Consider the following 72,089-nt stretch of genomic DNA (forward strand, 5'->3'; position numbering starts at 1 on the left):
ACTGCTGCTCTTTTAGCAAAAATGTGTTTGGAATTACCTTTCTAGCTAATAGGCTATGTTAGAGTTTACACTTCCTCTTCCAATTATAATGTGGGGAGGTCAAAATAGTGACCAAATCTTCACAAATAATATTTATTGAAGTTTTTCACATTTTACAATCATAAATAGTTCACATAAATATCATTCAACCTTCACATCAATACATTTGAGTTCATAATTACGTACCATGATTTACAGATTTAATAGTGTCCATGGAAGTTGTTGGAGTCTTGATTTGTAAAAAAGAAAAATAATAATCACTGTTCCCTCCAAGAAATGTGGGCACTGAGCAAATTTCAGGTCTTGTGAACGAAAACTTGAACATTGTGAGAATTCTGTGCAACTTCCAGTACGTGTTTACAGTGAAAACTGAGACTGTACGCGCTTTAAGTTACAGTTTTAGACAGTAGCCAATAGGCTATTGTGGCTATTTGAGCATATCAGAGTGGCCTACAAAGAAAACCAATGAAGCAAATCCCATAACATTTTCACATGGAAATAGCTTTTGAATCCTATGATATAGCCTACAGTAGGCTATATGTGGTGTTCAATGCAAGCCTACATTCCATGAGACTCACTACGAGTCCTTAATTTTCTTTGTTCTTTTGACAAAACAGCTCCACTTTACTACAGCACACACTGGTAAACATCATACGAAAATCAACCAGGCAGTATCTCTGATATTTTCTGGCATTTGTGCCAGATATCACTTCATAAATAGTTTTCTTCAAGACACTGTTCCAGTTCATATTTAATTGTCTGAGATACCGGATCATTTGGTTCCGCCACCGTATTAAAATCTCAACATATAATTAATGAATATCCCACACATAAATAGGCCTTAGTTTCATAAAGAATAGCTTTTCTTATTTGAATCAGGTGCTGTATATACATTTATCACTCTTCTTAGTTTGTCAGAATTTGTGGGTTTTTGTTTTCCACCCGCCTCTTGAGGATTGACCACAAGTTCTCAATGGGATTAAGGTCTGGGGAGTTTCCTGGCCATGGACCCAAAATGTCGATGTTTTGTTGCCCGAGCCACTTAGTTATCACTTTTGCCTTATGGCAAGGTGCTCCATCATGCTGGAAAAGGTATTGTTCGTCACCAAACTGTTCTTGGATGGTTGGGGGAAGTTGCTCTCGGAGGATGTGTTGGTACCATTCTTTATTCATGGCTGTGTTCTTAGGCAAAATTGTGAGTGAGCCCACTCCCTTGGCTGAGAAGCAACCCCACACATGAATGGTCTCAGGATGCTTTACTGTTGGCATGACACAGGACTGATGGTAGCGCTCACCTTGTCTTCTCCGGACAAGCTTTTTTCGGGATGCCCCAAACAATCGGAAAGGGGATTCATCAGAGAAAATGACTTTACCACAGTCCTCAGCAGTCCAATCCCTGTACCTTTTGCAGAATATCAGTCTGTCCCTGATGTTTTTCCTGGAGAGAAGTGGCTTCCTCACTGCCCTTCTTGACACCAGGCCATCCTCCAAAAGTCTTCGCCTCACTGTGCATGCAGATGCACTCACACCTGCCTGCTGCCATTCCTGAGCAAGCTCTGCACTGGTGGTGCCCCGATCCCGCAGCTTAATCAACTTTAGGAGACGGTCCTGGCACTTGCCGGACTTTCTTGGGCGCCCTGAAGCCTTCTTCACAACAATTCAACCTCTCTCCTTGAAGTTCTTGATGATCCGATAAATGGTTGATTTAGGTGCAATCTTACTAGCAGCAATATCCTTGACTGTGAAGCCATTTTTGTGCAAAGCAATGATGACGGCACGTGTTTCCTTGCAGGTAACCATGGTTAACAGAGGAAGAACAGTGATTTCAAGCACCACCCTCCTTTTAAAGCTTCCAGTCTGTTATTCTAACTCAATCAGCATGACAGAGTGATCTCCAGCCTTGTCCTCGTCAACACTCTCACCTGTGTTAACGAGAGAATCATAACATTCTGGAGTATATGCAAATTGCCATCATAAAAACTGAGGTAGCAGACTTTGTGAAAATTAATATTTGTGTAATTCTCAAAACTTTTGACCACGACTGTACTACTTTTCCTTGTCATTATCATTCTTCACCTGATGATAAGACAAGACGTTACTTTTTTTATTTGGTAATGTATGATGGGGGTCCCTGGGTCGCCGGTTTGTCTGGGAGGGGGTCCCTGGGCAAAAAAAGGTTGATGAGGCCATAAACATCTTATGAATGATCTTATGAATCATTAATACATCATTTAAAAGTTGTTTATAAATGTGTGAATAACTTGCTTACTAACAGTGACAAATGTGGGAGTAATGATTAACAAATGGTGAGCAAACTGTTTGTAAATGCCTTAGAATTTTTGTATTCCTGAACATTATAATGTGTTACCGTTATGTACTCTACTCTTACATAATTTCTTACGTTCCCACGTTGTTGCAGACTGTAAATTATGGCCAAAGCTGTTATTGATAATGTCCGTTGTCACTCTATTTACACAAACAAGTCTTTTGAAAGCCTAATTGGCTGATGTGACGTAGTGTGCGGGACGCAGCCACAAAAGGGTGACAGAAAAGTGGGAGGAAAGTGAACAGTAGCTTTGAGGAGTGTTGACATCCTAAGTGCGTGAAACTGTCACCAACCGCCAACTAGCAATCACATACGGGCCAGTTTATGATACGAATTTTCAATGGCTGTCAAGTGAGCATGGAAACTAGAGGGGACAGCTGTCTACCAATAAAACATGTTGACAAAAAGATTCACATGCTGTGCCAGGTGTGAAACACTGGATGTGTGAGGACGTCACTGATGAGACCTGCGGGCATTTTTAATCTAAGTATCTAAAATGTATGAAGCATTAATACAATAATAGCACAAGGATGTGTAGAAAGAGAACAACGTCAAGGTTGTAGGCTACGTCAGTATGAATTGTGTGCCTCAAAATGGGACTCTCTCTGGCTTTGTCTTTCTCTGGCTTTTCTCTTTCTCAGTCTTTCTCAATGTCTCTTTACTCTCTCCCTCTTATCTCTTTTTTTTTCTCTCTCTCTCTCTCTCTGTCACTCTTTCTCTCCCTCCACTGTGGGAGGAATAATGAAGACAGACTGATGCGTTCTGGGAAACTGGTCACATGTCCTGGTTCCTTGTGTTTATACTTTCGTACTATTGTTTGTACAGATGAACGCGGTACCTTCAGTCGTTTGGAAATTGCTCCCAAGGATGAACCAGACTTGTGGAGGTCTACAATTTTTTTTCTGAGGTCTTGGCTGATTTCTTTTGATTTTCCTATGATGTCAAGCAAAGAGGCACTGAGTTTGTAGGTAGGCCTTGAAATACATCCACAGGTACACCTCCAATTGACTCAAATGATTAGCCTATCAGAAGCTTCTAAAGCCATGACATCATTTTCTGGAATTTTCCAAGCTGTTTAAAGGCACAGTCAACTTAGTGTATGTAAACTTCCGACTTCAACTGTAGCAGGGTGTGTAAAGCCATAACACATACGTTTTTCCAGCAGCAGACTATGATTGATAATGTAAAAAGCCGCACTGAAGTCTAACAAAACAGCCCCCACAATCTTTTCATCATCAAATTCTCTCAGCCAATCATCAGTCATTTGTGTAAGTGCTGTGCTTGTTGAATGTCCTTCCCTATTAGCGTGCTGAAAGTCTGTTGTCAATTTGTTTACTGTAAAATAGCATTGTATCTGGTCAAACACCATTTTTTCCAAAAGTTTACTAAGGGTTGGTAACAGGCTGATTGGTTTACTATTTGAGCCAGTAAAGGGGGCTTTACTTTTCTTAGTCAGGTGAATGACTTTTGCTTCCCTCCAGGCCTGAGGGAAAACACTTTCTCGTAGGCTTAAATTGAAGATATGGCAAATAGGTGTAGCAATATCGTCCACTATTATCCTACGTAATTTTCCATCCAAGTTGTCAGACCACGGTGGCTTGTCATTGTTGATAGACAACAATAATGTTTTCACCTTTTCCACACTCACTTTATGGAATTCAAAATTACAATGCTTTTCTTTCATAATTTGGTCAGATATACTTGGATGTGTAGTGTCAGTGTTTGTTGCTGGCATGTCATGCCTAAGTTTGCTAATCTTTCCAATGAAAAAAATTATTAATATATCAGTGGTTTTGTGATGAATGAGCAATCTGATTCAATGAATGATGAAGCGGAGTTTGCCTTTTTTGCCAAAAATTTTTTTAAGGTGCTCCTAAGCTTTATACTATCATTCTTTATGTCATTTATTTTTGTTTCATAGTGTAGTTTCTTCTTCTTTTTATTCAGTTTAGTCGCATGATTTCTCAATTTGCAGTATGTTTGCCAATCGGTTGTGCAGCCAGACTTATTTGCCATTCCTTTTGCCTCATCCCTCTCAACCATACAATTGTTCAATTCCTCATCAATCCATGGGGATTTAACAGTTTTTACAGTAATTTTCTTCATGGGTACATGCTTATTAGTAACTGGGATAAGCTTGTCACAACAAGCTCTGTATTTCTCAGTGTCTTTGGAGAGGAGTAGAAGGAGCTCAACCAACGATACAAGGTTCAACCACATTTTTTTTTATATTTCCTTCCAACTTACTCATTGTCCTTATTTTTCAGATCTCCTAGGCTACGTCCAGGCGTCGAAACGTGACAAGAAGCTTGCCACCTGCCCCCCAAATTTATCCTACGCCACCCTGGGAGAGTGTCTTCGCCGGGTGTTCACCTACAGGCAGCCGTCGCCCGTCGACACAGTCCTGTTCAAGAAGAAGCAGGATCGTCAGGTGGGACAGGTTGCTAAGCAACAGGTGGCCAGCCTGGAGTCAAACAACATTGTCGTAGGCTTCAGAGCCACCAATGAGAGACTGTTTGTCCTGACCTCAAACATCTGAAGATCAACAATTAGATCTGGGACTACTTTTATAGCCAGTTTCCCAGACACATCCGGGATGGAGAATCCCCATTGAGATAGCTTTTTAGTCTAGGACTAAGCTTAATCTGTGCGATATCTTGATTAAACCCATAATTGTTTATCCTGATAACATATTACAAGAGGTCCATCTTTTGTTGCTTTTTGTTGTTTCTTTTTATTTATTTACTGCTACTAATATTTTTTTTATGGTGAGCTCAATTCGAACACAAACAAAATGGGAAACTGCCCCTTAGAATGTTTCCATCCACCATCTACACTGTCTACCCCTGAGACAGAGCTCTACCATTCCACAAAGTAAAAGGAGTGCATCTAGAACCTACAATAAGTGTAGTAGTGTCATTCAATTTGTGATACGGGTTTGATTTGTGTCAGCAGTGTGTCTACACTTTCAAATGTCTGTCCTCATATGTTTTCCCATGTCGTCCAAGTGTTATTCTGTGAATATCCTACTGGTGTTGACACTGTATAGGAGCCCAAATGTAGTATGATTCAGAGAAGGTTAAATTGAAAAAGTATTGCTTGTGCAATGCTGTAATGGTGATCAATATAGGATGTGCCCATATAATTTATGTACAGTACTACATTTGTAAGAAATAAATCATGCTGAGTTTATGAAGCACTCAAAAGTGTTGAAGTTGCAAGCTTTGCCTTTTTGCTCAATTAGTTTTTCAGGGAGCATTTAACACAGCAGTCTTGATTATACAAAATGCTGTTTGCGGTTCATCTGTTTCATGTGCTTAACCACTCCTCCCAAGCAGACCAAACCTGGGATGGCATTTTACAAAACCAGCCTTTCTGACCATCAGATAAAAGCATCAACTATTATATATGGCATGATTAAATTTACTTTTAGAGCTTTTAGTTTTACTTTTAGGAAAATGGTTCCTGCATTGATTTCATAATGCATAACAACGAAGGATTAATATACTGCACTTAGGCTGGCAGGCTCTACTCAAACAAACAAAAGACTCCGATAGTGTAGCCAACAATTTGGGTGCTTTAATGATTTTATTTTTCAACATGTTTAATCCTTAGCTGTGCAATTTTGTCAGGAGCAGCCAGTCTGCAATACATGTTCTTGGCCCTCCCTTTCCCTCTCAGTACTAAACATTTCTGAGGTAGTTTGTTTGCCATTTTTTTATAATGGATTTAATGGTGCTCCGTGGGATGTTCAAAGTTTCTGATATTTTTTTATAACCCAACCCTGATCTGTACTTCTCCACAACTTTGTCCCTGACCTGTTTGGAGAGCTCCTTGGTCTTCATGGTGCCGCTTGCTTGGTGGTGCCCCTTGCTTAGTGGTGTTGCAGACTCTGGGGCCTTTCAGAACAGATGTATATATACTGAGATCATGTGACAGATCATGTGACACTTACAGTTGAAGTCGGAAGTTTACATACACTTAGGTTGGAGTCATTAAAACTTGTTTTTCAACCACTCCACAAATGTCTTGTAAACAAACTATATTTTTGCCAAGTCTCTTAGGACATCTACTTTGTGCATGACACAAGTCATCTTTCCAACAATTGTTTACAGACAGATTATTTCACTTATAATTCACAATTCCAGTGGGTCAGAAGTTTACGTACACTAAGTCGACTGTGCCTTTAAACAGCTTGGAAAATTCCAGAAAATGATGTCATGGCTTTAGAAGCTTTGATAGGCTAATTTACATCATTTGAATCAATTGGAGGTGTACCTGTGGATGTATTTCAAGGCCTACCTTCAAACTCAGTGCCTCTTTGCTTGACATCATGGGAAAATCAGCCATGACCTCAGAAATAAAATTGTAGACCTCTACAAGTCTGGTTCATCCTTGGGAGAAATTTCCAAATGCCTGAAGGTACCATGTTCATCTGTACAAACAATAGTACGAAAGTATAAACCCCATGGGACCAAGCAGCTGTCATACCGCTCAGGAAGGAGACGTGTTCTGTCTCCTAGAGATGAACGTACTTTGGTGCGAAAAGTGCAAATCAATCCCAGAACAACAGCAAAGGACCTTGTGACGATGCTGGAGGAAACAGGTACAAGGTGGGACTGGTGCACTTCACAAAATAGATGGCATCATGAGGAAGGAAGATTATGTGGATATATTGAAGCAAAACATCAGTCAGGAAGTTAAAGCTTGGTCGCAAATAGGTCTTCCAAATGGACAATGACCCCAAGCATACTTCCAAAGTTGTGGCAAAATGGCTTAAGGACAACCAAGTCAAGGTATTGGAGTGGCCATCACAAAGTCCTGACCTCAATCCTATTGAACATTTGTGGGCAGAACTGAAAAAAGCGTGTGTGAGCAAGGAGGCCTACAAACCTGACTCAGTTACACCAGCTCTGTCAGGAGGAATGGGCCAAAATTCACCCAACTTATTGTGGGAAGCTTGTGGAAGGCTACCCGAAACATTTGACCCAAGTTAAACAATTTAAAGGCAATGCTACCAAATACTAATTGAGTGTATGTAAACTTCTGACCCACTGGGAATGTGATTAAAGAAATAAAAGCTGAAATAAATTATTCTCTCTACTATTATTCTGACATTTCACATTATTAAAATAAAGTCCTAAAAATAAGATCCTAACTGACCTAAGATAGGGAATTTTTACTAGGATTAAATGTCAGGAATTGTGAAAAACTGAGTTTAAATGTATTTGGCTAAGGTGTATGTAAACTTCCGACTTCAACTGTAGATTGCACACAGGTGGACTTTATTTAACTAATTATGTGACTTCTGAAGGTAATTGGTTGCACCTATCTTATTTAGGCCTTCATAGCAAAGAGGGTGAATACAAATGCACGCACCACTTTTGCAAGGCACTGTATTTAGCAGATGGTTAGCAGTAGTATCTAACAATTCACAACAATACACACAAATCTAAAAGCAAAAGAATGGATTTAAGAAATATATACACTATCGTTCAAAAGTTTGGGGTCACTTAGAAATGTCCTTGTTTTCAAAAGAAAAGCAATTATTTTTTCCATTAAAATAATGTCAAATTGATCAGAAATACAGTGTAGACATTGTTAATGTTGTAAATGGCTATTGTAGCTGGAAACGGCTAATTTTTAATGGAATATCTACATAGGTGTACAGAGGCCCATTATCAGCAACCATCAGTCCTGTGTTCCAATGGCACGTTGTGTTTGCTAATCCAAATTTATCATTTTAAAAGGCTAATTAATCATTAGAAAACCCTTTTGCAATTATGTTAGCACAGCTGAAAACGGTTGTGCTAATTAAAGAAGCAATAAAACTGGCCTTCTTGAGACTAGTTGAGTATCTGGAGCATCAGCAATTGTGGGTTCGATTACAGGCTCAAAATGGCCAGAAACAAATATCTTTCTTCTGAAACTCATCAGTCTATTCTTGTTCTGAGAAATGAAGGCTATTCCATGCGAGAAATTGCCAAGAAACTGAAGATCTTGTATAACGCTGTGTACTACTCCCTTCACAGAACAGCGCAAACTGGCTCTAACCAGAATAGAAAGAAGAGTGGGAGACCCCGGTGCACAACTGAGCAAGAGGACAAATACATTAGAGTGTCTAGTTTGAGAAACAGACGCCTCACAGGTCCTCAACTGGCAGCTTCATTAAATAGTACCCGCAAAACACCAGTCTCAACGTCAACAGTGAAGAGGCGACTCCAGGATGCTGACCTTCTAGGCAGAGTTGCAAAGAAAAAGCCATATCTCAGACTGGCCAATAAAATGAAAAGATTAACATGGGCAAAATAACACAGACACCGGACAGAGGAAGATTGGAAAAAAGTGTTATGGGCAGACAAATCGAAGTTTGAGGTGATCGGATCACAAAGAAGAACATTTGTGAGACGCAGACCAAATGAAAAGATGCTGGAGGAGTGCTTGATGCCATCTGTCAAGCATGGTGGAGGCAATGTGATGGTCTGGGGGTGCTTTGGTGGTGGTAAAGTGGGAGATTTGTACAGGGTAAAAGGGATCTTGAAGAAGGAAGGCTATCACTCCATTTTGCAACGCCATGCCATACCCTGTGGATAGTGCTTGATTGGAGCCAATTTCCTCCTACAACAGGACAATGACCCAAAGCACAGCTCCAAACTATGCAATAACTATTTAGGGAAGAAGCAGTCAGCTGGTATTCTGTCTATAATGGAGTGGCCAGCACAGTCACCGGATCTCAACCCTATTGAGCTGTTGTGGTAGCAGTTTGACCGTATGGTACGTAAGAAGTGCCCATCAAGCCAATCCAACTTGTGGGAGGTGCTTCAGGAAGCATGGGGTAAAATCTCTTCAGATTACCTCAACAAATTGACAACTAGAATGCCAAAGGTCTGCAAGGCAGTAATTGCTGCAAATGGAGGATTCTTTGAAGGACACAATTATTATTTCAATTAAAAATCATTATTTCTAACCTTGTCAATGACTACATTTCCTATTCATTTTGCTATATTTCCTATTCAAAATCATTTCATGTATGTTTTCATGGGAAAATTGCATTTCTAAGTGACCCAAAACTTTTGAACGGTAGTGTAAATATTAGGACGAGCAATGACGGAGTGGCATTGACTAAAATATAGTAGAATAGAATACACTATAAACGTATGAAATGAGTAAAGCAGTATATAAACATTATTAAAGTGACTAGTGTTCCATTATTAAACTGACCATGTCTATGTATATGGGGCAGCAGCCTCTAAGGTACAGGGTTGAGTAACTGGGTGGTAGCCGGCTAGTGATGGCTATTTAAAATAAATCAAAATCAAATTGTGTAGACCTTACAGTGAAATGCTTACTTACAAGCTCTTAACCAACAATGCACTTTTAAGAAAGTGATAATTAATAAAATAAATTAATAAAATAAAAATACTATATAAAATAATACGAAATAAAAGTAACAAACAATTAAAGAGCAGCAGTAAAAATAACAATGGCGAAGCTATATAAAGGGGGTACTGGTACCGAGTCAATGTGCAGGGGCACCGGTTAGTCGAGGTAATTGAGGTAATATGTACATATAGGTAGAGTTATTAAAGTGACTATGCATGGATAATAAACAGAGAGTAGCAGCAGCGTAAAAGAGTCTGGGTAGCCGTTTGATTAGATGTTCAGGAGTCTTATGGCTTGTGGGTAGCAGCTATTTAGAAGCCTCTTGGACCTAGACTTGGCGCTCCGGTACCACCAAGGAACTTGAAGCTCTCAACCTGCTCCACTACAGCCACGTCGATGAGAATGGGGGCTTGCTCGGTCCTCTTCTTTTTCCTGTAGTCCACAATCATCTCCTTTGTCTTGATCACGTTGAGGGAGAGTTTGGTCTCTGGCCTACTACTGTTGTGTCATCGGCCAACTTAATGATGGTGTTGGAGTCGTGCCTGGCCATGCAGTCATGAGTGAACAGGGAGTACAGGAGGGGACTGAGCACGCACCCCAGAGGGCCCCCGTGTTGAGGATCAGCGTGGCGGATGTGTTGTTAAGTACCCTTACCACCAGGGGGCGGCCTGTCAGGAAGTCCAGGATCCAGTTGCAGAGGGAGGTGTTTAGTCCCAGGGTCCTTAGCTTAGTGATGAGCTTTGAGGGCACTATGGTGTTGAACGCTGAGCTGTAGTCTAATGAACATCATTCTCACATAGGTTTTCCTTTTGTCCAGGTGTGAAAGGGCTGTGTGGAGCGCAATAGAGATTGCATCATCTGTGGATCTGTTGGGGCGTTATGCAAATTGGATTGGGTCTAGGGTTTCTGGGATAATGGTGTTGATGTGAGGCATGACCAGCCTTTCAAAGCAAGTCATGGCTACAGACATGAGTGCTACGGGTCGGTAGTCTTTTAGGCAGGTTACCTTAGTGTTCTTGGGCACAGGGACTATGGTGGTCTGCTTGAAACATGTTGGTATTACAGACAGGGAGAGGTTGAAAATGTCAGTGAAGACACTTGCCAGTTGGTCAGAGCATGCTCGGAGTACACGTCCTGGTAATGACCTGTTTAAAGGTCTTACTCACATTGGCTACGGAGAGCGTGATCACACAGTCGTCCAGAACAGCTGATGCTCTCATGCATGTTTCAGTGTTTACATTTACATTTTAGTCATTTAGCAGACGCTCTTATCCAGTGCATACATAATTTTTTATTTTTCATACCCCCCGTTGGGAACCAGGAAATCAGCTCCAAGTGATTTTAATTTAAGTATTCCCACGCATAATAGAGAACACGTGATCGTATACAAATGTAAGCAAGGTTTGAAATTATTATGTTTTAGTCAAACATATCTGTTTGGGCTTTTTACAGTTTACTAATTATTTGTAATTATTTGTAATTATGTTCTCCCGACCATCCGCTCGAAAAAAAAGAAAATCGGCCCGCGGCTGAATCTAGTTGATAATCCCTGCTTTAATGTATGCCATATTCAGACAGAACAGTAGGGACATTTACATACTAAATGCCACATGATTTCCATAACTGAAAAGGGTATGCTAGTGAGCTGTCTAGTCTAATACGTTTAAAGTACACAATGAATATATTTTATAAAGCCCTTTTTACATCAGCAGTTACAATATGTTCACAATATGTTATATACAGAATCTTCATTCTCTGGTCAAATTACCCCAGTCAAATGTTTATTCATTTTAATCATTATTGTAGATGTTCAACAAAACATTATTCAAAACAACCGACAAATGCAATCATATTCATTTAAAAGGAAAGACGTCCACCATATGTTACTGCACAATATAACTAATTATATATATTTATCTATTTAACTTTTTGATATCTAAATATTGATATCTATTTTAGATTTGAAAAACAAAGTACTTTTACTGTATATGTAGCTGATAATTCACAGAAAAATAGTACATTAAGCCACATACAGCGATCTTCACTTCAACCAAACAGGATTTGAAATAAATTACAAGAACGATTACTTTACCAATAGTTTCCAAATATATTTAGATAGTTCCCACACAGTGATGCATGATTTCATTAATAATCAAGGTGACACATTTGTACATTCATGTAAGGTAAAATCTATTGATCACTCTACATTCAAATAACAATTGAACTCGTGGCAGTGTACAGTTGGCTAAGAAATATGATAGAGATTTATGTTATGGCAGTTATGGCACCCTACCAAATTATGTTGCCTTTGTGCAGCCGGGCACACTCAGAGATTCATCAGATCCAGGATCCAGGGGGAGCATGTATCAAGTGTCTCAGAGCAGGAGTGCTGATGTAGGATCAGTTTTGCCTTTCAGATCCCAATGAATAGCTAAGATTAAATGTACAGCGGGACCTGATCCTAGAGGCAGAAAAGTCCTAATATACCACAATATATACAGTAAGTTTATCAAAATCATTTATACACACTCATCATCCAAAATGGACTCAAGTTTCGATGTTCACATTTTACTCTCTATATCAAATAGCCTACAGATTTTTCACATTGCACAACCGTATGGTCCATAATATAATAAAATAAAGAAAAATATACATTTTGTAAATAGGCCTGCACAAAGGACATCATCAGCCTTAGACTCATAAGTCAACTGATGTTGACTGTTTACAGAATAATACATGGTATGAGTCACATCCTAGATCTGTATACCTTGTTTGAGAAAGAGCGAGAGAGAGAGGCTTGTCTCTGACCATGCCACTCAGTCTGACCCTGCCAGTGAGGTCTCATTAAGAGTGGAAAATGTGAACTTTGAGTCACACCAGGGCAGCTCAAATTGTCTGTGTCCCAAGAGCACACACTTGAAATTTGTGTCTGCTCTTGGGACTTGTGTCTGAAGTGCAAACACAGCACAATAATGTGTCACCACATAGCCTTCACATTGTACTGTACATGGGGCCTTACAATTACTGACCCAAGGTCAAGCTTGGGTCTCTTGATAGTCCACTTCAGTGTGAGTGAAAATGGATATGACACAGGACAGTCGAGAGCAAGTCATAGTCTTGTGGCCTCAGCACATCTAGTTGCTAACCCTTCTTGCCTCTCAGTCCAGTGAGGTCTCATTCAGTGGAAAATGTCCACCTTGAGTCAAACTGGGACAGCTCACAATGTGTATCTGAAGATGAGTGTCTGAGTACACATCCCACTGGGCACAAACTGGTTGAATCAACATTGTTTCAATGTAATTTGTCAATGTATTGTGACGTGGAATCTATGTGGAAAATACATTGGAAGTCATCACTGTTGTTCTGAGGATGAAATTTAGTGACCAATTTTCAACAGACAAACCTTGTATAAAATATGTTGAATATTTACCTTTGAAAACAACATCAGATCTTCAACGTTATATCCACTATCAGATTTTTTTTGGGTCTGGGTAGCACCTCCTACTGGAGATTCGATCTATCTACAGCCATCCATTTGTTCTCCCATCCAGAGTTTTAACCAAGCCCAGCCCAGCTTAGCTTAGATATTTGTCACTGACTACTACCAATGTGCTATCGTGAGACTGATTATTGAGAGATCTCTTAATAACTAAATAGTCACTGTTGCTATCAAAGCCATTCCAAAGGGTAGGTTTAACAGAGCAAATTAAATGTAACCCTACTTTATAAGTCATAACATCAATGATACTACTTAAGCCTATACAGTATAGCATTTGCGAAGTCATTAACAGCTATTGTTTCAATTCAACCCAGGGTTCAACAAAAAAATTGACAAAACATATAGGCCTAGGGTTTCAAGCTTTGGTTGATGCCAAATGTAATCTTCACGTTAATAATGAATATGTTGGATTCACGTCTCCATTTCAACCAAAAATCTAAGTTAAAGAATAGGACTAAATCGAATCAAAACTTTAGTTAAAGTGCATTTAAAGTTTGATTTGATTTAGTCCTATTCTTTAACTTAGTTAAAGTCAGACTATGTCAGTGGCACAAAACATCTCCTTAAAATGTTGATACATGTATTTGGTTGCGTTGACAACCAAAAACAATTTAATACCATGTTTGCAATACAGTAAATAGCCTATTAACTTGTTGACAAGTTAACAAAATATGTTGGATTCTCTATATGACTTTTGACTTTTGTAATACAGTAAATAGCCTAAAGTTTATCTTACAAACTAATGTAACATTTTTTATTCAACCTTAAAATTAGTAACTCATCCATGGTCACATTTTGAGTTTACTGCAACTATAAAAGTCTTATTATGTAATCATAAAAAGTGTGCATGTTCAAGATAGCATGCAAAGGTCGCAGGTCTGTGGAGATCTTCACAATATAAATATTGCAGAATCACGAACAGCATTGATCACTTGCACTATGTACTTTTAATGTAATCTCAACTACAATCCAAGTCATTTGGTTGTGCTATTAGATGAAGCACAGTGAAACACAAAGTTGATGTATAAATAAAAAATATCTGACATTGTTTTCCCATTGGAATTTGGTTGTGCTTTTAAATGGTTGAAAGCATAGTGATAACGCATTGGGAATTCCACAAACTTCTGGCTGTCTTTTTGAGTGGGTGAATTAAGGTTGAAATCTCATTGGTCAACGTCTCAACCAAAAATTACCCACATTTCCACGTTGAAATGACATGGTGTGCCCAGTGGGATGGCACAACAACATGTCACCACATAGCCTTCACATTGTACATGGGGCCTTACAACCTTTCACTGAAGGTTGAGACGTGTCCTTATAGTCCCCTTCAGTATAACTGAAAATGGGTGCATAGGACACAGGACAGTTGATGGCAATTCATAAACCATCATATTTTCTGATTCATGCAGAATATTCCAGATAGAGCAGCCAATTTATAGTAGGATTATACATGAATACAAATAACTCATTCTATTACAGGCTCTAGTACCTAACCCTGGTCAAGAAGATTACGGTCTTACTGTCTGTATTCACATTGTCCAAAGTCATCATAAATGACAAAGGGCATATTTGCGAGGATGACTTAATAGCATCAATAGCAGCAAACAAATGTACAGTAATAATGTATTCACATCTCAGGCAGGGACAGCCTCTTGGAGACGAAAAGGTCTTGTTAGCTTCACCCAGGACACTGTTTTCACACTTGACAGACCAGACACACCAATGGCTCCAAACTGTAGTCTGTTCACACCAAAAACTTCAGCATCTCCAAAGCTGTCTCTCAACGCTTAGAGGAGCTGTCCTCTTCAGTGACTGAACCCTGAACCTGGACATTACAACATCAGTCATTGCTGAAAGTTACCTTGCCGTACACACAGGTGTCCTGAAACACCATCTTCTTGTCAGGCAGTAACTCACCGGTGACCGTGATCTCGTCCAGCTCTGTGGTGAATTGGTCCGTAGTCTCCACCATAGACGTGTCCTTGACCGCGCTGTAGGTGAGCGCCACGCTGTACGTGCCGCCGGTGGGCTTCTCAGAGCCTTTCCGCCCGCAGAGGCAGAGCTTGTGGAAGGCGGCACGGAACTTCTGCGACATAGCGTTGTAGATGATGGGGTTGATTGCGCTGTTGAGGTAGACACAGCTCCGACAGAACAGGATAAACCAGGTGTCCAGGTAGGCCTGCTCCAGGAAGGAGTTGACCACCACCAGGGTGCGGTAGGGCATCCACAGCACAGCGAACAGTATCACCACCACAGCCAGCATCTTGGTCACCTAGGACATGGAAGAGAAGGTGATTATGGGCCACTATTCAATCAAACAACGCTACTGGGTTTATTTCCCTTATACTGCAGTCTGCAAAATTCTCAGCAATACAATAATTACAGAGTGAGACAGAAATGCCATCTGTTGTGTATATCCAGCTATACTGATTAAGCCTCAAGTTTCCATTTAATGACAGATGGTGCCTATATTTCCCATTCATTTGGAATTGAAGTATATTGGATCTACACAACAGATTGGGCTATACAATCATCTGAAACACTTTGATTTTGAAGTGAACTGTCACTTTAAACTTGTAATAAACATGTAACATTAGTTTTGGATTAGTTAGCCTATAACAACTGATCATTATTTCAAATGATTATAATATTAGTCACTTTATCTCTACCTATATGTACAATACATACTGTATCTACTGTATCTACTGTACCTCAAACACCTGCACATCGATTCGGTACTGGTACCCCGTGTATATAGTCAAGTTATCGTTACTCATTGTGTATTTATTCCTCGTGTTATTATTTTTCTATGATTTCTCTATTTTTCCTCTCTGCATTGTTGGGAATTAAGCATTTCACTGTTAGTCTACACCTGTTGTTTATAAAAAATAAAAATGGATTTGATGTTAACATCAAACTGACCCCTAGCATTGGGACACAACATGGGAGTAGGCCTACTGAGAGAGTCCACATCTGGTCTCAAAGCATTTCGTATTATTCTGTACGTAAATCGGACACACTCCATTTAGAATGATATGTTACGTTTCGTGTGGTATGTATTAATTTGTGGTTGTCCATCACACATTCCATATGATATGTTACGAATTAGAATTTGTATTATATGTTACAATCACCCATTTTGTAAGATATGTTACGAATTACAATTCATATTATCTGTTATGAATTTGCATAACGTAGGGTGGTAGGGGGTAACTATCCCCCTGTAATTCACATAAAGACCACAAGATGTCACCAAAATAGTTACCCCTTTATGGTTGTGAATGTGTTCTTACCTGTCATTTAATAATAATAATAATAATATGCCATTTAGCAGATGCTTTTATCCAAAGCGACTTACAGTCATGCGTGCATACATTTTTGTGTATGGGTGGTCCCGGGGATCGAACCCACTACCTTGGCGTTACAAGCGCCGTGCTCTACCAGCTGAGCTACAGAGGACCACATTTAGACAATGACTAGCCCAGTTAGCGCTAGTTTATGCTAACTAGCAACTTCACTAGCAATAAATGCTAGCCAGCTAGCTAGTCAGCATAAGCTGCTAGGAGTACTAGCTAGCAACCTTACTACCAGATCATCTGAGGTAAAATAAATAAAAAAAGATAACGTAACTTAATTTCAGTTGTAAATGTTTCCACTAGTGACTGATAGCTTTTCAGTTAATGCAACTTTATAGCCTTTTAGCTATTTGACAGCATTTTATGTCATATAGCTAGGTGGCTATCTACGTTTTTAAAAGAGAGCTTTTCAATTGGCATCTCTCCCCCTGTTTTCAGTCACAGGTGGGGACTGGATTAGGTGTGAGCAGTGCAGAAGGTGGGCTCATGAGTTGTGCTCCAATTTTACTGGGGATAGCTTTATTTGTGACCTACAGGTACGGGTTAGCTAACATGCTAAGTAGTTGCAAAGTTGCTAATTAGCTAAAATGCTAAAGTTGTCCATGATGAGATTTGAACTCACAACCTTAGGGGTGATGCGATTTGCACTCACAGCCTTTGGGTTGCTAGACCTTCGCATATACCTAAACCTTATATGCCCACCAACCAACCTACTTAAGTAACCATCTGTCTTATGTAACCATGCGAAACGTAACATATCATACTAAATGGAGTGTCTTGGATTTACTTACAGAATAATAGGAAATGAGACCAGGTTGCACACAGACTCCTGATGTTGTGTCAAAAAGCTACAGACTCCGGATGTTTTGTCCCAAAGCTAACTCACCCAATGTGTATTCCAATGTATTACCATTTACTAATAAATTGGAGCGCACTTGTTTTTTTAGAACCGCAACTCACCTGTCTCCGAGAAGCCGCGGTAGTGCTGGTGTGGCGGGAGTTTTTACATCCCTTTCTTGTGTTGCTGTGTCCTTTTGTACTTTTTTCCTTGTGATCAGAAGGTAACGGATTCATGATCAGGATTCTGGCGATGAGACCATACAGAATGGTGGCCAGCATAAGCGGAACAACAAAAAAGATCCCGAAATCCAAAAAGTAAATGGGCAAATAGAGTTGTCTTGAAACTTTGTAGCCGCAGGTCACGATGGTTACGTCGTTCTCATATACTTCTTCTTTGATATCTGACAGGTAGAACCACATGACGGAGTAAAGTAAAGTGAAAACCCAGACAAACAAAATTATCTTCTTGGCTCTGGACAGTGTGCACAGAAACTGGGCTTTTATCGGGTGGCAAATAGCAATGTACCTTTCGATGGTAAAGGCGGTGATAGAGCAGGACGATGCATTGATTCCCAGGTACTGGAGGTAGGTGATGCCGAGACATCCTGAGTGGCCGAACACCCAAGACCCGAAGATGCTGTCCGTGATATTCGGTAAACCCGCCGCAGTTAATACGATGAGATCTGCAACGGCCAAGCTCACCAGGTAGCAGTTGGTGGGTGTCCTCATGTGTTTAGTAGTAAGCACCACTAAGATCACCATAACATTACCAACGATCCCCAAGGCGCATATCACGAAAACTAACAAAGTGCTCACCACTTTGTATTCGATTATTTGGTCAGTCCAAGTCCGGTTCTCTTGAGCTTCAGTAACATTTTCCATCTTCACACCTGAGTTCTCTGAATATGTCGAGTAGAGAGAAAACAATTCATGTATAAAGTATCCTACCCACTACATGTAGTCCTATAACCTAATCAGCAGGCTATTACGCGGTAGTAGGCTACTATAGAATATTATGGAAAGCAAGCGTGTCAACCTAATAGTTGAAAAATACATCCATGCCAAAAGGTAGCCTATTTTGCTTTAATTCCAAAACATTTTTCCACTTTCTGTCTCACACTTGCAAAATAAGCATTGAGTATTCCTTGTCATATCGTGCGTAAAAGTGAGAGCACACCGCTGTTGTGTCCAGTGCTTCTTTCATCCTAAATTAAAGCAAGTGGAACTGGGAGCCAGAGAGTGCGCGCATCGAAGTCGCAGTGGTGTCACTAAATAAGGAGGGTGGGCCTGACTGAAAGGGATAAGAGGAGGGATGCTGGTTTTTGGTCCTTTTCTCTTCACCATCATCCATTACGCAATGCGCTCTCTGAGATTTGACGATTTGAGGGAAATAACCTGTCACCAGTTTCTTTATGCCATCGTGAAAAGTGATTTTGTTTAGTAATTGAGTAAACAATTTAATCAATTTAACACTGTATTGTTGGTTGATAACCTTTGGGAAGAATGGTGAAAATAATTTGAATGGTGATGTGACTAGCCCACAATACAAACATTTGAATCCCCTTTTTGTGATATCATTGTACATATTCAATGTTTTATTATAACCATAATAGTATACTTTATCATTTGAGACACTTTTCTGTGGATGTGACATTCACAAATGGCGATAACAAAAAGCATTCATCTGAATGATCAGAATGTCTGCAATTGCTCAATGCCCTACAGCTCAATGCCCTTTATTGAAATAGATGTATCACTGTAATGAATACTCAAGGAGAAAAAGGTGTAGATTCACGCGCAGAGCGCGGCAGGTGTTTATTTAGCTTCGCAGAAGGCAGGAATCGTGGTCATACACAGGTAGGCAAACAGGCAGGTGAATCAAAACTAGGACTGAAGGCTATAACTGGTTCTCATAAACGAGCTAGGAAAAGGCTTAGTAGAGTCAAAACGAACAATACCTCACAAGGCACAAACAGAATGAACTGAACTAAATAAGGAGCTGATGAGACCAGGTGAGTAACTAACACAGGTGAAATCGCAGTGCTAGCTGTGCCACTAGAGATCCTGGTTCGAATCCAGGCTCTATCGTAGCCGGTCGCAACCGGGAGACCCATGGGGTGGCGCACAATTGGCCCAGCGTCGTCCAGGGTAGGGGAGGGAATGGCCGGCAGGGATGTAGCTCAGTTGGTAAAGCATGGCGTTTGCAACGCCAGGGTTGTGGGTTCGATTCCCACGGGGGGCCAGTATGAAAAATAAAATAAAAAATGATGTATGCACTCACTAACTGTAAGTCGCTCTGGATAAGAGCGTCTGCTAAATGACTAAAATGTAAATCAATGAACAAAAATGAAAGACAGGGCTATGTTCAAGAACACAAAGAAACAGGGCTGTGTAAGAACACAAGGTGAACTAAGAAAATAAATACAGAACCTTACAATCACTTCCATTAATCCATCTTGTAAGGGGACCATTTTTAATAAACATAATGGAGGGGACCACAATAAAGAGTCCAGAGTGAGCTGCATTTCTTTCTCAATAGGTATACACAGAGAGAGAGAGAGCTAGATCAAGATGAATCACAATTTTAATGTGTTAGAAAATAGAACATTCCACTGTGACTAGGTCTGAACATAGGTCTTAATGCTTTTATTTTGTTGGGATGATGGAAGTGGTCGTGTGGTAATTTATATTTTGTTTCATGACGACATAACCCAAACATTTCTCAGGCCTCCCACTGATTGGCAGGATAGGTAAATGGGTCTTCTTATGGTCAACACAATCATCAGGCACTGGGCTCTTCACCATCGGGAACAATTAAAAAAGGCACTCAGCGTGATAAAGAAAATAACTTTGTCACAAAGACTTGAAGGAAGTGTTGTTTACATGGATGTCAGCCATTTAAATACAGAACAGAAGAACAGAAGTCTAAATGAAGCTTCCCATGCCTCTTACACAAAGCTGCAGTCCCCTGTAGCTCAGTTGGTAGAGCATGGCGCTTGCAACGCCAAGGTTGTGTGTTCGTTTCCCACGGGGGGCCAGTATGAAAATGTATGCACTCACTAACTGTAAGTCGCTCTGGATAAGAGTGTCTGCTAAAATGACTAAAATGTAAAATATGAATATGCGTATTGATGTAATACTTCATGCTACAGGATATGTCTCTTGTTTATAGCTCTGTCCATTTGAAGTTCTCAGCCCCATAGAGTAAAAAACACATTAATGTGTGAATGCTTGACAGTAATCTTAAGGAAAGCAGGGCATTTCATTTGGGTTAATTCAGAGTGAAGTTAGGGAGACATGGGGTTGAATAGACTCTACCCATAGGGACTTTACAAATAAATAATGTGGTACGAGTGGACAGGGAGAGATAATGGGGTTGAGATGGTATGAGGAAAATCTAAAGTTTCCCACATCAGGATTAAATAATCAGAATAGCGCTGAGATATTAAAGGGGCAATCTGCAGTTCGAACAATAACAAAGCTGACGCCCCGCCACTGATTTAGTAAACAGCCGAGGGATGCGGCTGGAGAAATGTAACCACTCTCAAACTCATGAACAGAGCAATGGATACAAGAACTGACCATCCATTATATACAAATTCTAGTTTTAACCAATAGTTTTAAGGCTACACAGTGTTTGTTTACATTTACAGTGGTTACAAACAAAGGAGTAAAACAAGGTTATGTAAATGTTATATTTTGGGCTCTGGTGGGGTACAACAGTTGAACTAAGATCATGAGAACATCTATAAATTATATTCTTGAAGAATCAATTGGTATACACTGAGTGTACAAAACATAGGAACTCCTTTCTAATATTGAGTTTCACCCCCTTTTACCCTCAGAACAGCCTCAATTAGTCGGGCATGGACTACAAGGTGTCGAAATGGGTGGTGGACCATTCTTGATACACACGGGAAACTGTTGAGCGTTAAAAACCCAGCAGCGTTGCAGTTATTGACACACTCAACCCGGTGCGCCTGGCCCCTACTAGCATACCCTGTTCGAAGGCACATAAATCTTTGTCTTGCCCATTCACCATATGAATGGCAAACATAAACAATGCATGTCTCAATTGTCTCAAGGCTTAAAAATACTTCTTTAACCTGTCTCCTCCCCCTCATCTACACTGATTGAAGTGGATTTAACAAGTGATATCAATAAGGGATCATAACTTTCACCTGGATTCACCTGGTCAGTCTATGTCATGGAAAGATGTTTTGTACACAAAGTGTATATAATTAATTTAAAAGTCTAAAAATGGATGTAGCAACTGCAGCCCCTGATAGTTTTTTATTTATTTAGCTTTCTTTCTGGTGAAGCTCTTATGGGCTACATGATTTGTATGTAAATGAGGGAGGAATAGCAATGATAATGTATGTAAACATTAGGCTAGCTTTGTACCATAACATTTTGCTTCATGCCCATTTATTACATGTAGGCCTATAAAACCTTGTCATACCCCACAATTTATCTCACTATACAGTACAGTACCAACTATGGTAGAGCATTGTAGTGTTACTGAAGCTTCTCTGAGAGAAGACAGATTAAACTGTTTACATGCCTGTGATTTCGTGACCGATTCATCTGGGATTCCACTGCTTATTCTACTCAACACTGGACGTGAGAATCACCTCTCCCCCACACCAACTGTGCTGATGGTAAAGTGGTAAAGGAACAGCGCAGAGAATCGTGCCAAAGCTTGACTATTTATGTAATTGTGTTCTGAACAGGCAAGAACGCTACCAGCAGCCCATTCTGAGCCACAGGTGGACTATAACTGCTGGGAATTATACCACAGTTGTCCTTATTCTCTCTCTTTTCTCCTTTAGCTCCTGTAGCTCAGTTGGTAGAGCATGGCGCTTGCAACGCCAGGGTTGTGGGTTCCAGGGGGGGCCAGTGAAAAATGTATGCACTCACTAAGTCGCTCTGGATAAGAGCGTCTGCTAAATGACTAAAATGTAAAAGTAAATAATGAGGGGTATTAAAATATTTCATTTCTTTGTGCCTGAAAGAAGATAACATATTGGTTTTGCTTTATATTCCATTCTACTTTGACTGTGATTGGATGCTTGAGTTCAAGTATGGTAGTAATACTGAGGGTCAATGGCATTTGGCTTGTCTAAGACACACATTCTAGTCTAGAAAGACAACGTGCACAATGGCAACAAGCACAATACAAACTGGCTATGCTTCCCAAAGTGCACTTGCTAGGACATATCTTGCTGTTCAAAGTAAATACAAGGCTCTGGTCAAGGTGAAATGGTCTGAAATGGTATTAGAATTTTATTACAAGAATACAATTTATTTTCTGATGAAAGCCTTGGGGACCAAAACGTCATACTTTAATCTTTAACGAATAGTACCATTATCAGCTATTGTGAGCTAGAATCATAACAATTTTTCTAAAGGAATATGGTTTTTGGAATATCATAAGTTATTATCTTACTTTGACCAATCTCTGAGGGTTGCAAACAAGTTATGTGGACCGCTTATAATTCAAGGTGTTTTACTGGCACCCGATGGACAAACCTAGTACTTCAGGATTGAAAAGGTTCATACACAGTGCATTCGGAAAGTATTCAGACTTTTTCCATATTTTGTTATGTTAAAGCCTTATTCTAAAATGGATTAAATTGTCCCCCCCCCCATCAATCTACACACAATACCCCATAATGACAAAGCAAAAATAGGTTTGAAGATTTTTTTGCAAATGTATTAAAAATAAAAAACGGAAATATGATTTACATAAATATTCAGACCCTTTACTCAGTACGTTGTTGAAGCACCTTTGGCAGCGATTACAGCCTCGCGTCTTCTTGGGTATGACGCTACAAGCTTGGCACACCTGAATTTGGGGAGTTTCTCCTATTCTTCTCTGCAGATCCTCTCAAGCTCTGTCAGGTTGGATGGGGAGCATCGCTGCACAGCTATTTTCAGGTCTCTCCAGAGACAATCCTGTCTCAGAGCTCTACAGACAATTCCTTTGACCTCATGGCTTGGTTTTTGTTCTGACATGCGTTGTCAACTGTGGGATCTTATATAAACAGGTGTGTGCCGTTCCAAGTCATGTCCAATCAATTGAATTTACCACAGGTGGAATCCAATCAAGTTGTTGAAACATCTCAAGGATGATCAATGGAAACAGGATGCACCTGAGCTAAATTTTTTAAAATCCATTTTAAAATAAAGCTGTAACATGACAAAATGTGGAAAAAGGGAAGGGGTCTGAATACTGTATGAAAATGTATGCACTCACTAACTGTAAGTCGCTCTGGATAAGAGTGTCTGCTAAATGACTAAAATGTAAAATGTACTTTCTGAATGCACTGTACATCCCCATTGGGACAAAAGGTTACACTAGTAATTACTGTTACACATTTATTCTAACAGAAATCAGACTTACATATTCGTTGAAGTACTAAGTTAACATATGGAATTGTTTTAAGATGGTCATACCGTGGATCAATTAGCTATTTGATTTTGAATTTTAGGACCCCTTTAGATGTCAAAAATATATTTTAAAACAATTATTTGTTAAAATAATGTATTTGTGACCATAGCGTGCAAATGCATTCATTCTGATTAAAACTTAGGAGTCAAGGGTCATGTTTTCAGGAAAATAGAAAGTGCATTTGTAGAAGTAGTGCCAACATTGAATGATTTCAGGTTGAAATATATACAGTGGGGAGAACAAGTATTTGACACACTGCCGATTTTGCAGGTTTTCCTACTTACAAAGCATGTAGAGGTCTGTAATTTTTATCATAGGTACACTTCAACTGTGAGAGACGGAATCTAAAACAAAAATCCAGAAAATCACATTGTATGATTTTTAAGTAATTATTTTGCATTTTATTGCATGACATAAGTATTTGATCACCTACCAACCAGTAAGAATTCCGGCTCTCACAGACCTGTTCGTTTTTCTTTAAGAAGCCCTCCTGTTCTCCACTCATTACCTGTATTAACTGCACCTGTTTGAACTTGTTACCTGTATAAAATACACCTGTCCACACACTCAATCAAACAGACTCCAACCTCTCCACAATGGCCAAGACCAGAGAGCTGTGTAAGGACATCAGGGATAAAATTGTAGACCTGCACAAGGCTGGGATGGGCTACAGGACAATAGGCAAACAGCTTGGTGAGAAGGCAACAACTGTTGACGCAATTATTAGAAAATGGAAGAAGTTCAAGATGACGGTCAATCACCCTCGGTCTGGGGCTCCATGCAAGATCTCACCTCGTGGGGCATCAATGATCATGAGGAAGGTGAGGGATCAGCCCAGAACTACATGGTAGGACCTGGTCAATGACCTGAAGAGAGCTGGGACCACAGTCTCAAAGAAAACCATTAGTAACACACTACGCCGTCATGGATTAAAATCCTGCAGCGCACGCAAGGTCCCCCTGCTCAAGCCAGCGCATGTCCAGGCCCGTCTGAAGTTTGCCAATAACCATCTGGATGATCCAGAGGAGGAATGGGAGAAGGTCATGTGGTCTGATGAGACAAACATATAGCTTTTTGGTCTAAACTCCACTCGCCGTGTTTGGAGGAAGAAGAAGGATGAGTACAACCCCAAGAACACCATCCCAACCGTGAAGCATGGAGGTGAAAACATCATTCTTTGGGGATGCTTTTCTGCAAAGGGGACAGGACGACTGCACCATATTGAGGGGAGGATGGATGGGGCCATGTATCGCGAGATCTTGGCCAACAACCTCCTTCCCTCAGTAAGAGCATTGAAGATGGGTCGTGGCTGGGTCTTCCAGCATGACAACGACCCGAAACACACAGCCAGGGCAACTAAGGAGTGGCTCCGTAAGAAGCATCTCAAGGTCCTGGAGTGGCCTAGCCAGTCTCCAGACCTGAACCCAATAGAAAATCTTTGGAGGGAGCTGAAAGTCTGTATTGCCTAGCGACAGCCCCGAAACCTGAAGGATCTGGAGAAGGTCTGTATGGAGGAGTGGGCCAAAATCCCTGCTGCAGTGTGTGCAAACCTGGTCAAGACCTACAGGAAACGTATGATCTCTGTAATTGCAAACAAAGGTTTCTGTACCAAATATTTAGTTCTGCTTTTCTGATGTATCAAATACTTATGTCATGCAATAAAATGCAAATTAATTACTTAAAAATCATCCAATGTGATTTTCTGGATTTTGTTTTAGATTCTGTCTCTTACAGTTGAAGTGTACCTATGATAAAAATTACAGACCTCTACATGCTTTGTAAGTAGGAAAACCTGCAAATTCGGCAGTGTATCAAATACTTGTTCTCCCCACTGTAGCTATGTTTCTGACCTAGCATTAAATATGTATTATCCTATCACTTGCATGATAACTCAAGCTGTCTTATCACCATATAATGTTAAGTGGCCCTTGACCATTTATATTTACTGACAATGTGACAGGTCAATTTCAGAAGGAATCAGCTCAGGCCAACTGAGAGACATCTGCTGTCCACCACACTGACTGCAGCCCCATGACTCAAGGGATGTGTCCCAAATGGCACCCTATTCCCTATATAGTGCACTATGTTTGATAGGGGCCCATAGGGCTCTGGTCAAAAGCAGTGCATTATATAGGGAATAGGGTGCTATTTAGGACGCAACCAGGGTCGGCAATGAAGAATGTGTGCACTGGGAGCGGACCCTACCCATCAATGGTAAATACACCATAGGGCACAGTCCATAACCCCTCCGACAGAAAGCATCACGATAAGTTATCACTTATCAGTGTCGCTCACTGCCCGATTGCTTGGAACCTGCAGGTTTATCCATGCTAGACAGTGCAGGTTCATTTCTATAATGATGCAGTCACAGTACCTGGTTGAGACTTGTGACAAAACAATTTGATTACCCTGACTTGATTATCCAGTCTCATTCACCAGCCGGATCTCTCTTGCCCGGGGACGAAGTTAACTGTGTCTGCAAAATGTCACTACTATATTTCAACCCAACTTCCTTCATGTACCCTTCCTAATGTTAAATGCCAGTGGATGAATGGACACAAGCAACACTTTATAGAGGAAGTGTAGGCTAATGCTGAGTCAAGCCAAAGACACCCTCTAACCCAAAGGGCCATCTGACTCAGTAATGTGGTATGAGGGGACGGGGAGCTCTTGATCTAATTGAGATAATGGGATTGAGTTGGTATGAGGAAAATAAAACATTTCCCCACATCAGGATTAAATAATTAGAATAGTGCTGAGATATTAAAGGTGTAATCTGCAGTTCAAACAATAACAAAGCTGACTGTAGTGTCTGTCAAATCAAATCAAAATGTATTTGTCACACGCTCCGAATACAACAGGTAACTTACAAGCTTACTTACAAGCCCTTATCCAACAAAGCAGTTTTATGAAAAATAAGTGTTAAGAAAGTATTTACTAAAATAAACTGAAGTAAAAAAAAAAAGATAAATAAAACATTTAAAAAGGAGAAAAATAGACAAATAACAAATAATTAAAGAGCAACAATAAAATAACAGTAGTGAGGCTATATACAGGGGGGTACCTGTACAGAGTCAATGTGCGGGGGAACAGGTTAGTCGAGGTAATTGAGGTAATATGTACACTACCAGTCAAAAGTTTGGACATACCTACTCATTCAAGGGTTGTTCTTTATTTTAAACTATTTTCTACATTGTAGAATAATAGTGAAGACATCAAAACTATGAAATAACACATATGGAATCATGTAGTAACCCAAAAAGTGTTGAACAAATCCAAATATATTTTATATTTGAGATTTTTCAAATAGCCACCCTTTGCCTTGATGACAGCTTTGCACACTCTTGGCATTCTCTCAATCAGCTTCATGAGGTAGTGACCTGGAATGCATGTCAATTAACAGGTGTGCCTTCTTAAAAATAATTTGGGGAATTTCTTTCCTTCTTAATGCGTTTGAGCATTGTGTTGTGACAAGGTAGGGGGGTATACAGAAGATAGCGCTATTTGGTAAAAGACCAAGTCCATATTATGGCAAGAACAGCTCAAATAAGCAAAGAGAAACAACAGTCCATCATTACCTTGAGACATGAAGGTCAGTCAATACGGAACATTTCAAGAACGTTGAAAGCTTCATCAAGTGCAGTCGCAAAAACCGTCAAGCGCAATGATGAAACTGGCTCTCATGAGGACCGCCACAGGAATGGAAGACCCAGAGTTACCTCTGCTGCAGAGGATATGTTCATTAGAGTTACCAGCCTCATAAATTGCAGCCCAAATAAATGTTTCACAGAGTTCAAGTCACAGACACATCTCAATATCAACTGTTCAGAGGGGACTGTGTGAATCAGGCCTTCATGGTCGAATTGCTGCAGTGAAACCACTACTAAAGGACACCAATAAGAAGACGAGACTTGCATGGGCCAAGAAACACGAGCAATGGACATTAGACCGGTTGAAATGTGTCCTTTGGTCTGGAGTCCAAATTTGAGATTTTTGGTTCCAACTGCCGTGTCTTTGAGAGAAGCGGTGTGGGTGAACGGATGATCTCTGCATGTGTAGTTCCCACCGTAAAGCATGGAGGAGGAGGTGTTATGGTGTGGGGGTGTTTTACCGGTGACACTATCTGTGATCTATTTAGAATTCAAGGCACACTTAACCAGCATGGTTACCACATCATTCTGCATTGATATGCAATCCCATCTGGTTTGGGCTTAGTGGGACTATCATTTGTTTTTCAACAGGACAATGACCCAACACACCTCCAGGCTGTGTAAGGGCTATTTTATCAAGAAGGAGAGTGATGGAGTGCTGCATCAGATGACCTGGCCTCCGCAATCCCCCGACCTCAACCCAATTGAGATGGTTTGGGATGAGTCGGACAACAGAGTGAAGGAAAAGCAGCTCAGCATATGTGGGAACTCCTTCAAGACAGTTGGAAAAGCATTCCAGCTGAAGCTGGTTGAGAGAATGCCAAGAGTGTGCAAAGCTGTCATCAAGGCAAAGGGTGGCTTTTTGAAGAATCTCAAATAGAAAATATATTTGTATTTGTATAACACTTTTTTGGTTACTACATGATTCCATATGTGTTATTTTATCGTTTTGATGTCTACACTATTATTCTACAGACTTTGTCGTGCCCTCTTCACGACTGTCTTGGTGTGTTTGGACCATGATAGTTTGTTGGTGATGTGGACACCAATGAACTTGAAGCTCTCAACCTGTTCCACTACAGCCCCGTCGATGAGAATGGGGGCGTGCTCGGTCCTCCTTTTCCTGTAGTCCATAGTCATCTCATTTGTCTTGATCACGTTGAGGGAGAGGTAGTTATCCTGGCACCAAATGACCAGGTCTCTGACCTCCTCCCTATAGGTTGTCTCATCGTTGTCGGTGATGAGGCCTAACACTGTTGTGTCATCGGCAAACTTAATGATGGTGTTGGAGTCGTGCTTGGCCATGCAGTCATGGGTGAACAGGGAGTACAGGAGGGGACTGAGCACACACCCCTGAGGGGCCCCTGTGTTGAGGATCAGCGTGGCAGATGTGTTGTTACCTACCCTTACCACCTAGGGGCAGCCCGTCAGGATGTCCAGAATCCAGTTGCAGAAGGAGGAGTATAGTCCCAGGGTCCTGAGCTTAGTGATGAGCTTTGAGGGCACTATGGTGTTGAACGCTGAGCTCTAGTCAATGAACAGCATTCTCATGTAGGTGTTCCTTTTGTCCAGGTGGGAAAGGGCAGTGTGGAGTGCAATAGAGATTGCATCATCTGTGGATCTGTGGGAGCGGTATGCAAATTGGAGTGGGTCTAGGGTTTCTGGGATAATGGTGTTAATGTAAGCCATGACCAGCCTTTCAAAACACTTCATGGCTACAGACGTGAGTGCAACACATCGGTAGTCATTCAGGCAGGTTACCTTAGTGCTCTTGGGCACAGGGACTATGGTGGTCTGCTTGAAACATGTTGGTATTACAGACTCAGTCAGGGACTGGTTGAAAATGTCAGTGAAGACACTTGCCAGTTGGTCAGCGCATCCTCTATGTTTAGCAATGCAGACAGTCCCAAATTACCCTATGGGCCCTGGTCAAAAGTAATGCACTATATATTTTTTTACATTTTAGTCATTTAGCAGACGCTCTTATCCAGAGCGACTTACAGTTAGTGAGTGTATATTTTTTTCATACTGGCCCCCCGTGGGAATAGGGTGCCATTCCGGACACACCCTCAGTGTCCTAGGCTAATCTTGCCCTAGCCTGGTGTCTGAGCCCAACGGAGCTGCTGCTGGGTTCCCTAAAGCTATTCTTAGCCTTAGCCACGTGCTCTTATTTCACTGCCGATCCATCAGCGCGAAATGAAACACATCTCAGATAGACAGGAAGTAAATAAAACACAACACCACTGTGACTGGAGGAAATTATAAATTACTTTACATTAAAAATAATGAGGCTCCATCCCAAATGGCACCCCATTCCAATAGTGCACTACTTCTGACCAGAGCCCTGGAAGGAAGGAAAGTGTTCTCTTGGAATCAGACGGAGCAGAAAACTTGGGGAGGACCATATATCTGCCTATAAGTAGTTGTCATGCAGAAATCTATCTAACATCTTCCCTTCCCCTTCTGTTTTAGCCATGCTGAGATCTGGTGGCCCAGTGCTCGTCTCCATCTTCTCCTTCTGCCCCTCCAGAGGAACTGGAACAAGCTGTGTTCGTGCCATCCTTGACCTTGGCCTCATGCCAAAGGCTCCCTCAGGCTCCTGTGTGTGTGTGTGTGTTTGATTCTGCCTTGCATGACATTGCCTTTTGTGCATAACACTGTCTGAGTGCATAGGTCCTCTGAAAGCTGTGGACTCTGTGTGTGACAGGAATCCTCTTATCATGGGCCAGATTTATACCAAAAGCTGTACACTGTCAGGCAAAAAAAGGGTGCTTTGTACATGTGATGTCAGACAGCCTCATAAAACATACAAAGCTCTTGAAGAGGCAAAAACAAGTAGTGATGAAGTCAATCACTTTGAGCCATGAGAGATTTACATGCATATTATTAATGTTAGCTCTCTGTGTACATTTAAGGGCCAGCCTTGCTGCCCTGTTCTGAGCCAATTGTAATATGCCAAGGTCCCTCTTTGTGACACCTGACCACACGACTGAACAGTAGTCCGGGTGCGACAAAACTAGAGCCTGTAGGACGTACCTTGTTGATAGTGTTGTTAAAAAGGCAGAGCAGCACTTTTATTATGGACAGACTTCTCCCCATCTTAGCTACTGTTGTATCAACATGTTTTGACCATGACAGTTTACAATCCAGGGTTACTCCAAGCAGTGTTGTCACCTCAACTTGCTCAACTTCTACATTATTTATTACAAGATTTAGTTGAGGTTTAGTGAATGATTTGTCCCAAATACAATGCTTTTAGTTTTTGAAATATTTAGGACTAACTTGCCACCCATTCTGAAACTAACTGCAGCTCTTTGTTAAGTGTTGCAGTGATTTTACTGGCTGTAGTAGCTGAGGTGTATAGTGTTGAGTCATCCGAAAACATAGACACACTGGCGTTACTCAAGGCCAGTGGCATGTCATTGGTAAAGATTGAAAAAGTAAGGGGCCTAGACAGCTTCCCTGGGGAATTCCTGATTCTACCTGGATTATGTTGGAGAGGCTTCCATTAAAGAACACCCTCTGTATTCTGTTAGACAGGTAAATCTTTAGCCACAATATAGCAGGGGGTGTAAAGCCATAACAAATACATTTTTCCATCAGCAGACTATGATCGATAATGTCAAGAGCCGCACTGAAGTCTAACAAAACAGCTACCACAATATTTGTATCATTAATTTCTCTCAGCCAATGATTAGTCATTTGTGTAACTGCCGTTCTTGTTCAATGTCCTTCCCTATAAGTGTGGTGAATGTCTGTTGTCAATTTGTTAACGGAATTACAGTGCATTCGGAAAGTATTCAGAGCCCTTGACTTTTTATTCTAAAATGGATTAAATTGTTTGTTTTTCTCATCAATCTACACACAATACCCCATAATGACAAAGCAAAAACAGGCTTTTAGAAATTTTTGCAAATGTATAAAAAAAAATAATAATAATAATATCACATTTACATTAGGGTTCAGACCCTTTACTCAGTACTTTGTTGAAGCACCTTTGGCAGCGATTACAGCCTCGGGTCTTCTTGGGTATGACGCTACAAGCTTGGCACACCGGTATGTTTGGGGAGTTTCTCCCATTCTTCTCTGCAGATCCTCTCAAGCTCTGTCAGGTTGGATGGGGAGCATCGATGCACAGCTATTTTCAGGTCCCTCCAGAGATGTTCGATCGGGTCTAGTCCGGGCTCTGGCTGGGCCACTCAAGGACATTCAGAGACTTGTCCCGAAACTACTCCTGCATTGTCTTGGCTGTGTGCTTAGGGTTGTTGTCCTGTTGGAAGGTGAACCTTCGCCCCAGTCTGAGGTCCTGAGTGCTCTGGAGAAGGTTTTCATCAAGGGTCTCTCCATACTTTGCTCTGTTCATCTTTCCCTTGATCCTGACTAGTCTCCCAGTCCCTGACGCTGAAAAACATCCCCACAGCATGATGCTGCCACCAGCATGCTTCACCGTACTAATTGGCAATATCAGTGGGTTTTGTGATGAATGAGCCATCTGATTCAATGAATGATGGAGCAGAGTTTGCCTTTTTCCCAAAATTGTATTTAAGGTGCTCCAAAGCTTTTTATTATCATTCTTTGTCATTTTTCTTTGTTTCATAGTGTAGTTTCTTCTTCTTTTTATTCAGTTTACTCACATGATTTCTCAATTTGCAGTACATTTGCCAATCAGTTGTGCAGCCAGACCTATTTGCCATTCCTTTTGCCTCATTCCTCAACCATACCATTTTATAATTCCTCATCAATCCATGGGGATTTAACAGTTTTTACAGTCATTTTGCTTGCTTATTAGTAACTGGAATAAGCAATTTCATAAATGTGTCAAGTGCAGCATCTGGTTGCTTCTAATTACACACCACAGACCAACAAATATTATTTACATCAACAACATAGTAGTCACTACAAAACTTATTATATGACCTCTTATACACTATCTTAGGCCCAGCCTTTGGAACTTTGGTTTTCCTAGATATAGCTACTATATTGTGATCACCGCATTCGATGAATTTGGATACTGCTTTAAAGCAAATTTCTGCAGCATTAGTAAAGATGTGATCAATACATGTTGATGATTTCATTCCTGTGCTGTTTGTAACAACCCTAGTAGGTTGACTGATAACCTGAACCAGGTTGCAGGCACCAGTATGAAAATGTATGCATTCACTAACTGTAAGTCGCTCTGGATAAGAGTGTCTGCTAAATGACTAAAATGTAAATGTAAAATGTAATTACAGTTTGAAGCTTTTTCTTGAGTGGGCAGCTTGATGAAAGCCAGTCAATATTTAAATCACCAAGAAAATGTACCTCTCTGTTGATATCACATACATTATCAAGCATCTGGTTGGGTGTCAGGTTGTGTGGAGAAGAGGTTGGAGAATGTTGGGTTGGTGAAAGTGACTCAAAATGGAATCATGTTGATTTTCTGCCGTCCAGAGGGAGCGTGCATTCCGTACCACTCGACTGGGGACAAGAACTGTGACTTGCTTTCCTCTCCGGAGCACGGCACCGTTGAAAGGAGTGATAACTGGAGTGGCGTTAAGTGTAGGAGGGCCAACTGAAGTTGAAGATTCCCGGTGTCTGTGATGCCCGTCAGAGTTTTTACCAGATGAAGTCAAGTTAGGATGTGCCAGTTATCCTGTGAGAGCTTTTGTCCAGAACCCATTACGGTGTTTTAGGTGTCAAGCATATGATCATGTGGCAGCGGTGTGTAGGAGGGAGATTCCTTGATGTGAGAAGTGTGCAGGAGGACATGAGACAAATGAATGTGTAGTATCGGTGGGAAAAGTTATGTGTGTAAACTGTAAGGGTACACATGGTGCTGGAGATCGGAGGCATCCGGTGAGAGAAAGGCAGGTTGAGGTTGCCAGGATCAGAGTAGTGCAGAAGGTGTCGGATGCTGAGGCAGTGAAGAGAGTAGTAGAGGAAGATGGGTCCAGGGTGAGTAGGCCGAGGTCAATAGAGAGTGATAGGAATAACATGCTTCAGTAAGGTTGTTTTTTCGGCGTTCATGGTCATCAACTGTACTGCAGGAATGGAACGAAAATCACAGAGGACAGATGTTGTGGTGGCAGCTGCAGAGAAGGACACTATTTGGGCGTATGAGATTTTACTGCAGAAGAGTTACAAGGTGTTTTGAACAATAGTGTCCCGTCCTCCCAGGTGGCTGGCCTGGTGTAGGATCAGATAGGGCCGGAATAGTGATGAGGTTTTAATGGGTGTAGGGTTAGTTGGTGGGGCAATCTTTTCACAAAGTGTAATGAATTTATACTACAGAATAGTAGTTTTATGTTCCCCAGCAACAAAACCAAAAATTGTTGCTCAAACAGAAGGGGGAACTAACAAGAGAGTCACTGACAACAACCAAAACGAAACAGGTGGGTTGCAATCTGTATCGAAAAGCTCTAATGTGCTCCAACAGATTTGTTTTTGTGTTTAAGGTGTCGCCCTGCAACAACCTCTCTCTCAGCAAGCTCAAAGCACCTCTGACATGTCCAAACACAAGCTCATTCGGACTAAAACCTAGAGCTTCCTGAACAACCTCCCGTGCTTTAAACAGCAAAAGAATGACCCCTTCATCACAGTCTTTCTCTAACTCAAAGCAGTAAGCTCTCAACATAGACTTCAAAGTGTGATAAAATCTCTCAAGGGCACCTTGAGACTCTGGGTGGTAGGCACTACAGGGGAAAATGGGGTAACACCCAATTGCTGTAGCACTTGCTTGTTCCGATTACACTACCTGCGGAAGTCCAAATGTTGAAGATCATTTCTCGAGGGCTTTAACAATACTGGTAGCCGTGATTTTCCTCAGTGGAATGGCCTCAGGGAAACGAGTGGCAGCGCACATGATGGTCAAGAGAAACTGGTTACCCCTCTTTGCTTTCGGCAAAGGACCAACACAATTCACCAGAACCGTGCTGAAAGGTTTGTCAAAAGCAGGAATAGGCTGCAAAAGGTGCAACCGGTACAGCTTGGTTTACAGTAAGACAGAACATCCTGTTTCAGACCAGGCCAGAAGATGTTACGCAAGATACGGTCATATGTTTTGTTGACCCCAAGATGGCCTGCCATACTACCATCGTGATCCAACCTCAGTATCTCTTGTCGAAGTGTAACTGCAACGACAATTTGTGATACACTGGACCAATTGGGCTTGCCCAGAAGTGGCGTGAGAATGTCATTTCCTCATTAGAACATCATCTCTGTCAAAGAAACCCCCACAAACGTAATCAAACTCCTCCTCTGGATGTATCTCAGCAAAAAGAGGGGAGAGGGAAACATCTTTATTCTGTTCAGCAATCAGCTGCTTCCTAGACATCAAAGTGTCAACTGTAGGAACCCTCGCTTCCTTCAGCGGTCCTACAAACTCGCTCACCTTTGGGGTTTCAAAGGAGAGGTCAGCTCAGAAGGTGTATCGAAATCAGGATCATCCATAAACATCTCAGACTGATCGACCATGGTGGGATCGCTGACATCCTCCTCAACACTAGACTTGCTCCCAGCGACTTTCTTAGACATACCACGTGTAACGGCACACGCTAGGGTACTTGTCTAATAACCCATCAGGTTCCTCTACTCTGGGTTCCTTACAAATGACAGGATTTGGCACGACCTTCCCTCCAGCCACATAATTTCCCAAAATGAATAAGACCCTCTTCACCGGTAGGCTAGGCCTCACTCCAACGACAACGGAACCAGAAACAAGATCAGACTCGAGTTCCACATTTTACAAAGGATCTTCCATGCAACCCGTCTCCACGCCTTGTACTAACACACTGTAACCAGTTGCTGAAGTGTCAGACAAAGGCAAAACATTGGGCTGCCCCAGTGTCTCACAGTATCGTCACCGTCTGCCAAACAGAATCGCTGCTGGGCAAAGACACGAACCAGTCTGAAACAAAGGGTTCATACACATCTGATTTCAAATCTTGTTAAGGAGATACACCAGTCCCAAACAGAGACTTAATGGGCTGGAGTGCTCCCACAAGAAGAAACTGCTTTTTCTCTCTCTAATTTTTCTGTTTCAACTTAGGACACAGAGACAATGTGTCCTTTCTCATGGCAGTAATGACAAACTGTTTTCTGCCGATCTTTATCTTTGGGGACTGTAGAAAAGGACTGAAACCTCACAGTAGGAGGTGACTTCTCTGGATTGCTTTTTGCTTTAGGATATCTACTGTGTGCTTTGTTTGTGAAGGTAGTTATGTGTCAACACAAACTCATCTGCAAGGACTGCAGCTTTCTCAAGAGTGAGATCTTGTGCTCATAAATGTAGGTAGCAACCATTTCGTGAAGGCAATTCTTGAACTGCTCGAGAAGTATGAGTGTCTTTAAATCCTCAGGGTCCTTGACCTCTTGAGAACCACACCATTGATCAAAAAGACATGCTTGTTCCCTTGCGAACTCAACATGGCTTTGTGATTCTGTCTTTTGTAATTTATGGAACTGTTGTCTGTATGTCTCTGGGACCAACTCGTAAACCAGAGTATAGCAGCTTTAACAGTGTCATAATCTGAACTCTGGTCAAGGGATAAAGCAGCGTACAATTTCTGAGCACTTTGGAGGAGCAGTGACCAAACCTATGGCGGTCATTTTAGGGATGTGGCAATCCACTCAGAGTAAAATATACATCCACTTCTTTTTCATTGCAAGGCGGTACAAGCCAGCTGTTCCGACCAAGATCAAACTCTGTTGATGGTGCAGGATGGCCTGACTGGATTTGGAGTGCTTCCAGATCTATTTCTTAATCGAATGGCATACTCACGATCTTAATCTTGTTGTTTGGCTCCATTTTCACGTTCTTGTGGTTTGGCTGCATGTTCACGTTCTTGTTCTTCCCCGTGTTCTAATTTCTGTTGCTCCAATCTCTCCTCACGTTCTCTTTCTCTAGCTCTCTTAATCGAATGGCATGCTCACGTTCTTGATCTTGTTGTTTGGCTGCATGTTGACGTTCTTCCCTTTCCTCTAATTTATGTCGCTCCAACTTTGCCTTTAGTTCTAACTCCCTCAGTTGCCCATCTACGGGACTCACCCCACTACCCGTAGCACCCTTTTTTTCAGCCTCTGTTAGATTTCCTCCTCCACCAAAACAGTACCGTTGAACTCAAGTACCGAATGACTACTGCTTTTGGATCGCCAGATGCCACTTTGATGTCATACTGCTTTGCAATGATAAGCAGATTTGCCTTTGTACATTTATCTAGCATCTACTATGTAGGGTTTTCCACAAATGCTTCCAACCTAAAGTCCAGGGCTTTTTTTTTTGCTTGTGTGTTTATACAACTTTCAAAATTATTCCACCAATCTTATATCCCCTCTATGTGGATGTCAGTGACAAACTACCACAAAAGTGTATTTTGAATACAATTTGTTACGTTCCCCAGCAAGAAAAGCAAAAATTGTTGCTCAAACAGAAGGGGGAACTAACAAAGACTCACTGACCACCAAAACAAAACAGATGGGGTTTTAGGAGGGGTTCTTCAATACACTCATGTGGGTGTCCACTGAAAGTTGACTAGCAACAACAACTGGGACCTAAAAGACACCCACCATGAGCGCCCACTAAATTTGCCCTAGAAGAGGCAAACAAATTAATCCCACATCAAATTTAGAGACCTGAAGCCAACCAAAAAGTGGAGCACAACAAAAACAGGGAAGTTCAGATAAAGGTTTGTCTTTGTCGAACACAAATAGGGAGCGCCAACTAAAGGTGTTAACCATCCGCATCTCTCAAGACAACTGGAGCACAGGGCCAGCCACTCTTAAATATCACCTGAGCCAGCACAGGTCAAACACAGTCTGACTAATGAGATGGACAAGCCAGCACAGGTGTAACATATACTGACTAACAAGGTGACACCAATCGGTGCGCCCCCAAGTGCTAACGCGCCAACATCCAAACTCAAAATGGAAATACCAAAGTCTGTAACAGTAGGCTGATACACAGCCAATAAAGTCGGTGGCGGCATGCACCTATAACATTTGTTTGTGGACCACCATAATACCGAAGAAGGGTCAGGTGGGTAGAAAGGGAAGAGCAAAATGGTGTGAGGAAGAATGGAGTTTGAAAACAAATTAGTTAATTAATTGTGCTGTTTAAACCTGTTATATTGGATTATTTGCCTGGAAAAGGGGAATTACTGGACTTCTTACATAAGGACTTCCATTCAACACCAAGGAGAGGTGAGCGTATCTGATTGAATGTGAATTGTGTCTCCAGCTCTTCTTATTGGATTATAATGACTCTTTGTTTGTGCATTTACCTTATTTTGGGAAAGAACTCAACATAATTATTTTTGGGAATCTTGGATTTAAAGGACATTTTTTGGTTGAACTAAATGAATCTTTTTGAATTTGACCTCTGAGCTATTGACTTGACCTTTGATTTGATTGCTGGTTACACACACACATATATATATATATATATATATATATATATATATATATATATATATATACACAGTGGGGAGAACAAGTATTTGGTACACTGCCGATTTTGCAGGTTTTCCTACTTGCAAAGCATGTAGAGGTCTGTAATATTTATCATAGGTACAATTCAACTGTGAGACACGGAATCTAAAACAAAAATCCAGAAAGTCACATTATGATTTTTAAGTAAATAATTTGAATTTTATTGCATGACATAAGTATTTGATACATCAGAAAAGCAGAACTTAATATTTGGTACAGAAACCTTTGTTTGCAATTACAGAGATTATGCGTTTCCTGTAGGTCTTGACCAGGTTTGCACACACTGCAGCAGGGATTTTGGCCCACTCCTCCATACAGACCTTCTCCAGATCCTTCAGGTTTCGGGGCTGTCGCTGGGCAATATGGACTTTCAGCTCCCTCCAAAGATTTTCTATTGGGTTCAGGTCTGGAGACTGGCTAGGCCACTCCAGGACCTTGAGATGCTTCTTACGGAGCCACTCCTTAGTTGCCCTAGCTGTGTGTTTCGGGTCGTCATGCTGGAAAAACCAGCCACGACCCATCTTCAATGCTCTTACTGAGGGAAGGAGGTTGTTTGCCAAGATCTTGCGATACATGGCCCCATCCATCCTCCCCTCAATACGGTGCAGTCGTCCTGTCCCCTTTGCAGAAAAACATCCCCAAAGAATGATGTTTCCACCTCCATGCTTCACGGTTGGGATGGTGTTCTTGGGGTTGTACTCATCCTTCTTCTTCCTCCAAACACGGCGAGTGGAGTTTAGACCAAAAAGCTATATGTTTGTCTCATCAGACCACATGACCTTCTCCCATTCCTCCTCTGGATCATCCAGATGGTTATTGGCAAACTTCAGACGGGCCTGGACATGCGCTGGCTTGAGCAGGGGGACCTTGCGTGCGCTGCAGGATTTTAATCCATGACGGCGTAGTGTGTTACTAATGGTTTTCTTTGAGACTGTGGTCCCAGCTCTCTTCAGGTTATTGACCAGGTCCTGCCGTGTAGTTCTAAGCTGATCCCTCACCTTCATCATGATCATTGATGCCCCACGAGGTGGGATCTTGCATGGAGCCCCAGACCGAGGGTGATTGACCGTCATCTTGAACTTCTTCCATTTTCTAATAATTGCGCCAACAGTTGTTGCCTTCTCACCAAGCTGCTTGCCTTTTGTCCTGTAGCCCATCCCAGCCTTGTGCAGGTCTACAATTTTATCCCTGATGTCCTTACACAGCTCTCTGGTCTTGGACATTGTGGAGAGGTTGGAGTCTGTTTGATTGAGTGTGTGGACAGGTGTCTTTTATACAGGTAACGAGTTCAAACAGGTGCAATTAATACAGGTAATGAGTGGAGAACAGGAGGGCTTCTTAAAGAAAAACTAACAGGTCTGTGAGAGCCGGAATTCTGACTGGTTGGTAGGTGATCAAATACTTACAGTGAGGAAAAAAAGTATTTAGTCAGCCACCAATTGTGCAAGTTCTCCCACTTAAAAAGATGAGAGAGGCCTGTAATTTCCATCATAGGTACACGTCAACTATGACAGACAAAATGAGAATTTCTTTTCCAGAAAATCACATTGTAGGATCTTTAATGAATTTATTTGCAAATTATGGTGGAAAATAAGTATTTGGTCAATAACAAAAGTTTCTCAATACTTTGTTATATACCCTTTGTTGGCAATGACACAGGTCAAACGTTTTCTGTAAGTCTTCACAAGGTTTTCACACACTGTTGCTGGTATTTTGGCCCATTCCTCCATGCAGATCTCCTCTAGAGCAGTGATGTTTTGGGGCTGTCGCTGGGAAACACAGACTTTCAACTCCCTCCAAAGATGTTCTATGGGGTTGAGATCTGGAGACTGGCTAGGCCACTCCAGGACCTTGAAATGCTTCTTACGAAGCCACTCCTTCGTTGCCCGGGCGGTGTGTTTGGGATCATTGTCATGCTGAAAGACCCAGCCACGTTTCATCTTCAATGCCCTTGCTGATGGAAGGAGGTTTTCACTCAAAATGTCACGATACATGGCCCCATTCATTCTTTCCTTTACACGGATCAGTCGTCCTGGTCCCTTTGCAGAAAAAACAGCCCCAAAGCATGATGTTTCCACCCCCATGCTTCACAGTAGGTATGGTGTTCTTTGGATGCAACTCAGCATTATTTGTCCTCCAAACACGACGAGTTGAGTTTTTACGAAAAAGTTCTATTTTGGTTTCATCTGACCATATGACATTCTCCCAATCCTCTTCTGGATCATCCAAATGCACTCTAGCAAACTTCAGACGGGCCTGGACATGTACTGTCTTAAGCAGGGGGACACGTCTGGCACTGCAGGATTTGAGTCCCTGGCGGCGTAGTGTGTTACTGATGGTAGGCATTGTTACTTTGGTCCCAGCTCTCTGCAGGTCATTCACTAGGTCCCCCCGTGTGGTTCTGGGATTTTTGCTCACCGTTCTTGTGATCATTTTGACCCTACGGGGTGAGATCTTGTGTGGAGCCCCAGATCGAGGGAGATTATCAGTGGTCTTGTATGTCTTCCATTTCCTAATAATTGCTCCCACAGTTGATTTCTTCAAACCAAGCTGCTTACCTATTGCAGATTCAGTCTTCCCAGCCTGGTGCAGGTCTACAATTTTGTTTCTGGTGTCCTTTGACAGCTCTTTGGTCTTGGCCATAGTGGAGTTTGGAGTGTGACTGTTTGAGGTTGTGGACAGGTGTCTTTTATACTGATACCAAGTTCAAACAGGTGCCATTAATACAGGTAACGAGTGGAGGACAGAGGAGCCTCTTAAAGAAGAAGTTACAGGTCTGTGAGAGCCAGAAATCTTGCTTGTTTGTAGGTGACCAAAGACTTATTTTCCACCATAATTTGAAAATAAATTCATAAAAAATCCTACAAGTTGATTTTCTGGGAAAAAAATTCTCAATATGTCTGTCATAGTTGACGTATACCTATGATGAAAATTACAGGCCTCTCTCATCTTTTTAAGTGGGAGAACTTGCACAATTGGTGGCTGACTAAATACTTTTTTTCCCCACTGTATGTCATGCAATAAAATGCTAATTAATTACTTAGAAATCATACAATGTGATTTTCTGGATTTTTGGATTCCGTTTCTCACAGTTGAAGTGCACCTATGATAAAAATTACAGACGTCTACATGCTTTGTAAGTAGGAAAACCTGCAAAATCGGCAGTGTATGAAATACTTGTTCTCCCCACTGTGTGTATATATATATATATATATATATATATATATATATATATATATATATACTACCTTTCAAAAGCTTGGGGTCACTTAAATGTCCTTGTTTTCCATGAAAACATACATGAAATAAGTTTGAATAGGAAATATAGCAACATGCATAAGAAATGTAGTAATTGACAAGGTTAGAAATAATGATATTTCATTGAAATAATAATTGTGTCCTTCAAACTTTGCTTTCGTCAAAGAATCCTCCATTTGCAGCAATTACAGCCTTGCAGACCTTTGGCATTCTAGTTGTCAATTTGTTGAGGTAATCTGAAGAGATTTCACCCCATGCTTCCTGAAGCACCTCCCAGAAGTTGGATTGGCTTGATGGGCACTTCTTACATATCATACGGTCAAGCTGCTCCCACAACAGCTCAATAGGTTTGAGATCCAGTGACTGTGCTGGCCACTCCAATATAGACAGAATACCAGCTGACTGCTTCTTCCCTAAATAGTTATTGCATAGTTTGGAGCTGTGCTTTGGGTCATTGTCCTGTTGTAGGAGGAAATTGGCTCCAATCAAGCACCATCCACAGGGTATGGCATAGCGTTGCAAAATGGAGTGATAGCCTTCCTTCTTTAAGATCCCTTTTACCCTGTACAAATCTCCCACTTTACCACCACCAAAGCACCCCCAGACCATCACATTGCCTCCACCATGCTTGACAGACGGCATCAAGCACTCCTCCAGCATCTTTTCATTTGGTCTGCGTCTCACAAATGTTCTTCTTTGTGATCCGATCACCTCAAACTTCGATTAGTCTGTCCCATAACACTTTTTTCCAATCTTCCTCTGTCCAGTGTCTGTGATCTTTTGCCCATCTTAATCTTTCATTTTATTGGCTTTTTCTTTGCAGCTCTGCCTAGGTCAGCATCCCGGAGTCGCATCTTCACTGTTGATGTTGAGACTGGTGTTTTGCGGGTACTATTTAATGAAGCTGCCAGTTGAGGACCTGTGAGGTGTCTGTTTCTCAAACTAGACACTAACGTATTTGTCCTCTTGCTCAGTTGTGCACCGGGGCCTCCCACTCCTCTTTCTATTCTGGTTAGAGCCATTTTGCGCTGTTCTGTGAAGGGAGTAGTACACAGCGTTGTAAAAAATCTTCAGTTTCTTGGCAATTTCTCGCATGGAATAGCCTTCATTTCTCAGAACAAGAATAGACTGACTTGTTTCAGAAGAAAGTGCTTGTTTCTGGCCATTTTGAGCCTGGAATCGAACCCACAATTGCTGATGCTCCAGATACTCAACTAGTCACAAGAAGGCTAGTTTTATTGCTTCTTTAATCAGCACAACAGTTTTCAGCTGTGCTAACATAATTGCAAAAGGGATTTCTAATGATCAATTAGCCTTTTAAAATGATAAACTTGGATTAGCAAACACAACATGCCATTGGAACACAGGACTGATGGTTGCTGATAATTGGCCTCTGTATGCCTATGTATATATTTCATTAAAAATCAGCAGTTTCCAGCTACAATAGCCATTTACAGCATTAACAATGTCTACACGGTATTTCTGATCAATTCGATGTTATTTTAATGGACAAAAAGTTGCTTTTCTTTCAAAAACAAGGAAATTCCTAAGTGACCCCAAACTTTTGAACGGTAGTGTGTGTGTGTGTGTGTGTGTGTGTGTGTGTATATATATATATATATATACAGCTGAAGTTTACATACACCTTAGCCAAATACATTTAAAAATTCCCTGTCTTAGGTCAGTTAGGATCACCACTTTATTTTAATAATGTGAAATGTCAGAATAATAGTAGAGTGATTTATTTCAGCTTTTATTTCTTTCAGCACATTCTCAGTGGGTCAGAAGTTTACATACACTCAATTCGTATTTGGTAGCATTGCTTTTAAATTGTTTAACTTGGGTCAAACGTTTCGGGTAGCTTTCCACAAGCTTCCCACAATAAGTTGGGTGAATTTTGGCAGATTCCTCCTGACAGAGCTGGTGTAACTGAGTAAGGTTTGTAGGCCTCCTTGCTCGCACACGCTTTTTCAGTTCTGCCCACACATTTTCTATAGGATTGAGGTCAGGGATTTGTGATGGTTACTCCAATACCTTGACTTTGTTGTCCTTAAGCCATTTTGCCACAATATTGGAAGTATGCTTGGGTTCATTGTCCATTTGGAAGACCCATTTCTGACCAATCTTTAACTTCCTGACTGATGTCTTGAGATGTTGCTTCAATATATCCACATCATTTTCCTTCCTCATGATGCCATCTATTTTGTGAAGTGCACCAGTCACTCCTGCAGCAAAGCATGCCCACAGCATGATGCTGCCATCCCTGTGCTTCACGGTTGGGATGGTGTTCTTCGGCTTGCAAGCGTCCCCCTTTTTCCTCCAAACATAACGATGGTCATTATGGCCAAACAGTTCTATTTTTGTTTCATCAGACCAGAGGACATTTCTCCAAAAAGTACGATCTTTGTCACCATCTGCAATTGCAAACCGTAGTCTGGCTTTTTTATGGTGGGTTTGGAGCAGTGGATTCTTCCTTGCTGATCGGTCTTTCAGGTTATGTCGATATAGGACTTGTTTTACTGTGGATATAGATACTTTTGTACCTGTTTCCTCCAGCATCTTCACAACGTCCTTTGCTGTTGTTCTGGGATTGATTTGCACTTTTCGCACCAAATGTACGTTCATCTCTAGGAGACAGAACGCGTCTCCTTCCTGAGCGGCATGATGGCTGTGTGGTCCCATGGTGTTTATACTTGCGTACTATTGTTTGTACATATGAAAGTGGTACCTTCAGGCGTTTGGAAATTGCTCCCAAGGATGAACCAGACTTGTGGAGGTCTACACATTTTTTTCTGAGGTCTTGGCTGTTTGTTAATAAGAAATGTGTGGAGTGGTTGAAAAACGAGTTTGAATGACTCCAACCTATGTGTATGTAAACTTCTGACTTCAAATGTGTGTATATGTATTACATTACACATACTCTACCGGTCGAACGTTTTAGAACACCTACTCATTCAAGGGTTTTTATTTATTTTTTACTATTTTCTACATTGTAGAATAATATTGAAGATATCAAAACTATGAAATAACACATGGAATCATGACAGCTTTGCACACTCTTAATGACAGCTTTGCACACTCTTGGCATTCTCTCAACCAGCTTCACCTGGAATGCTTTTCCATCAGAGCCAGTTTCATCATAGCGCTTGATTATTTTTGCGACTGCACTTGATTTTAGCTTCCTAACAAAATCATAGTGATAATAATACGTTTGCCTCGTAACTAGCAAGCTGCAGCTGTTGTCCATATTGGTCCCGACCCTAAAAATCAACACGAGGTGAAGACGACAAAGTTGCCTCCACTAACAATCAATGTTACGGCTGAGTAGCTGTTCTAAGTGCTGTATCTTAGAAGGAGAATTTAAGTGGGACCATCCTGTTACTCTCTTCAAACCATCGTCTACTAAACTACTCTCATCACCCCACAGGGGATCATCGACAGCTGATTAGCCACAGCTGATTAGCCATCCTCAGAAGACCACTTCCAGAATGAGTGAAAGTAAACAGACGACTAAGAAGAAGGACATTGTGACCTCTTGCGGACAATCTGAGCCTTACATCTGAACCTTATGTCTAAAAGGCCACCCAAAAAGAGAAGGCCCAATCGACCCTTCCCACGAAGACCTGGGTCCAACAGAGATGACAAAGACAAACATAAATACATGCATTACTTCTTATCAAACGGGCGGCAGTCTTGGCAAAGTATTAAGATTACTATGAGCTTAGGTCCCTGTGTGTGTCTCTCTCTCTCTCTTTAACTCGCCATCTTTTGTAACAAGTGCCAAATTGTGTGAGTCCACTAGGGACCAGTTTTCATTGTATTAAGTTTCTAATCCCTACCTATACCGTGTTTGTATCTTGTGTTATCATTTTTAATTAGTTAGTAAATAAATAATTAAATCAATTTGTGTGGTACGGAATGATTAGTAAGACCCGGGTTCGTGCAGACTTAAAGAGCCTACAACTTTCAGAATGAGACTGATATGAGGTAAATGATTAATAAATGACTGTTAAATCATAAGAGATATCAAGATATCTTAAGAGTTAATTCGGGAAACGGTAACTTGTTAAACAACATTTCCCGTGGTGCCTCAAATTCCTAATGAGTTAATTGTTACATGATTCATTTAATCTAGTAACAATTAAACATAGTAGGTAATTATTCGATAAATAATTGTCATCACAATAATGAAAGGCACGTCACGACACCACCCTTTGCTGGAATGCATTCCAATTAACAGGTGTGCCTTCTTAAAAGTTCATTTGTGGAATTTCTTTACTTCTTAATGCGTTTGAGCCAATCAGTTGTGTTGTGACAAGGTAGGGGGGGTATACAGAAGATAGCCCTATTTGGTAAAAGACCAAGTCCATATTATGGCAAGAACAGCTCAAATAAGCAAAGAGAAACGACAGTCCATCATTACCTTAAGACATGAAGGTCAGTCAATACGGAACATTTCAAGAATGTTGAAAGCTTCATCAAGTGCAGTCGCAAAAACCGTCAAGCGCAATGATGAAACTGGCTCTCATGAGGACCGCCACTAGAATGGAAGACCCAGAGTTACCTCTGCTGCAGAGGATATGTTCATTAGAGTTACCAGCCTCATAAATTGCAGCCCAAATAAATGCTTCACAGAGTTCAAGTCACAGACACATCTCAACATCAACTGTTCAGAGGAGACTGTGTGAATCAGGCCTTCATGGTCGAGTTGCTGCAAAGAAACCACTCCTAAAGGACACCAATAAGATGAGACTTTATTGGGCCAAGAAACACGAGCAACGGACATTAGACCAGTGGAAATGTGTCCTTTGGTCTGGACTCCAAATTTGAGATTTTTTGTTCCAACCGCTGTTTCTTTGTGAGACGCGGTAGGGTGAATGGATGATCTCTGCATGTGTATTTCCCACCGTAACGCATGAAGGAGGAGGTGTTATGGTGTGGGGGTGCTTTGCTGGTGACACTGTCTGTGATCTATTTAGAATTCAAGGCACACTTAACCAGCATGGCTACCACAGCATTCTGCAGCGACACGCCATCCCATCTGATTTTCGGCTTAGTGGGACTACATTTGTTTTTCAACAGGACAATGACCCAACACACCTCCAGACTGTAAGGGCTATTTTACCAAGAAGGAGAGTAAGGGTGTGCTGCATCAGATGACCTGGCCTCCACTATCCCCCGACCTCAACCAAATTGAGATGGTTTGGGATGAGTCGGACCGCAGAGTGAAGGAAAAGCAGCCAACTAGTGCTCAGCATATGTGGGAACTCCTTCAAGACTGTTGGAAAAGCATTCCAGGTGAAGCTGGTTGATAGAATGCCACGAGTGTGCAAAGCTGTCATCAAGGCAAAGGGTGGCTATTTTAAGAATCTCAAAGATAAAATATATTTTGATTTGTTTAAAAAAAAATGGTTACTACTTGATTCCATATGTGTTATTTCATAGTTTTGATGTCTTCACTATTATTCTACAAAATGTAGAAAATAGTAAAAATAAAGAAAAACGCTTGAATGAGTAGGTGTTCTAAAACCTTTAACCGGTAGTGTAGGCCCTAACAGTTTGTGGGCAACGTTTGTCAATGTTATAGTGCAATTCATGTGTTGTGTAGTGGCTTTGCTGGCATGCATCTAAAAAAAAATGCTTCAACAAATGTGGTTTCTACTGACAACTGAGATGTACAAACTATGGCATAAAGGTACGACGAGCAGATGAGGCAATCCGTAATTTCGATTAAGACATTAATGAGCGAGCTAGGACGGACATAGTCAATATACCTATTTGTTCAGCACTTTTAAAATGTACAGCGACAGAATTCAGAACATGGGCCGTTCTTACAGTAATCTCCCTGTATACCAAGTCAGAACCGTAGGATAAATAAAGGAGGCATATAAGCAGGCAATGAAAGCTCTTACAATATTCTCTAAAACAGGCTATAGGCTACATGTGCACAACCATGTCAGAACAGTAGGCTAAATTATGAGGGGAAAAGGGACCAAATTATTAGGGTGAGGCACATGGGCTATTAACAGCTTACTACACAACATACACTTAGTACTACTTTCTTAGCTACAGTATACATATCTCCCTGGCATATTACATAATTTATGCAGCAGCATGCAATGCATTTTTGGACTCCCCTTGTTGTGCTGTGCTCACTTGAACGGGAAGGTGGCGCGGCGGTCCTTCGTGGGCAAATTTTGTCATCAAAGTCTGGCATTCTCTGGATTTATGGTGCTTTCAAAACAAATGGGAGCTCGGGAAAAAACAAGGTTGAATCATGATGTTAGTGATCTTCAGGTTGGAGCTCTAGAAAGAGGCCTGAGTTCCCGACTTGGAATTCTGAGTCGGACTACCGTTCAATACGTATTTTCCCAGTCGGACATCGTTTTTTTCGAGTTCCCAGTTGTCTTGAACTCACTGAAGTCTGAGATTTCCCAGTTCCGAGTTTCCAGTTGTTATGAACATGGCAGAAGTCCTGCTGGATTGACATCATGGCCAATGTTGAATGTTTATCCTTTCACGCTTGGAAAAGAGACCTTTAAACCCAGACTTCGACCACACATCCACTCCACTGAATAGCAGGCTAGTGATTGTTTCCATTAACCACTGATTCCTTCCAAACCACTCATTGTTGAATTTGCGATTTCCAACTTGTTGTGTAATGTTTATGTCCAATGGCCGATGAGCACAGATACGTTTTATCTATAATTTCTCTTCATATGACAAGGATCGAAAAGGATTTGCAAGTAGATTGTCGACTTGATTCATGATAATGACTGCTAGCTAAGATTTTGAAAGTATGAAGTTCACATGATCAGTCCAATCAAAGCTACTGTAGATATAACGTGATTTGATGTCATTTTATCGGTGGCCAATAACCTTGAGCATTCTTGGATGGACACTTCTAATGTAACTCTATCGCAGCACCAAAGGGGCTTGAATTTCGAGCTCTCCCAGTAGATTTTGCGGTGAGGTAATGTCCCCATGAGTGACAACACTGAGCCAATCACGGCGCAACTAGAGAACATTAGCAACCCCTACACTCCATATTTTCCGATGGCTCCACCACCACAGAAAGCACTGAGCTAGGCTGAAACACCTGCATTTTGGAGCTGCCTTACTCAAGAAGGCAAAAAAGAGACCATGTTTGTATGTGGCTTTATTAACTCAATGATTTAAAAAAATTTTTACATTGTTTGCAATCTGATATGTGACACGTATTAATGCCAAAATAACATGCAAAACAGACACACACACACACACAAACAAACATAATAATAATAATAATAATAATACTAATAATAATAATAATAATAATAATAGTAATAATAATATATATGAATGACGGGTCGCCACTGGATATTAGTGTTATAACAATACGCACTTGCTGTGTGAGGTTTCCCTCGTCTGAATCGTCGGTGCTCTGTTCTGTTCGTGAAAATGTTGTAAATGTGCTGAGGAATAGCCTACAGAACTGAATTCAGTCCCCGCGCGAGGCGGCCTGCCTGAGCCCTGCGCGTGGGAGGGGTCTGTCAAACCTTTCGCTCTCTAATTATCCAAGCAAAAGAAACCAAGGACGGGGAGGCGACCAGCAGACACATTCTGGGAAAGGAAAAGGTATATGCAATAGGACTGATAATTACAAATGACCATGATCATTCTAGTAGACATATTTCACTCTACTGTTAATGAGATTGTGAATGAGGAAGCATAGGCTTTGCCATTCACTTATGTTGTGGTTGTGTAGGCTATACGGAGCGAGAGAACTATAAACGGCTAAAGTGTTTTGGTAAAGCAACTCTCCTTACAGAGAGCATTGAGTGAAGGGCAACGTTTGTTAATCCTGGATACATGATAGGATTAGGAAACATTTTACCAAGACGACATTAGATTCGATTGTCTAAATCTTATGCTTTTTTCTTTGTTACAATTGCCTAAATTCAAAAGTAAAATATATGCGTACACTGTACTTAAAACAGATTTAGCGATTTTGGGGGGATTTGTACCTTTTGTAATTGGAGACCGATGCGTCAAGGTATTTATAGGTAGGTACCTATTGGTCGAAAAAAAATCCACCATGCTCGAATAATTAAATGTAACTTTGTGTGTTATTAATTGTCTGGTAAGTGTGTCAGCGATTTAAATATACATTCATTTGAATTAACTTTAAATGAAGGAGGACATCCACTTTCTTAGCAATAGCCTACATATAAATGTGTGTACTGCTGGCAGTTGGGAACTAATAGGCCTGCATGTTTATCTGCATTTACAGCGAGCTGAACATGGAAAATGTTCAAATAGCTGATCTAGAACACCTCTACTTTGATCAAGAGGACAGTTGGTCAGATCCCACAAAAAGCCTCCCATGGGCTTCAAACTACCAACACATCAATAAAAAGTCACTGTCCAATGTGCATCGCTGCGAGTCAGGGAATTGGAAGACTTCATGCGCGGATGCAGGACCATGGCCAACTGCCTCGCGAGACGGGAAGGTCGGCGCAATCAGCCAGCGGGGAGCAGAAGCTGAGATAACCGTATATTTCGAGGAGGAATTGGAGCCATCTTTCACATGCAAAGACAATGTCAATTTACAACAGGAGGAGGAGACGAGTCCGCAACAGTTAGCGAGGGGCAACAACGGAAGCCTGAGTCACAGCTCCTTCAGCGAACTTCACGAGGGTGTCCAGGAACTTTCCATGTTGTCAGATAATGAGCTCACATTCGAAGCCTCGGGGAAGTCAGCGGATTATGGTTTCATAAGTGCTGTCACTTGCCTGGTGACTGGCATCTCGTTAGTCGCCATCTCCTACATGGTACCCCAGGAAGTTAAAGTGAACCCGGACAGTGTGTCGGCCCGGGAGATGGAGAGACTGGAGAGGGAGAACGCCCTGGTAGGGGCTCACCTGAACCGGTGCGTTATAGCAGGGCTGTGCCTGCTCACCCTCGGGGGTGTGGTTCTCTCCACCCTCCTCATGGTGTCTATGTGGAAAGGGGAGATGTTTAGGAGAAGGGCCTTTGCCTACTCCAAGCAGTCTGCAAAATTATATGGCTCTATCAATTTAAGAGGGTGCTCAAGCCCACCTCGTTTCCCCTCCCAATTGTCTGTTGAAGATTTGGAAGAGGTCCTAAATTGACATTATGTACAATTGTAAAGACACTGACTAGTCCCCATCAGGACAGAAAGTCCCTCTGCAGCTCTTACCAATGGTGTCTTAAGATAATGCTGCTTTGATTTGTGCATTTCATTCATGTAGCCAACTGGGAATATTCCATTCCACATGTAGAATGCTCCATACCTAAAATGGGTGGGTATTATTTGAAATATTAACCTGAACTTATCCTCAGACATAAGTTTGTGTTGTGCAGACCATAACATCTTATTAGCATGACATTCATCATTTTGTCAAGGCAATGGTTTATTCTGTGTGTATATAGTGTGTAAATGGGATATGATGTTGTATCAGGTTTAAAAGACAATTGCATGATCAACACTAGAAATACAAACACACATTGTGTCCATGTGTGTTTTTTGCTGTGCATACAAAATGTAAATACTTAAAGACAAATAATAATACAAGGATTATGTTTGTGAGTAGCTTAGTAAATACTCAATACACTAGGATATTGGACAGCAGATATACAAAAACACGAACGACACACAACACACACACACCCCTTAGGAGGGTTAGCCCTCCCCTGGGAATTACTGTTACTTAATTAATTGCCCATTGCAAACCTGCAAAACACACATCAGTAAAATACAACAAAAAAATATCATTAATTGGTTATACTCTGCACTTACCTTTTTAGGTAAATCTAATAAATCTTATAAGGGGAACAATGGATGCGCCGGTTAAGGTGCTGTGAACAAACCATTGATTGTGTCCCAAATTGCACCCTATTCCTTATTTAGTGCACTACTTTTTGCTCCTAGGGAATCAGGTGCCATTTGGGACGCAGAGATTGTGTCCCCTGCTTATGGTGAGCATAATGCTGTGCAGTGCAGGTTCAGTAATGGAATGTTTACAGTCTGCAGGATCAGATTATCCTGTACACCGAGGGTTGCAATTTCACCAGACTTGCAAGCAAGCAGCACTAACCATTGCCAAGATGCACTTATTTCACCTCTTAGCTCCGTAATTTAATGTATCTACAGTCTGGGGAAAAAGTATTTGACCCCCTCTCAATCAGAAAGACTTCTGGCTCCCAGGTGACTTTTATACAGGTAACGAGCTGAGATTAGGAGCACATTCTTAAAGGGAGTGCTCCTAATCTCAGTTTGTTACCTGTATAAAATACACCTGTCCACAGAAGCAATCAATCAATCAGATTCCAAACTCTCCACCAGGGCCAAGACCAAAGAGCTCTCCAAGGATGTCAGGGTCAAGATTGTAGACCTACACAAGGCTGGAATGGGCTACAAAACCATCGCCAAGCAGCTTGGTGAGAAGGTGACAACAGTTGGTGCGATTATTCGCAAATGGAAGAAACACAAAATAACTGTCAATCTCCCTCGGCCTGGGACTCCGTGCAAGATCTCACCTCGTGGATTTGCAATGATCATGAGAATGGTGAGGAATCAGCCCAGAACTACACGGGAGGATCTTGTCAATTATCTCAAGGCAGCTGGGACCATAGTCACCAAGAAAACAATTGGTAACACACTACGCCGTGAAGGACTGAAATCCTGCAGCGCCCGCAAGGTCCCCCTGCTCAAGAAAGCACATGTACAGGCCCGTCTGAAGTTTGCCAATGAACATCTGAATGATTCAGAGGAGAACTGGGTGAAAGTGTTGTGGTCAGATGAGACCAAAATCGAGCTCTTTAGCATCAACTCAACTCACCGTGTTTGGAGGAGGAGGAATGCTGCCTATGACCCCAAGAACAACATCCCTACCGTCAAACATGGAGGTGGAAACATTATGCTTTGGGGGTGTTTTTCTACTAAGGGGACAGGACAACTTCACCGCATCAAAGGGACGATGGATGGGGCCATGTACCGTCAAATCTTGGGTGAGAACCTCCTTCCCTCAGCCAGGGCATCGAAAATGGGTCGTGAATGGGTATTCCAGCATGACAATGACCCAAAACACACGGCCAAGGCAACAAAGGAGTGGCTCAAGAAGAAGCACATTAAGGTCCTGGAGTGGCCTAGCCAGTCTCCAGACCTTAATCCCATAGAAAATCTGTGGAGGGAGCTGAAGGTTCGAGTTGCCAAACGTCAGCCTCGAAACCTTAATGACTTGTAAAAGATCTGCAAAGAGGAGTGGGACAAAATCCCTCCTGAGATGTGTGCAAACCTGGTGGCCAACTACAAGAAACGTCTGACCTCTGATTGCCAACAAGGGTTTTGCCACCAAGTACTAAGTCATGTTTTGCAGTGGGGTCAAATACTTATTTCCCTCATTAAAATGCAAATCAATTTATAACATTTTTTACATGCGTTTTTCTGGATTTTTTTGTTGTTATTCTGTCTCTCACTGTTCAAATAAACCTACCATTAAAATTATAGATTGATCATTTCTTTGTCAGTGGGCAAACATACAAAATCAGCAGGGGATCAAATACTTTTTTCCCTCACTGTATATATTAACTAAATGTTAGTGTTGTTCAATGAGTGTATAAGTAGGGTGCTCTAGATGTGAGATAATATAGATGTATGTTGTGTCATTTAAGCAAAGCTGAAAAGGATTCAAAGGTAGGCTATTTATTTTAAATAAGCAAATCTTAGTCATATCTTGAGTGGGGGCTAGGCACTACAGCTGACAACCACCCACTGTCTTTCACTCACTCACTCACACACTCCCACTCACACACACAAGCCCCCCTCCCCTGAATGGAGTCACTGAGTAATCCGTCAGGCCAGCTGGCAGCAGGAAATGGAATTGGAGTGCTGCAGGGGTCACATGGGGTCAAGAGCTGGGGTGTGGCAGCTGTGGCCCCTGGGGACCAGGAAGTAGAGACACAAGCGGTGGTAATGGCTGTGTCTCAAATGGCACCATATTCACTATGGGCCCTGGTCAAAAGTAGTGCACTATATAGGAAGTAGGGTCAGGGTGCAATTTTGAGACATAGCCAATGTATCTTATCTGGTGTGGCATCCAGGAATACATCAACTGTCATAACCACATAGGTGAAAGATTATGTACCTCTTTGCTTGTTTGAAGAGCAGCCGCTGCAGGAGAGCGAGGGGCTGGGATACGCTGTGTCAACAGTCTCATGAAAGCATATGAAAGGAAAGTGTTAAAAAATTATTTTGAATCCTTTTCTTCTCTTTGCTTAATGAGTTGGCAGTCAGGTCATTCCTGCAATTTTAAAATTCCTTTCTGGATTCATAACCTTAGTTAATAGCTTATTCGATAATGATTCTCATTACCCAGAGTTGTTGCATAGCAACGGCAGGCAGAGTAAAGGAAGACTAGGGAAGAAGTGACAAAGGACATGTTTCTACTGAGACAAGGTGGAAGTGGGAATATAGCACCTAATGAACCAGCCATATCTTATTGATTGATTGAATTTGTAAAGTAGCAGACAGCTGAGCCAGAGACAACATTACATACATTACAATTTATCAAGGATAAAAACACAATAAAGCCCAAAGTAATTGCTTATTTCCATTGTGTGCCTTAGTCATCTGGTTAATGGGGTTAAAAGGGACTACACAAGAAGTAGCAACATTACACCACACTGACTTCTTATATTTTAATATTTCATATTATGTGATGTGCTGCATACACTAGAAATTATATTTCAGACAGTGTAGTTAAAATATACTGAACAATAATATAAACGCAACATGCAACAATTTCAATGATTTTTCTGAGTTACAGTTCATATAAGGAAATCATTAGGTCCTAATCTATGGATTTCACATGACTGAGCAAGGGCACAGCCATGGGTGGGCCTGGGAGTGCATAGACCCACCCACATGGGAGCCAGGCCCACTCACTGGGGAGTCAGGCCCAGCCAATCAGAATGAGTTTTTCCCCACAAAAGGGCTTTATTACAGACAGAAATACTCCTCAGTTTCATCAGCTGTCCGGGTGGCTGGTCTCAGGCGATCCCGCAGGTGAAGAAGCCGGATATGGAGGTCCTGGGCTGGCGTGGTTACACGTGGTCTGCGGTTGTGAGGCCGGTTGGACGTACTGCCAAATTCTCTAAAACGACGCTGGAGGCAGCTTATGGTCGAGAAATGAACATTCAATTATCTGGCAACAGCTCTGGTGGACATTCCTGCAGCCAGCATGTCAATTGCACGCTCTCTCAACTTGAGACATCTGTGGCATTGTGTTTTTGTGACAAAACTGCACATTTTAGTGGCCTTTTATTGTCCCCAGCACAAGGTGCACCTGTGTAATGCTGTTTAATCAGCTTCTTAATATGCCACACCTGTCAGGTGGATGGATTATCTTCCCAAAAGGATAAATGCTCACTAACAGGGATGTAAACAGATTTGTGCACAACATTTGAGAGAAATAAGCTTTTGGTGCATATGGAACATTTTTATTTCAGGTCTTGAAACATGGGACCAACACTTTACATGTTGCGTTTATATTTTTGTTCAGTATAGAATTTCCTCTGGTAAAGTTGATTGACTTCAATCAAAGTTTCTGAAGGCTATAATTAACAGCCCACTGTTTTCCAGTCACGACTTATGTTTGTATCATGTTGCTCTTCCTCAGATTCATTGTAGGCAGCAGTGATTTAATGGTGTCAGCTGTTCTTGAGTTAACATCGCCCATATAGTATTTTCCTTTTTGTGCCATCGCTGTCCTGACTGAAGCACAGAGAGGGCACCATAACCATAGAAACGGGGTCAGCCTGTTGCTAAGGAGAAGACACGGTTCGCCTCAGTGTGGGTTCTTTGAAAGGGAGTTAAAGATGTGATTTCCCCATGCAGTGCTTGTAGAGTCAACAGGGCTTTTCTGGATTCAGTGTATGTTTTACGGATAAAGTCGCTTTGACTGCACACAGAGAGGATACTGCAGGTGCTTCCAAGCCCTTATACAGCTGTGTAACACTAATTTCACACTGGAGAGAACAAGATAAACACTTCTGTCGCTCTTTGCTGGCATTCACTCAGATTGGAGCACATGTAATCACTAGGCTACCATTGCTTCAGTACCAAAGTACTTAAATAATTAATTGCGCATGGATCAGCTGTAGATGGTATTGCTTATTATTGAAATGAAAACATTTATGGTGTGTTATATGGTCTTGGATATATGTCAACCTGATGCCATGGCATTTAATTCCCATTATTTTATTTATTTTTCATTTTAAATCTGATTTACTTTAATCTGTCATGGAGTGGATTACCGGTACTCCATGTGTATATACTCTAAAAATGCAGAGCCATCAAGGTTTGACTCAAAGCTGAGATGAGCATGTGCAAGCAAGCATTTATCTCCAAGCGGAATCTTATTGTCCATGCCCAATAATTCTGGTAAATGTATAATTTAGCAGTGAGGAAGGTGTAGAATGAATCTTATAGTGGGACAGCTTTGCTTACCTTGCCCTTGATTTATGCTGCAATTTATTCAGTGTGCCAGGCTTTCACAGCAGTTCCCAACACCTAGGTAGGGACATAAAAAGTTTCCACTGCATATTGATTCCATTTAGGTTGCTCAGCAGACCAAAGCTGAATCCCCAGGAGGCTCAACTCCATCCCTGCCGGCAGCTCAATGTGGCATTACAGGAAATATTTTGGGTAACAGACACTATAAAAGTCTTGGAAGGCTTACAAGCTGTCATGGCATTTTATTTGGAATAAATTCATAGTGTGCCCTCTCTATCAAGCTCTTAGTTTTCTTAATAAAAAATAAAATAATTGAATGCCTTTATTATGTCTGTGCTGGTTATAAGACTATTGCTCCATCTGAATGGGTGATACAAAAGGTATATCTCAAGATTTGATACAGTTAATTAATTTGCCATTTACTATAACACGTGCTATGATTATTATGATCTAATAAGGGTGAGGCAAAAATGTGTGGTGCCTGAGTAATTGCTGTTTCTAGGTTTGAATACAGCATGTGCCCTTTTGAAGCGATGCCGGCAGCAGGGCCAAAAAAAGCCACACTTTCTTAGCGCTCATTCTTTACTCGCTCCTCCCATATGGGATGAATGAATGATCCTACCTGACTTGAAAAGATCATGTGAACAAACAATTGTGTACAAAAAAAATTGTTTAGTTTTTGTTTTGCTCCTGTAGCTTGAATGGAAACAGCAAGAACATGGAGAAACTAATGAGCACACTCTACACTCTACACTCTACAGGCAGCACTGGCAAATTCACAGACCTTATTCAGTCCCAGGTTTATGTGTTTACCTCCCTTGTAATGCAGATGATCTCATCTCAGTCTCTCCTCTTCCCTCTCATGTTTTTCCTCCAGCTGAGTAATTGCAGAAACTGTACAGTACGACTTTCACATTAATTTTAGGGTACGCATTTGTTTCCATCTAGGCCGAGCCGTGGAGTTATTTTTTGTTGTGTAGTTATTAGTCTGTGGAAGGTCATATAGAAAATTACAAATCAACACAATCAACATGAAGAGCCCTTTATCTACAGAATTTGATCTTGAACCACGAATTTATAAAATTACTACAAAAAAAATGACAGTTCTTGTTAGCTACTAGGGTTGGGAAGTTTCCAGATTTTCACATCTTCATACGGTCCTTCTCTCGTTCTGGGATTTACAATATTACCGGTTTAGTACACAAGGCGGCGCCAAAAAACGCAGACTGTTGGGCATCTTACCAGAATGCTAAAATAATTAGCACAAGTAATAGCGAATTTCGATGGAGGCTGCTAACGAGCGCAAAGACAGGCAATCCAACTCATAAAGTTATACATATTTAGGTAGGAGCTACTGTCATTTTTGGTGAGTTTGGACATTTACAAGCGAATGTGAACGAGAGACATTGTGCAAATGAACAAAGTTTTTGATGCACGCTTGTCTGCTCTGAAGCAGCATGTGTACACGCTGTGTCAGTTTGGAGTCACTAGGGCAACGGCCCTGCCTGCTCTGCTTGGAGAAGATGGGGAATGAGCAGAGGGGCCGAGAATGGAGGAGAAAAATGCAAGGAAATCAAGATAGCAATGGCAGCTGTACAGATAACTCATCCAAAGGGCTTTGACTTCTCAAACATGGCAGAAAGCTTACACAATATGATGCCCCATCACCTTATTATTTCAGTAACTTACTTAGATAACTAGCAAGTTAACCTTAGGGGCCGCGTTAACGCAGAAGTCTAAATTTTCCACGCAGGAAAAATATATATAAAAACACGTAAAATCTCTTGCTGCGTTTTGTAAATGCAGATCTAAAATGCTTCTTGTAATTTCTGCTTGGCATTAGACTAATTTTGTTGCACTTCTCCACTCAGATGAGAACTCACTAACTGGCATTCGATCAGCAGACAGCGCTCTGCTGATGTGTAGATTTTTTCTCGGTGTAGCCAGCCTACTTTTCTCCAGTAAAATTCAATATGAACTTTAAACAAAACATGAGGAAATGTAGCTGGCTACATTATTTCTATGATAAACATTAGAAATGATGGCCATGCATTGTTTTTGCTTTTTCACAGGCTTCCCCAAAATATTTTTTTATTTAGTCTCACTGTGTTTCATAAATTTCCTTACATTCAGCCTCTTGTGAATTGATCTCACTGGAGAAAGCATCCGAGAAAATGAAACCGTGTCCTTCTGTCTCAGTATGTGTAGGGTATGACATTGTTGCCGCAAGTAGCATTGAATATATGGGAAGCCAGCGAGCATTTGGCCTCCCTTGATAAAAAAGAATAGCCAATCAGCGTTGAGCTAAACTGAGTGAACTCAGCTGTGAATGGTCCTGGCGCACCAAAAAAAAGTGTCAAAGGAAGCCAGTTTGGATTTGGCCTCAGACCAATCACATTACAAGCCAAATGTCCATAAAAAAACTTGAATTGTTGCATCTCAAAAATGGCGGCGACAGAGAGTGCTGCCTTGCTTCTAGCACTTAGTAAACTCTGCAATATTTTGTTTTCATGTATTATTTCTTACGTTATTAGCCCAGAAAATTGTTTGTGTTATTACGTACAGCCGGGAAGAACTATTGGATATCAGAGCGGTGGTAACTCACCAGCACTACGACCAGGAATACGACTTTCCCGAAGCGGATCCTTTGTTCGCACCCCACAGGGCAATTGAACTGATTCCAGAGGCCGACCCAAAACAAAAGCCGGGGGAGAGGTACTCGGAGCGGCCTTCTAGCCCGACTTAGACGGCGTGAACAACACCCACCGCTTCCAAGTATATTACTTGCTAATGTTCAGTCTCTGTTGATGAGCTCAGGGTGAGGGTTTCTTTCCAGAGAGACATCAGGGATTGTAACATACTCTGTTTCACGGAAACATGGTTCTCTCGGGATATACTGTCCGAGTCGGTCCAGCCAGTTGGGTTCTCAGTTCATCGCACAGACAGGAATAAATATCTCTCCGGGAAGAAGAAGGGCGGAGGTGTATGTTTTATGATTAACTACTCATGGTGTAATTGTGATAACATACAGGAACTCAAGTCCTTTTGTTCACCCGACCTAGAATACCTCACAATCAAATGCCAACCGTATTATCTTCCAAGATAATGTTATTTGGTTATAGTCACGGCCGTGTATATCCCCTCTCAAGCCAATTCCATGATGGCCGGCAACGAACTACACTGGACTTTATGCAAACTGGAAACCAAATATCCTTAGGCTGCATTTATTGTAGCTGGGGATTTTAACAAAGCAAATTTGAGGAAAAGTTTGCAGAAGTTCTATCAACACATCGACCGTAGTACTCGCGCTGCTAAAACAATTGACCACTGCTACTCCAACTTCCCGGATGCATACAAGGCCCTCCCCTGCCCTCCTTTCGGCAAATCTGACCACGACTCCATTTTGCTCCTCCCTTCCTATAGGCAGAAACTCAAACAGGAAGTACCCGTGCTAAGGACTATTGAATGCTGGTCTGAACAATCGGAATCCACGCTTCAAGATTGTTTTGATCACACAGACTAGGATATGTTCCGGGTAGCTTCAGAGAATAATATCGACGTATATACTGAAACGGTGACTGAGGTTATCAGGAAGTGTATAGGAGATCTTGTACCCACTGTGACTATTAAAACCTACCCTAACCAGAAACCGTGGATAGATGGCAGCATTCGCGCAAAACTGAAAGCGCGAACCACAACATTTAACCATGGCAAGGTGACTGGGAATATGGCAGAATATAAACAGTGTAGTTATTCTTTCCGCAAGGCAATCAAACAGGCAAAACTTCAGTATAGGGACAAAGTGGAGTTGCAATTCAAGACGTATGTGGCAGGGCCTACAGACAATCACGGACTACAAAAGGAAAACCAGCCACGTCACGGACACCGACGTCTTGCTTCCGGATAAGCTAAACAACTTCTTCGCCCGCTTTGAGGATAATACAGTGCCACCGACGTGGCCCGCTACCAAGGACTGTGGGCTCTCCTTCTCCGTGGCCGACGTGAGTAAGACATTTAAGCGTGTTAACCCTTGCAAGGCTGCCGGCCCAGATGACATCCCTAGTCGCGTCCTCAGAGAATGCACAGACCAGCTGGCTGGTGTGTTTACGGACATATTCAATCTCTCCCTATCCCAGTCTAATGTCCCCACATGCTTCAAGATGGCCACCATTGTCCCTGTACCCAAGAAAGCAAAGGTAACTGAACTAAATGACTATCGCCCCGTAGCACTCACTTCTGTCATCATGAAGAGACTAGTCAAGGATCATATCACCTCTACCTTACCTGCCACCCTAGACCCACTTCAATTTGCTTAACGCCCCAATAGATCCACAGACGATGCAATCGCCATCACACTGCACACTGCCCTATCCCATCTGGACAAGAGGAATACCTACAGTGGGGGAAAAAAGTATTTAGTCAGCCACCAATTGTGCAAGTTCTCCCACTTAAAAAGATGAGAGAGGCCTGTAATTTTCATCATAGGTACACGTCAACTATGACAGACAAATTGAGAAAAAAATCCAGAAAATCACATTGTAGGATTTTTAATGAATTTATTTGCAAATTATGGTGGAAAATAAGTATTTGGTCACCTACAAACAAGCAAGATTTCTGGCTCTCACAGACCTGAAACTTCTTCTTTAAGAGGCTCCTCTGTCCTCCACTCGTTACCTGTATTAATGGCACCTGTTTGAACGTGTTATCAGTATAAAAGACACCTGTCCACAACCTCAAACAGTCACACTCCAAACTCCACTATGGCCAAGACCAAAGAGCTGTCAAAGGACACCAGAAACAAAATTGTAGACCTGACCAGGCTGGGAAGACTGAATCTGCAATAGGTAAGCAGCTTGGTTTGAAGAAATCAACTGTGGGAGCAATTATTAGGAAATGGAAGACATACAAGACCACTGATAATCTCCATCGATCTGGGGCTCCACGCAAGATTCTCTCACCCTTGGGGTCAAAATTATCACAAGAACGGTGAGCAAAATCCCAGAACCACACGGGGGACCTAGTGAATGACATGCAGAGAGCTGGGACCAAAGTAACAAAGCCTACCATCAGTAACACACTACGCCGCCAGGGACTTAAATCCTGCAGTGCCAGACGTGTCCCCCCTGCTTAAGCCAGTACATGTCCAGGCCCGTCTGAAGTTTGCTAGAGTGCATTTGGATGATCCAGAAGAGGATTGGGAGAATGTCATATGGTCAGATGAAACCAAAATATAACTTTTTGGTAAAAACTCAACTCGTCGTGTTTGGAGGACAAAGAATGCTGAGTTGCATCCAAAGAACACCATACCTACTGGAAGCATGGGGTGGAAACATCATGCTTTGGGGCTGTTTTTCTGCAAAGGGACCAGGGACGACTGATCCGTGTAAAGGAAAGAATGAATGGGGCCATGTATCGTGAGATTTTGAGTGAAAACCTCCTTTCATCAGCAAGGGCATTGAAGATGAAACGTGGCTGGGTCTTTCAGCATGACAATGATCCCAAACACACCGCCCGGGCAACGAAGGAGTGGCTTCGTAAGAAGCATTTCAAGGTCCTGGAGTGGCCTAGCCAGTCTCCAGATCTCAACCCCATAGAAAATCTTTGGAGGGAGTTGAAAGTCCGTGTTGCCCAGCGACAGCCCCAAAACATCACTGCTCTAGAGGAGATCAGCATGGAGGAATGGGCCAAAATACCAGCAACAGTGTGTGAAAACCTTGTGAAGACTTACAGAAAACGTTTGACCTGTGTCATTGCCAACAAAGGGTATATAACAAAGTATTGAAAAACTTTTGTTATTGACCAAATACTTATTTTCCACCATAATTTGCAAATAAATTCATAAAAAATCCTACAATGTGATTTTCTGGAATGTTTTTCCTCATTTTGTCTGTCATAGTTGTATGATGAAAATTACAGGCCTCTCTCATCTTTTTAAGTGGGAGAACTTGCACAATTGGTGGCTGACTAAATACTTTTTTTCCCCACTGTATGTAAGAATGCTGTTCATTGACTATAGCTCAACATTCAACACAATAGTACCCTCCAAGCTCATCATTAAGCTCGAGGCCCTGGGTCTGAACCCCGCCCTGTGCAACTGGGTCCTGGACTTCCTGACGGGCCGCCCCCAGGTGGTGAAGGTAGGAAACAACACATCCACTTCGCTGGGGCCCCACAAGGGTGCGTGCTCAGCCCCCTCCTGTACTCCCTGTTCACCCATGACTGCATGGCCAAGCACGCCTCCAACTCAATCATCAAGTTTGCAGATGACACAACAGTAGTAGGCTTGATTACCAACAATGACGAGACAGCCTACAGGGAGGAGGTGAGGGCTCTGGGAGTGTGTTGCCAGGAAAATAACATCTCACTCAACGTCAACAAAACAAAGGAGATGATCGTGGATTTCAGGAAACAGCAGAGGGAACACTCCCCTATCCACATCGATGGGACAGTAGTGGAAAAGGTGGAAAGCTTCAAGGTCCTCGGAATATACATCACTGACAAACTGAAATGGTCCACCCACACAGACAGTGTGGTGAAGAAGGCGATTTGGACTTGTGGTTTTACTTAATTCTCCGTACTGGCCAGTGATTATGACTGCAATTCTGATCGAACCATAAATTCATACATTGTGCTCTTGGCCTGAGAGTATGGAAGTTCAACATGTGCAGTGGGGGGGAAAAGTATTTAGTCAGCCCACCAATTGTGCAAGTTCTCCCACTTAAAAAGATGAGAGAGGCCTGTAATTTTCATCATAGGTACACGTCAACTATGTCAGACAAAATGAGAAAAAAAAATCCAGAAAATCACATTGTAGGATTTTTAATGAATTTATTTGCAAATGATGGTGGAAAATAAGTATTTGGTCAATAACAAAAGTTTCTCAATACTTTGTTATATACCCTTTGTTGGCAATGACACAGGTCAAACATTTTCTGTAAGTCTTCACAAGGTTTTCACACACTGTTGCTGGTATTTTGGCCCATTCCTCCATGCAGATCTCCTCTAGAGCAGTGATGTTTTGGGGCTGTCGCTGGGCAACACGGACTTTCAACTCCCTCCAAAGATTTTCTATGGGGTTGAGATCTGGAGACTGGCTAGGCCACTCCAGGACCTTGAAATGCTTCTTACGAAGCCACTCCTTCAAGTTGCCCGGCGGTGTGTTTGGGATCATTGTCATGCTGAAAGACCCAGCCACGTTTCATCTTCAATGCCCTTGCTGATGGAAGGAGATTTTCACTCAAAATCTCACGATACATGGCCCCATTCATTCTTTCCTTTACACAGATCAGTCGTCCTGGTCCCTTTGCAGAAAAACAGCCCCAAAGCATGATGTTTCCACCCCCATGCTTCCCAGTAGGTATGGTGTTCTTTGGATGCAACTCAGCATTCTTTGTCCTCCAAACACGACGAGTTGAGTTTTTACCAAAAAGTTATATTTTGGTTTCATCTGACCATATGACATTCTCCCAATCCTCTTCTGGATCATCCAAATGCACTCTAGCAAACTTCAGACGGGCCTGGACATGTACTGGCTTAAGCAGGGGGACACATCTGGCACTGCAGGATTTGAGTCCCTGGCGGCGTAGTGTGTTACTGATGATAGGCTTTCTTACTTTGGTCCCAGCTCTCTGCAGGTCATTCACTAGGTCCCCCCGTGTGGTTCTGGGATTTTTTCTCACCGTTCTTGTGATCATTTTGACCCCACGGGGTGAGATCTTGCGTGGAGCCCCAGATCGAGGGAGATTATCAGTGGTCTTGTATGTCTTCCATTTCCTAATAATTGCTCCCACAGTTGATTTCTTCAAACCAAGCTGCTTACCTATTGCAGATTCTGTCTTCCCAGCCTGGTGCAGGTCTACAATTTTGTTTCTGGTGTCCTTTGACAGCTCTTTGGTCTTGGCCATAGTGGAGTTTGGAGTGTGACTGTTTGAGGTTGTGGACAGGTGTCTTTTATACTGATAACAAGTTCAAACAGGTGCCATTAATACAGGTAACGAGTGGAGGACAGAGGAGCCTCTTAAAGAAGAAGTTACAGGTCTGTGAGAGCCAGAAATCTTGCTTGTTTGTAGGTGACCAAATACTTATTTTCCACCATAATTTGAAAATAAATTCATTAAAAATCCTACAATGTGATTTTCTGGATTTTTTTTTCTACATTTGTCTGTCATAGTGTACCTATGATGAAAATTACAGGCCTCTCTCATCTTTTTAAGTGGGAGACTCTTGCACAATTGGTGGCTGACTAAATACTTTTTTTCCCCACTGTAGCTAGATGTAGTATGCTAATGTTCATTAGTTGTCCTGGCATATCGTTGCCCATGTGAGGAAGTTAGGCTAGCGAGCAAGTATTTTGGCCAGGTAGCCTAGGGCAACAAAAATGTAAAGCGTGCACTGTATCACAGAGTCTTAGACCGTTTAGGCAAAGGCAACATGAAAGAGGAGGATGGCATTGGCGTTTCTCTACAAGTAGGGTGAGTCAACATGTTTTTTTTTGTACTTGCACACACACATGCACACGCACACGCATGCACACACACAGAAATCAGTACCATGGACAGTCCCATCATATTTAGCTTACTTTGATTGGACTGAATAGTTTTTGGCATCTTTTAGTTGTCACTGTCTTCGACTAAGCATAGGTGATTAGATTATGTTGAAGTTGAAATGGTGCTGGAATAGTGGAGGCAGCTCTGGTTTTCTTTGCGACTTGCGGTAACTCTCCGTGGTTCTCAATCAATAGTTGTTTAGTAGTCCAAAAATGTCGGAAACATTACCTTGCTTGACCACGCTGTAGGTCATGCAACTGTTTGTTACATGCAATATGTTTTGTGGACTTCACCGGACAGATGTTGCTCACAGGTTTTGTAATGAAACAATTGTGTGGTTGAATTTAATGCAATTATCACAACACAGAGGTTGTAATATGGATTTTTCCTGGATTTGGTTTCCCTGTGATTTTACCCACGCACCTCTACTGCTTTTTCATTGTAAGCTCATTTACTTATGTGGCTGCCAGCCAAATAGCTTGGCACTTCTGTTGTCATCTGATGAAAATGAAGCTATTTTCTGCTGAATGTGTTGCACTAATGTATTTTCTGTGAAGGAAAACTATTGTTGCATGTCCCTGATCACTCTATTGAAGCACAAAAACACTTTACTTTCAATATAAAACGCAACCCCTGTCAATACACAGCTGGACTTACCTGGTCCCACTTTCACCAATTGTGCTATTTGCAAACAAACACTTGACTGGCTCAACTGTTCTGGGGAACTATGGTAAGCTTCATAATGTAAAATAATGTGACAGGTAAAATGAAGAACGTGATCTGCTTTATCGCCTAACGTATTGCACAAGTTGACTGCAGGTATTTAATAAAAAAGTAGATACAAATATAAACATTTATTGAAAAACTTCAAAGAAATAGTTTTAATGAAAAACCATGCTTTGGCTATTTCCAAATACCCCGGTATACCGCCCAAGGCTATTAGCTACACAAATAAACCCTCCAGTGTAGACCTTTTGTATCCATTCATGGATCATCCATTATGGTTCGTTCCATTACAAATCAAGTGACTATTTTATTGTCAATATATGATTTTTCAGTATATTATTTGATGATTTCATTTAGTCTTTTGTCATCGTAATTAGGGCTCTAGGTTTGTTGAAATAGCGCATTGGTAAATCTAAGCGCTGGCGGTAGCGCTATAGGTCCGGGGGTGTGTCTCAGAATTTTTTTTGTGCTATTTTCACAGCTGTTATGAGCGCAATAGTTGGCAGTGGTGCGAAAGGGCTGGGTTTTGATGAATAAACAAGTTGTAGGTGTGATGAGGGCTTGGCCACTCACTGGCCAATCAAGGCGTTCCATGGCTTAATATGCATGTGTTTGTCTCAAGTTCTGTAGGTCATCAACTCTAATTTAGCTGGGGGCACGGAATATTCTTGTCCTATTCCATTGTGGATTGATACTACCGTTTATTAAATAGCATAGGCTACAGTCACAAGTGATAGCAACAGTAAAAAAAAACATCCAGTGTTTCTCAGTATGTTTGGATTTTTTACCGTAAACATTGTTGTAATTGGCTTCAACGAGTATCCCACTGGGCACAGTCAGTTCAACATGAAATCAACCAAAAATGTCACCCTGTTATTGGATTTAGGTTAAATGTTGGATTAAAAAATACTAAATTCCCTTGATGATTTTTTGCAAATCCAATCAGTTTTCACATTGATTCAACGCCATCGCATATATTTTTGGGGGGTTGAAATTACGTGGAAACAACGTTGATTCAACCAGTTGTTGTCCAGTGGGATAGGCCTTCGCATCGCACTTCTCCTCAAATAAAAACTACTCAGCTCACAGTCTCAGTAAGCAAGATATAGCCTAGGCCTACCATTGATATGGCGTTATAGGACTGGCATTTTTGAATAGCCTATGTTTGGAGTAGCGTGTCCTTGGTAACCGGACAAGAAAAGCTCTTTGGAAATAGGGATGGATACAAGCCGAATGGAGTATGCACTACAGGTAGGCCTACAGGGCCTTCAGAAAGTATTTACAGCCCTTGAATTTAAAATAGATTAAATTGAGACACTGGCCTACACACAATACCCCATAATGTCAGTGGAATTTTTCTCTCCATTTTTTTAAACAAATTAATAAAACATTAAAAGCTGAAATGTCTTGAGTCAATAAGTATTGAACCCCTTTGTTATGAAAAGCCTAAATAAGTTCAGGAGTAAAAATGTGCTTAACAAGTCACATAATAAGTTGCATGGGCTCACACTGTGTGCAATAATAGTGTTTATGTCACGATCGTCGGAGGAAGTGGACCAATGCGCAGTGTGATAAGTGAACATACTTTATTTTGTTGAGAACACCACACGAACAAAAACAACAACCGATACGAAACGTGAAGTCCTTGGTTACAATACAAACCATACGGAACAAGATCCCACAACACACTGTGGAAAACAGGCTGCCTAAGTATGGTTCCCAATCAGAGACAACAAGCAACAGCTGATACACGTTGCCTCTGATTGAGAACCACACCGGCCAACATAGAAACAAATGAACTAGAAAATCACCCTAGCACACAAAACACATAGAAACAACACACCCTGGCTCAACATAACAGAGTCCCAGAGCCAGGGCGTGACAGTTTAACATGTTTTTTGAATGACTACCTCATCTCTGTACCCCACACATACAGATAATTGTACGGTCCCTCAATCGACCAGTGAATTTCAAACACAGACTCAACCACAAAGACCAGGGAGGTTTTCCAATGCCTCGCAAAGGGCACCTAGAAGGGTAAAAAAAAAAGCAGACATTCAATTTCCCTTTGAGCATGGGGATGTTATTAATTACACTTTGGATGGTGTATCGATACACCCAGTCACTATAAAGATAGAGGTGTCCTTCCTAACTCAGTTGCCAGAGAGGATTTCACCATGAGGCCAATGGTGACTAAAATGGCTGTGATAGGAGAAAACTGAGGATGGATCAACAACATTGTAGTTACTCCACAATACTAACCTAATTGACGGAGTGAAAAGAAGGAAGCCTGTACAGAATACAAATATTTCAAAACATGCATCCTGTTTGCAATAAGGCACTAAAGTAAAACTGCAAAAAAAGTGGCTAAGAAATTAACTTTATGTCCTGAATACAGTATTATGTTTAGCGCAAATCCAACACAAAAACACATCACTCAGTACCACGCTTCATTTTTTCAAGCATATTGGTGGCTGCATCATGTAATGGGTATGCTTCTCATCGGCAAGGACTAGGGAGTTTTTTATGACAAGAAGAAACGAAATAGCGCTAAGCACAGGCATAATCCTAGAGGAAAACCTGGTTTAGTCTGCTTTCCAACAGACACTGGGAGACATTCGCCTTTCAGCAGGACAATAACCTAAAACACAAGGCCAAATATACACTGGAGTTGCTTACCAAGACGACATTGAGTGTTCCTGAGTGGCCTAGTTACAGTTTTTACTTAAATCGGCTTGAAAATCTATGGCAAGCCTTGAAAATGGCAGTCCATCAATGATCAACAACCAACTTGACACAGCTTGAAAATTTTTACACATAATAATGTGCAAATATTGTACAATCCAGGAGTGCAAAGCTCTTGGAGACTTACCCAGAAAGAATTACAGCTGCAATCGCTGCCAAAGGTGATTCTAACATGCATTGACTCAGGGGGTTGAATAATTACAGTGGGGAAAAAAAGTATTTAGTCAGCCACCAATTGTGCAAGTTCTCCCACTTAAAAAGATGAGAGAGGCCTGTAATTTTCATCATAGGGACACGTCAAGTATGACAGACAAAATTAGATTTTTTTTTCTCCAGAAAATCACATTGTAGGATTTTTAATGAATTGATTTGCAAATTATGGTGGAAAATAAGTATTTGGTCAATAACAAAAGTTTCTCAATACTTTGTTATATACCCTTTGTTGGCAATGACACAGGTCAAACGTTTTCTGTAAGTCTTCACAAGGTTTTCACACACTGTTGCTGGTATTTTGGCCCATTCCTCCATGCAGGTCTCCTCTAGAGCAGTGATGTTTTGGGGCTGTCGCTGGGCAACACGGACTTTCAACTCCCTCCAAAGATTTTCTATGGGGTTGAGATCTGGAGACTGGCTAGGCCACTCCAGGACCTTGAAATGCTTCTTACGAACCCACTCCTTCGTTGCCCGGGCGGTGTGTTTGGGATCATTGTCATGCTGAAAAACCCAGCCACGTTTCATCTTCAATGCCCTTGCTGATGGAAGGAGGTTTTTCACTCAAAATCTCACGATACATGGCCCCATTCATTCTTTCCCTTTACACGGATCAGTCGTCCTGGTCCCTTTGCAGAAAAACAGCCCCAAAGCATGATGTTTCCACCCCCATGCTTCCCAGTAGGCATGGTGTTCTTTGGATGCAACTCAGCATTCTTTGTCCTCCAAACACGATGAGTTGAGTTTTTACCAAAAAGTTATATTTTGGTTTCATCTGACCATATGACATTCTCCCAATCCTCTTCTGGATCATCCAAATGCACTCCAGCAAACTTCAGACGGGCCTGGACATGTACTGGCTAAAGCAGGGGGGACACGTCTGGCACTGCAGGATTTGAGTCCCTGGCGGCGTAGTGTGTTACTGATGGTAGGCTTTGTTACTTTGGTCCCAGCTCTCTGCAGGTCATTCACTAGGTCCCCCTGTGTGGTTCTGGGATTTTTGCTCACCGTTCTTGTGATCATTTTGACCCCACGGGGTGAGATCTTGCGTGGAGTCCCAGATCGAGGGAGATTATCAGTGGTCTTGTATGTCTTCCATTTCCCTAATAATTGCTCCCACAGTTGATTTCTTCAAACCAAGCTGCTTACCTATTGCAGATTCAGTCTTCCCAGCCTGGTGCAGGTCTACAATTTTTGTTTCTGGTGTCCTTTGACAGCTCTTTGGTCTTGGCCATTGTGGAGTTTGGAGTGTGACTGTTTGAGGTTGTGGACAGGTGTCTTTTATACTGATAACAAGTTCAAACAGGTGCCATTTATACAGGTAACGAGTGGAGGACAGAGGAGCCTCTTAAAGAAGAAGTTACAGGTCTGTGAGAGCCAGAAATCTTGCTTGTTTGTAGGTGACCAAATACTTATTTTCCACCATAATTTGCAAATAAATTCATTAAAAATCCTACAATGTGATTTTCTGGAAAAAAAATTCTCAATTTGTCTGTCATAGTTGACGTGTACCTATGATGAAAATTACAGGCCTCTCTCATCTTTTTAAGTGGGAGAACTTGCACAATTGGTGGCTGACTAAATACTTTTTTTCCCCACTGTATGTGGGAACTCCTTCATGACTGTTGGAAAAGCATTTCAGGTGAAGCTGGTTGAGAGAATGGCAAGAGTGTGCAAAGCTGTCATCAAGGCAAAGGGTGGCTATTTGAAGAATATCAAATAGAAAAAATATTTTGATTTGTAAAAAAAAAAAAATGTTTAACACTTTTCTTGGTTAATACATGATTCAATATGTGTTATTTCATAGTTTTGATCTCTTCACTATTCTTCTACAATGTAGAAAATAGTAAAAATTAAGAAAAACCCTGGAATGAGTAGGTGTGTCCAAACTTTGGACTGGTGTGTGTGTGTGTGTGTGTGTGTGTGTGTATGTGTGTGTATAAACAGTATATGAATAGTAAAGGTGTGTACAGCAGACTAGAACACAGTATTTACATATAAAGTGGGTAAAACGGTATGTAAACATTATTAAAGTGAGCAGTGTTCAATGACTTTATAGAGTACATTGGGCAAAGCAGTCTCTAAGGTCCAGGGCAGAGTACCGGTTGGTAGCAGGCTACTAATAACAGTGTCTAAGGTTACTGGGCGGAGGCCGGCTAGTGGTGGTGACTGTTTAACAGTCTGATGGCCTTGAGATAGAAGCTATTTATCAGTCTTTCTGTCCCAGTTTTGATGCATCCGTACTGTCTCCCCCTTCTAGATGGTAGCGGGGTGAACAGGCCATGGCTCTGGTGGCTGAGGTCCTTGATGATCTTCTTGCCTTCCTGTGACACTGGGTGCTGTAGATTTCCTGGACGGCAGGCAGTGTGCCACCGATGATGCATTTGGCTGTTCTTGCGATTACAGATGGTGCAATATCCGTACCAGGGGGTGATAAAGCCCGACAAGATGGTGCATCTGTAGAAGTTTGTGAGGGTCTCAGGGGCCAAGCCAAATTTATTCAGCCTCCTGAGGTTCAGTGTGCTTCACTGTGTGGATGGAAACAGCCATAGCAGAGAGACCTGTTCCGCTAATAACCTCCTTCACAGAAAGCTATGTTAGACTGTTAAGGATTAGTAGGCCTATGATAATTTATCAGTTTTTGGTCTGTCCTCTTGATAAAGCTGTATGTCATCAGTAGGCTGCTAATGATAATAATAATAGCCTAGTTCAGTTGTTTCATTTTCCAAATAGCCTACAATATGCTAGACTACTACATTGCATCCAATAATTTAATTATTCATAATTTGCACCACCGCCACCAGCCTGTACCGTTGACACCAGGCAGGATGGGGCCATGTACTCATGCTGCTTACGCCAAATCCTGACTCTGCCATCAGCATGACGCAACAGGAACAGGGATTCGTCGGACCAGACAATGTTTTTCCACTCCTCAATTGTCCAGTTTTGGTTATCTTCTGCCCAATGGAGCCGCTTGTTCTTGTTTTTAGCTGATAGCAGTGGAACCCGGTGTGGTCGTCTGCTGCAATAGCCCATCCTTGACCTACGAGTTGTGCGTTCCGAGATTCCGTTCAGCACATCACTGTTGTACTGCACCATTATTTTCCTGTTTGTGGCCCGCCTGTTAGCTTGCATGATTCTTGCCATTCTCCTTCGACCTTTCTCATCAATAAGCCCATAGGACTGCCAATGTCTGGATGTTTTTATGTTTGTCGCATCATTTTCGGGAAACCCTAGACACTGTCGTGCGTGAAAAGCCCAGGAGGCCGGCCATTTCTGAGATACTGGAACCGGCGCACGTGGCACCGACGATCATACCACGCTCAAAGTCGCTTAGGTCACTCGGTTTGACCATTCTAACGTTCAATCAAACAGTAACTGAATGCCTCGATGCCAGTCTGCCTGCTTTATATAGCAAGCCACGGCCACGTGTCTGTAGGAGCGAACCATTTTCTTGAACTGGGTGGTGTATCTAATAAACTGGCCACTGAGTGTATGTCATTGTCACCAATCAACTGCATTACACAAACGAATGCTAACCATAAGTTACTGTGTCTGATGCTGGTTAGCTAGCATGCTAGCCTGACTGCTATACAGTGGTGTGTTTTCATGGATGCCAAGGGAAGCCAGGCTTCCCCAAAAAAGTGACCAAGAAAAAAAGAAAACATAATTTATCTTTCATCTCTCTGTGTTGAATAATTTTCCTTCAATTCGCAAGAGGCTGGATGTATCTCACTGGAGAAAGCATCAAAGCGAGTGAGCATTAGGCCTCCCTTGATTAAAAAAAAGTATAAAATAATAGCTAATCAGTGTTGAGCTAAACTGTGAATGGTCCTGGCACGCCAAAAAAAAGTGTCAAGGGAAGCCAGTTTAGATTTGGCTTCACACCAATCACATCACAGCAAAAGCAAAACATTATTGACAGAAAAAACTTGATTTGTTGCATCTCGTTGAGTCGTAGTCCTCCGGTGGCTGGCTGGCTAGCTAGCTAGCTAAAATGGTCCCTTTCCTAAAAAGAATTAGCCATGGATGCAGATAGGGATTTGCATATGTAGCTAGATGTAGTAGGCTAATG

The 72,089-nt window shown here is 41.7% G+C and overlaps 2 protein-coding genes across 2 annotated transcripts; one reads left to right on the forward strand and one right to left on the reverse strand.

Annotated features, from left to right (window-relative positions):
* Positions 1-14,864: 14,864 nt before the first annotated feature.
* Positions 14,865-18,386, reverse strand: trhrb (thyrotropin-releasing hormone receptor b). The gene is made up of 2 exons (XM_041901855.1): positions 17,564-18,386; positions 14,865-15,519 (listed from the first exon to the last, which is right to left on the reverse strand). Exons 1-2 carry the CDS (start codon positions 18,323-18,325, stop codon positions 15,088-15,090), a joined length of 1,194 nt encoding a protein of 397 aa, XP_041757789.1. The 5' UTR covers positions 18,326-18,386; the 3' UTR covers positions 14,865-15,087.
* A 30,380-nt stretch (positions 18,387-48,766) lies between these two features.
* Positions 48,767-51,493, forward strand: LOC121585524 (transmembrane protein 74-like). The gene is made up of 2 exons (XM_041901856.1): positions 48,767-48,886; positions 49,542-51,493. Exon 2 carries the CDS (start codon positions 49,552-49,554, stop codon positions 50,401-50,403), a length of 852 nt encoding a protein of 283 aa, XP_041757790.1. The 5' UTR covers positions 48,767-48,886; positions 49,542-49,551; the 3' UTR covers positions 50,404-51,493.
* Positions 51,494-72,089: the final 20,596 nt, after the last annotated feature.

This window comes from Coregonus clupeaformis, chromosome 17, assembly GCF_020615455.1.
Source record: "Coregonus clupeaformis isolate EN_2021a chromosome 17, ASM2061545v1, whole genome shotgun sequence".
Classification (NCBI taxonomy): domain Eukaryota; kingdom Metazoa; phylum Chordata; class Actinopteri; order Salmoniformes; family Salmonidae; genus Coregonus; species Coregonus clupeaformis.

Coding starts and splice junctions, on each gene's coding strand:
- trhrb (XM_041901855.1), bottom strand. CDS start 18,325: ATGGAAAATGTTACTGAAGCTCAAGAGAACCGGACTTGGACTGACCAA. Junction 15,520..17,563: donor CCGCGGCTTCTCGGAGACAG/GTGAGTTGCGGT, acceptor TCCATGTCCTAG/GTGACCAAGATGCTGGCTGT.
- LOC121585524 (XM_041901856.1), top strand. CDS start 49,552: ATGGAAAATGTTCAAATAGCTGATCTAGAACACCTCTACTTTGATCAA.